This window comes from Zingiber officinale, chromosome 5B (assembly GCF_018446385.1).
Source record: "Zingiber officinale cultivar Zhangliang chromosome 5B, Zo_v1.1, whole genome shotgun sequence".
Lineage (NCBI taxonomy): Eukaryota > Viridiplantae > Streptophyta > Magnoliopsida > Zingiberales > Zingiberaceae > Zingiber > Zingiber officinale.
In genome coordinates this window covers 11,680,823-11,752,911 of record NC_055995.1, presented here as the reverse complement: position 1 = coordinate 11,752,911, position 72,089 = coordinate 11,680,823, and the positions used below count along the sequence as shown (strand labels likewise).

At 42.9% G+C, this 72,089-nt stretch overlaps 2 protein-coding genes across 2 annotated transcripts; both read left to right on the top strand.

Annotated features, from left to right (window-relative positions):
• Positions 1-39,957: 39,957 nt before the first annotated feature.
• On the top strand, positions 39,958-41,187 carry LOC121986504 (F-box/kelch-repeat protein At3g61590-like). The gene has a single exon (XM_042540472.1). It carries the CDS (start codon positions 39,958-39,960, stop codon positions 41,185-41,187), a length of 1,230 nt encoding a protein of 409 aa, XP_042396406.1.
• Positions 41,188-50,775: 9,588 nt separating this feature from the next.
• Positions 50,776-51,756, top strand: LOC121986503 (proline-rich receptor-like protein kinase PERK10). Its single transcript, XM_042540471.1, has one exon. The coding sequence runs from the start codon at positions 50,776-50,778 to the stop codon at positions 51,754-51,756; it is 981 nt and encodes a 326-aa protein (XP_042396405.1).
• The last annotated feature ends 20,333 nt before the right edge of the window (positions 51,757-72,089 follow it).

The window sequence follows — 72,089 nt, the reverse complement described above, 5'->3', positions numbered from 1 at the left end:
ATCCAAGTATAAGATCTAGTTTTGAATCTTGTTGTAAATTTTTCAAGTAAGCTTTTAAGGTTTACAACTTCAGATTTTAAGATTGAGTTTTCTTCTTCAAGTTTAGCAACTTGAGTTGAATTTTCATATTAACTTGGTTTAGTTGTTGGGTTTAATTTAAGTTGTCCTTTGAATTCTATGTTTTCTTTACTAAGTTCATTTATTTGGTTTTCTAAATAAAGTAGATAACTTTTTATGCAAGCATGAAATAATTTTGAAGAATTTTTTACTTAGAAGAGATTGTACCTCATTGAAATCTTCAGAAATGAGTACGGATTTATAGTTTAGCTTGTATTCAGACTCGTCATCTTGATCTGCCTCGCTTTCTGATTTTGGTCCGGATGTCATCAGTGCGAGGTAGTTGTGATGTTTCAATTCGTCGTTGTCCTATTCTTCCAATAATGACTCATCCCAAGTTGCTTTGAGTATCTTCTTTTTCTTGTAGACAATACATGGAGATTACAGGTGTAATTGTTCATGTGGGGAGATTGAGAAGGAGAGTCAAGTAGATCAAGGTTGACTGGATACTTGACTGAAAAATCCTGGTGAGTGAAGCCAGGTGAAAGTCCTAACTGGGAGGTTAGGCAGAGTGGAAAATCCTGGTAAGTGAAGACAGGTGAAAGTCCTGGTGAGTGAAGCCAGGCAGTTGAGGAAAGTCCTAGTGAGTGAAGCTAGGCAGAAGAAAAGTCTCGATGAGTGAAGCTGGGCAGTTGGAAAATCCTGGTGAGTGAAGCCAGGTGAAAGTCCTAGCGAGTGAAGCTAGGCAGGAGGAAAATCCTGGTGAGTGAAGCCAGGCAGATGAGAAGTCCTAGTGAGTGAAGCTAGGCAAAAGGGAAGTCCTGGTGAGTGAAGTCAGGCACGGGAAATCCAGGTGGATCAAGGCTGATCGGACATCTGGTGTTGGGAAGTCCAAGTAGGTTAAAGGGATTGACCGGATACTTGGCACGAGGAAATCCAGATGGGTCAAGGTTGACCAGACATCTGGTGGAAGTCCAAGTGGGTCATGGAGGACCGGACACTTGGCACGAGAAGAAAAGTCCAAGTGGGTCAAAGGGGATTGATCGGACACTTAGTGAGGGAGTCCTAGCAGGTCAAGGGTGACCGGATGCTAGGCATGATGTACCAACCGGTCATGATTGACCGGATGTTGGCTTAGGGGACTTTGGATTTGGTTTTGGGCAGAAATTAAGAGCTGGATCGATCAATCGATCGATTGGCTCATACCCAATCGATCGGTTGATCGATTGGGTGAGTCCCCACAACAAAGGATTCCCCAATCGATCAAGCGATCGATTGGGGAGAATCGTCGATCGCACAAAAAACCTCCCAATCGATCGACCGATCGATTGGGAGCCTCCAATCGATCAGCCGATCGATTGGGAGATTCTGTTTTCGCGCGATAAGGCCTGGATCGATCGGCCGATCGATCTAGGCAATTTCCAGAGAGCACAGAGGCATTTTGGATCGATCGGCCGATCGATCCAAAGCCTCCCCAATCAATTGGGAGCAATCCAATCGATTGGGATCCGACCGTTGGCGTTGAATAAAGCCGTTGTCGAGCTCTTCCTTCGCAAAGCTTTGCACTGTTCATCTCCGATCCTCACAGCGATTCCACAGTTTCTCCATAGAGCTCTCACTGCCAGATCTTGAAGGACCTTGGAGGCATTTCCAAGTCAAGAGGCGGATCTACAGCAAGAAGAAGAAGCTAGGGTTAGGATTTTCATTGCATATCTTGTAAGATATTTCTTGTATTTGTCTTCCCTTGCTTTCTTCTTATATTGAGAGTGTTGTAAGACTTCTCCGCCTTCGGTAGTTACCGTAAATGAGTGATTTCATAGTGGAGGGTGCGTGAGTGTGTAGATCCTTGGATTAGTCACCTCTTCTTGAGGTGGATACCAAGTAAATCCTTGTGTTAGCGTTGTATGTGTTGTTTCTTGTATTTCAGCTGCATATCATTGAAGCAACGAAAAGCACGAGGAGCGCGACTAGCTATTCACCCCCCCCCCCCCTTCTAGCTACATTTTGGTCCCAACAAGTGGCATCAGAGCAAGGTCGCTCTTCACCGGAATCATCGTCGGAAGGGGCAACAAGCTAGAGGGTGAAGAAGTTGGAGCAATTCTACAAGTCGAAGACTTCATCAAAAGGCTCAACTTCAAGATGGAATTCCAAGACGAATTTGGATTCGATGCGAGGGTGCCTCCACCATTCACCATGATGAGCTTCGATCTTTGGAGATCAAAAATCGAGAATTTCTTGATGGTGAAGATAGAGCAATAGTTTGCTCTAATGGAAGGCTTCAAAGCTCCAAAGAATTCAAAGGGCAAAATTCTCAAGAGGTGCAAGTGGAGCCAAGAGCAAATTCAAAGGAGCAAGGCAAATGACAAAGTGACCAAGCTATTGGTCAATTTATTGCTAAGCAATATTTTGGATCAAGTCGGAGAATTCAAAGATGCCAAGGTGCTTTAGAGCAAATTGGCAACGATTCATGAGATCCCCTCCACTATACCAATTCAAGAAGAATCCAAAGAGGGCGACTCCGTGGATCAAAAAGAAGAAGAAGAGAACTCCGAGGTTGAGAGGTACTCAACATCGAAAGAAGAGGTCCTAGAAGCTTCATCCTCAAAGGAGTGCAACCAAAAGAGCAAGAAAGGAGCATATTCCTTGTTTCATGTACAAGAGGATGAAGAAGAAGGTGAAGCTTCCACCTCTAGGATTGAGGGGGAGTGTAGATTATTGACATTGGATTAAGAAGAATGAGAAGCTTCTACATCCGGGTCAAATGGAGAAGAAGACAATGCATCCTCTATTGGATCGAGACGCGCTAGAGGGGGGGGGGGTGAATAGCGCTCGTGGCTTTCACTTTTCGTTTCGGAAATCTTACGAGTAACGCAGCGGAAATAGATAAAATAACAAACACACAGAAGACTCCAAGATTTACTTGGTTCGGAGCCTAGGGCGACTCCTACTCCAAGGCCCGCGATCGTTAATTGCTTTCGGTGGGCAACAACTATAATATCGTAAATATTTTACAAGTGAATAAGTACAAGTATTAAACTTTAAAAGATTATACTGACAAATACAAAGATGAATGAAGTGGTTGTCGATTGTCGGAGTAGCAGAGTCTAGTTGAAGCTTTCGGAGCAGCGCACAAGATCACAAGTTCTTCTGTTCGAGTTCTTGTTGAAGCTGCACCCCGAGGCTCCCTTTTATAGCTCTGCCAAAGCTGATCCAGATCCCCAAGGCTCGGGATCAAGTTTGACCCGAGGCGGATTGGTCGACCGATCACCAGTTCGGTCGACCGATCAGATGACCTCCACCTCATATGATCTGCTCGCTCTGCCTCGATCCAGTCAACTTTTATCCGAGATTCGGTCGACCGATCAACAGGTTCGGTCGACCGATCAGCTGCTCTGACTTAGTCCGCTGGCCTGATCCAGTCGACGTCCATCCTAGGTTCGGTCGACCGATCCCTGGGTCTGGTCGACCGATCCCCTAGTCGAGCCCGGTCCAACCTCCGGAAATCTGATCTGCTAGCTTGGGAGTTCGGTCGACCGATCCCAATGTTCGATCGACCGATCCCGATCAGTCCTAACCCTGCATAAAATTATTAGTTTCCTGCAAAATAGAGTTAGAACACAAACGATAATATATATAAATAAATTTGACAGTCTCCAAACTGTCCGGGTCTGACTTCGGATTTCGACCGAAAACCCTAGGTCGACCCTGTTGGTGCAACATCCCTCAGGTCAAGGTTGACCTGGTTGACCAAGCTGAGTCTTGGTTTGAGTTTAGATGTTTGACAATAAGATACTGATTGAAGGAGAGTCAAGTAGGTCAAGGTTGACCGGATACTTGACTGGAAAGTCCTAGTGAGTGAAGCTAGGCAGATGGAAAGTCCTAGTGAGTGAAGCTAGGCAGATGGGAAGTCCTAGTGAGTGAAGCTAGGCAGATGGAAAGTCCTAGTGAGTGAAGCTAGGCAGATGGAAAGTCCTAGTGAGTGAAGCTAGGCAGATGGAAAACCCTAGTGAGTGAAACTAGGTGAAAGTCCTGGTGAGTGAAGCCAGGCAAGGGAAAATTCAGATGGATCAAGGATGATCGGACATCTGGTGTTGGGAAGTCCAAGTAGGTCAAAGGATTGACTGGATACTTGGCATGAGGAAATCCAGATGGGTCAAGGTTGACCAGACATCTGGTGGAAGTCCAAGTAGGTCAAGGGAGTGACCGGATACTTGGCACGACTAGAAAAGTCCAAGTGGGTCAAAGGGATTGACCAGACACTTGGTGGGAAGTCCTAGCAGGTCAAAGGAGTGACCAGATGCTAGGCATGATGTACCAACGGGTCAAGGTTGACCGGGTGTTGGTTTGGTAGGCTTGGGACTTGGTTTTGGGCAAAAACCAAGTACTGGATCGATCAGTGGATCGATCCAGGAGCTGGATCGATCAGTGGATCGATCCAGGAGCTGGATCGATCAGTGGATCGATCCAAGCCTTTCCTAGCGAACAGAGAGCCTCTGGATCGATCCGTGGATCGATCCAGATGTCCCAATCGATCAGTGGATCGATTGGGACGCGGCTGCTTCGCGCGATAAGCGCTGGATCGATCCGTGGATCGATCCAGGCGCGTGAAGCGCTCTGGATCGATCCATGGATCGATCCAAAGCCTCCCCGATCGATTGGGAACATTCGAATCGATCGGGATCCGACCGTTGCGTCGGGTTTATAGCCGCAGGCGGACGTTGTCTTCGGGAGATCTTCACCGATTCATTCCAGCTCTTTACCAGCTTCTCCACAGCTCTCTACAAGCACGTGATCGCCAGTTCTTGAAGGTTCTTGGAGGCTTTCCAAGTCAAGAGGCGGATCCATTGCAAGAGGAAGAAGTTAGGGTTAGGGTTTTCACTGCATTTCTTGTAAGCTTTTACTTAATCTTTACTACCCTTTCTTCTTCTTGTACTGAGAGTCTTGTAGGGCTTCTCCGCCCTCGGGAGTTACCGAAAAGGAGTGTTTCATAGTGGAGGGTGCGTGCGTGGTGTGGATCCTTGGATTAGTCATCTCCTTTGGAGGTGGATACCAAGTAAAATCCTAGTGTTAGCGTGGTTGTATTTGTTTCTGTATTTTCCGCTGCATATCCTTGAAGAAACAAGCAACGCCAAGCGACGAGCACGCGACGAGCTATTCACCCCCCCTCTAGCTACTTTTGGTCCTAACAGACCCGACGCCTACTGTTCCCTCTGCGGGGAATGCGTCCTCACCTACTCCACTCAGGAGATTTACCTGTTGTCAGTATGATCCTCCAGATCGACTGGACTTTTGCTCGGCGCTCGATGCTTCCGAACTTTCTACTGGACTCCCGCTTCCCGGCTCGTCCAGTCTTCTACCTGGTTCGCGACACCAGGACTTTCCACCTAGGGTTACCACCCACTAGGACTTTTGCCTGAAGCCCTCGACCTGCCAAGACTTTCCGCATAGGGTTACCGCCCCCTATGACCTAGGGTTACCACCCCCTAGGGTTTTCCACATGCCTAACCGCAGCTAGAACTTTTGCCTAAGTATCACTTAGGACTTTCTTGCAAGCTCCATGAACCTTGTTAAATAACACCACAGCTTAACTTTGAACCCTTTGTCATAATCAAAACTCAGGTTCGATCATCTGATGCTCACTGCACCAACAATCTCTCCCTTTTTGATTATGACAATCTTGGTTCAAAGTTAAGTAAAACATAACATTAAATAAAGGAATAAATAACGGAAGTTAACCATGAGTATTAATGCATAAATAAAATTTAAAGCTTATGCTCCCCCTTTCATTATGTTTAATAATGCATAAATAAAATTTAAAGCTTATGCTCCCCCTTTCATTATGTTTAATTTCTTGATTTCTTAACTTTGACTTTTCTCTCCCCTTTTGACATAAATCAAAAAGAATAAGTAGAGAGAAAGATAGAAAAATATTCTATTTAATTTTAAGCTTCCCCTAAAGAGTAGCACTTTACAGTTGAAAATGACTAAGTATTACAAAAAGAATTGTTTTGAAAAAACACTTAAATTATAAAATGCCTTGGGCAATAATTAGTGTTTTCAACAAAACAAATTTGCTAAACTTAAGCTTTTGAAAAATACTAAGCCAGATTTAAAGAGATTTTTGAAAAATAATTAGTTAAATTTGTAAAGATTTTGCAAGAACACTTAGCTTTTTAGAGTAATTTCCTTGTAATACTTCTAGCTAAGTGAAATACAAAAATTTGAAAAACACGTCTTTTTCCTTTAGAGATTGATTTAATAGATAGATTTGAAAGATACTTTAACCCAGTGAAAGTAATTTTTGTCTTGAAAAAGTGGCTTAGCTAAAAGAAGATTTTAGAACAAAATGCTTTTGTTAAAGCCTTAGGTTTAATGAACGAAGTAAAAAACTTTAGTTTTGAAAAAGTCATTAGGTCAAATTTGAGATGGTTTTAAAAAATACTTAGCTAAATTTTGAAAGAGCTTAAAAAAAAACTTAATTTTGAAAAGGTTTTGATAAAAGCTTAGCTTAAGTACTTGAAAATATTTTTCAAAAACTTTTGCTTTTGTTTTACTTCTTTGCACTCCCCCTTAATTAATGGCAAGTATGTTCAAGCATATAAATTAGAAATTTCTTTGAGTTTTAGGGACTTAGTATATCCTAGAGTCCAAGCATGTAATATATAAAAACATAATAGGTATTTTATATTTTCCTAATTTTTCATCTCACCCATTTTAGGTTATTAAGCATGTTCAACTTATGAGTGAGTATGAGATGGAAATATCTTTATTTTAAAATAATATTTAAAATAAGTTTGAGTATGACTTTCAAATGAGTAAAACATTTTAAATTTTGAAAATTGAGTTTGGAATTATAATTTGAACATATGGTTTGAAAATTCCTTATGATTTAAAAATTAATAATCATTAGTTTTTTTTTTTTTAAAGTAATTATGATAACAAATCAGATTTTGAGATAATTTTTAAATTGATTTTCAAATGGATTTTTAAAATAATTTTTAAATGATTTTCAAAATAATTTTTAAAATGATTTTCAAAGGATTTCTAAAATAATTTTTAAAATGATTTTTAAAATAATTATTAAAATGATTTTTAAAGGATTTTAAAATAATTTTAAAATGATTTTTAAAGGATTTTTTAAAAGAATTTTTAAACGGATTTTTAAAATTTTTTTAAACGGATTTTTAAAATAATTTTTCAAAGATTTTTAAAAGATTTTTTAAAAGATTTTTAAAATGATTTTTAAATTGATTTTTTAAACGATTTTGAAATTGATTTTGAATTATTTGTTAGGTGGATTTAAGTTAATTTATTTGATTAATTAATTTACCTGATTAGGTTGATAATTAACTTAATTAGTTAATTAAATTAATTTATTTAAATTGATTAATTTGATTAAATTTGTCCTAGATCCATCTCACCCGATTCTAAATTATCAATCATGAAATCTTATAATTTTGTTAGATGAATTAAGTTCAATTATAGGGTTTGGTTTAACTTTGTGTTAGATTCAGGTTTAGCTTTGTGTTCAACAAGTAGACGTTCTTTGGATAAACTTCTGGGCTATGGTGAGTCACAAGGACATCATTAAAGTAACCATGCCTTCGAGGTTTTCCAAATAGTCCTACCCATTAAACTTAGTACAAAACTTTGGTCTAACTAGTTAGGATCCATAAAGGGTAGCTTCGGTCAGTTCAACTTAGCTAAATGCACCAGGTCGAAGCCATATCTTCCTAGACATGCGATGACTAAGCTTTCCTAACGTACTATCATCCAATACTTCACCAGTACCATGGATCAAGTTAAACTTATCCCTTTTTATTCTGGTCCTAATTACCCTGCCGGGTAGGTTGCGTTTAGTTACCCTGTCGGGTAGGTTCCCTTTTGGATGTGCCAGCTATTCTGGAGCCTCCATATTTGACTTTTCTTTAATCATATTCTTTTAAGATTAAAATAATTTTAATTTAATTAATTATTTATTAAGATAATTTATTTATTTATTTGTTAAGATGATTTTTATTTATTAAAATAATTTTAATTTAATTAATTATTTATTAAGATAATTTATTTATTGGTTAAGATAATTTTTCTTTTTGCTCCCCCTGGATCATAGCCTCGATAAGGTCTATCAAAGTAATGTACTTGATCCTTGGGGACCCAGTATTGATCAAGTCCAACTTGATTAGCCAAGGTTGACTTGGGGACCAATGCTTGGATTATATTTCTATTTGATCTATTTATAATTGACAAATATGATTTATATTTTCGTTTTCGCTTAAATCCAAGTCCGGATTTATTGTAAACGGCTCTTTGTTTTCCAAGAATCAAATCAAGATTCTTGGAACCCAACGTGAACCGTTCCAATATGTCTTTAAGTTCTTTAACTTGAGTTTTCAAATTGGAATTTTCATCCTCAAGTTGTTGAACTTGAGTTGAACTTCCAATTTGAACTGGCTCATTTAAAGAACTCGAGTCAGTCGCTTCCTTAAGGGCTATTACCTCCTTTTGGAGTGACTTAACTCAGACGTTGGATTTAGCCAATTTCTTTAATAAGTAAGGAATTAAGTTTTCCGTATCATCTAATTTAATACTAGAAATTAAAGAACTTACAGTGGGTTTGGGTCCCTCGGAAATGGATATGGATCCGTGGCTTTTCTCGGACTCGGATCCGGATTCGCTCTCGGTATCTGTCTCGTATTCGGACTCAATTTCCACCACAGATGCTAGTACCGGTAGTGCGAGGAAGCTTGTCGGTTCTTCTTCGTCAGTCTCGGATTTGTCTGAAGACTCGAACCATGTTGCCTTCATCATTTGTTTCTTTCTTGCTTCCTTTATCTTGCTTGTACCTACAACCAACGTAATACCTTCCTCGACCGAAGTAGTATGATACTGTTCATCTAATTCAAATAAATCATCTATTAAATTATGCTTACTTACTTGGGTACCTTCGTGTAACTGAATCAGATTCTCCCACAGCTCCCTGGCACTTAAGAATGGGCCGGCGCGATTCAGCTCCTTATTCGTTAAGCCGCACTGAAGTGTATACGTTGCTTTTGCGTTTGCTTCTACCTTTTTGATAAGGTTCGCGTCCCAGTTCTCGTATGGTAGTGGCATGCCGGCGCCGTCAGTTGGTATTTCAAGCCCGGTCTTGGTGATCATCCAGACATCGAACTCGGTTTGTAGGTACGACTCCATTCGGCCTTTTCAGTAGCTGAAGTCTTCGCCGGAGAAGAGCGGTGGACGAGTGGTGCTATAGCCTTCTTGGAGAGCCATTGAATCTTGCACGAAAAAGTGAAAAAAAAAAACTTGTCCCAAGACTTAATCCTGGATTAGTAGTGTGGTAGAAGGATAGAAATAGAAATTTACGAATTTCGAGAAAAAAATAATAAAATAATAAAATAATAAGAAATATTATTAAAAATTATTATTTCAAATTTTGCCAAATTTGATATTTTATCAATACTAATAAACCGTGAAAAGATGAAAATGAATTTTTTGAAAATAATTTTGGAGGGAAAAAATGAAAGGCGTAAGGTTTTATTTTTACCCTATCTGAACGAGAAAGCGACGAAAAAAAATGCTCGAATGGTAGTTGTATTAATTCAGAGCAACCCCGCTCTGATACCAATTGTTGAATCGAGACACGCTAGAGAGGGGGTGAATAGCACTCGTGGCTTTCACTTTTCGTTTCGGAAATCTTACGAGTAACGCAGCGAAAATAGATAAAATAACAAACACACAGAAGACTCCAAGATTTACTTGGTTCGGAGCCTAGGGCGACTCCTACTTCAAGGCCCTCGATCGTTGATCACTTTCGGTGGGCAACAACTATAATATCGCAAATCTTTTACAAGTGAATAAGTACAAGTATTAAACTTTAAAAGATTATACCGACAAATACAAAGATGAATGAAGTGGTTGTCGATTGTCGGAGTAGCAGAGTCTAGTTGAAGCTTTCGGAGTAGCGCACAAGATCACAAGTTCTTATGTTCGAGTTCTTGTTGAAGCTGCACCCAGGCTCCCTTTTATAGCTCTGCCAAAGCTGATCCAGATCCCCAAGGCTCGGGATCAAGTTTGACCCGAGGCGGATTGGTCGACCGATCACCAGTTCGGTCGACCGATCAGATGACCTCCACCTCATCTTATTTGCACGCTCCGCCTCGATCCAATCAACTTTTATCCGAGGTTCGGTCGACCGATCAACAGGTTCGGTCGACCGATCAGCTGCTCTGACTCAATCCGCCGGCCTAATTCAGTCGACCGATCAACAGGTTCGGTCGACCGATCAGCTGCTCTGACTCAGTCCGTCGGCCTGATCCAATCGACGTCCATCCTAGGTTCGGTCGACCGATCCCTAGGTCTGGTCGAGCCCGGTCCAACCTCCGGAAATCTGATCTGCTAGCTTGGGGGTTCGGTCGATCGATCCCAATGTTCGGTCGGCCGATCCTGGCCAGTCCTAACCTTGCATAAAATTATTAGTTTCCTGTAAAATAGAGTTAGAACACAAATGATAATATATATAAATAAATTTGACAGTCTCCAAACTGTCCGGGTCTGACTTCGAATTTTCGACGGAAAACCCTAGGTCGACCCGACGCCTACTGTTCCCTCTGCGGGGAATGCGTCCTCACCTACTCCACTCAGGAGATTTACCTGTTGCCAGTACAATCCTCCAGATCGACTGGACTTTTGCTCGGCGCTCGATCCTTTCGAACTTTCTGCTGGACTGCCGCTTCCCGGCTCGTCCAGTCTTCCACCTCGTTCGCGACACCAGGACTTTCCACCTAGGGTTACCACCCGCTAGGACTTTTGCCTGAAGCCCTCGACCCGCCAAGACTTTCTGCATAGGGTTACCGCCCCCTATGACCTAGGGTTACCACCCCCTAGGGTTTTCCACCTGCCTAACCGCAGCTAGGACTTTTACCTAAGTATCACTTAGGACTTTCCTGCAAGCTCCATGAACCTTGTTAGATAACACCACAGCTTAACTTTGAACCCTTTGCCATAATCAAAACTCAGGTTCGATCATCTGGTGCTCACTGCACCAACATCCTCCACAAGTCAAGTCAAATCTATTGGAGGAGCATCATTGTCGGATCAAGAGGAAGCATCTACCTCCGGATCAAAAGGAGGATCAAGTGTCATCCCTACACATGAAGGTATAACTAGTTCAATTAAAAATAAAAATCACATTATATGTTTTGAGTGTAGGGAGCATGGGCATTATAAGAGCAAATGCCCCAAATTGGCCAAGAAGAAGGGTCAAGTGGCACCAAAAAGCAAGGAGAATCCTAAGGTGACTGCCTCCACAACAAAAAAGAACAAGGAGCACATTGTGTGCTTCTTGTGCAACCAAAAGGGACATTATAGAAGTCAATGTCCTAAGGGGAAGAAGGCGGTCAAGCCTAAGGGAGGAAGCACAAATCAAGGGGGAGCCTCCAAGGTAAAACGAAAGGTATCATTCATTAAGCCTATCCCTTTAAATAATGGTAAAAGACATGCTAGTTCAAGTTTTTATCATTTTAATGTCATTTACCATAAAAATAGGAAACATGATATTATTAAAGAAAATCATGTGGCTCTTCATGCTAAAATTACCACACCTAGGATTAGGAAGGTAGATAAACATCTAGGCAAGAAAACTAAGGATTTAATGATGAAAAATCAAGTCTTGAGGTCAAGACTTGATAAATTAGAAAAGACCCTAAAAAAGATGGAAAGTATCCTAAAAGGGCAAAATGAGAAAAACCTAGGTTTAGCACAACAAGGGTCATCCAATTGTCATAAAGGTTTGGGATACAAACCTAAGGCTAAGAAGGATGCAATTTCTTACCATAGGGTTCCATATAACTATGGAATCAACTCTAGGTCTAATGGTCAAGTCAAAAATACTATGGAGGGTATCCCTAAGAGTATTTTTGCAACAAATGTGACTAAGACTTCTAAAAAGTCTAAGAAAGTCACAAAGAAGGTCACAAGAGAAGAAATCCCTAGAGTTAACCTAGAAAATGTGACCAAGGCTTCTAAGAAGCCTAACAAGGTTACTAGGAAGGTATCTAGGGAAGTTATCCCTAGTGACTACCTAGACCATCCAAGGAGCACCAATAGGTTTTGGGTTCCTAGGAGCATTTTCTCTACCCCATAGATGGGTTAGAGAGTGTCAACTCCGATTAGAAGGGTAGTTAACCCAACTTTGATGAAGTTGACACTCGGAGAGCATTTTTAAGGTTATTATTAACTTTTGAAAATGAAAATGTAACGCCCGAAAATTCTCAAAACTGCATTAGAAATATTCTATGATTTTTCTGGAATTTTTAGATATTTTTCCGGAATTTTTAGAATAGCGGAAGTAGCAAAAATAATTAGAACCGCAAAATAGCTTAGGCGGGAATTGAACCCGAGACCTATGGTTTACGGATAATGTTAGTAATCAATTGAACCCAGCAGGGCCGTGCTGAAAGGAAAGGGAGGCAATTAAATTTATATTGGAGTTGGGCGAATTAATTCCTAAATATAAATAGGAAAATTATTAAGTGAGGAGATTATTTTTTTTTAACGTGACCTATCTCCTTCCTCACCCTAGTTTCCGCCGACCCCTTCCTCTCCTCCCTCTCTCGGCGCACCAAGCCAAGGGCTTCTAGGAGCACCTCCCGGCAACATCAAGGGCACGAGGACGCTCCCCTCCGTGAGAGGAACGCATAGACGCGAGAAGATCATCGAAGAGGTCTCTCCTCCGGAAAACCTAGCGATTAGAATCGTAAGAAATTACGAACAGGAGGTAAGAAACCCCTCACCTGCATTATAAGTAGCTTTCGTTTGATTGCATGCCTTTAGTTTAGCTATATGCAGATTTTTCGGCACTCAAGGTGTGTTTAAACCCTCCTCGCAGATTAGGGATCTAGTTGAGCACCTCTAGATGGGCCAGACACGTTGTTCTCCTTCAGTTGGAGGCTCTAGACGTTGTCGGGTGCCTAGAGGTGGTCTCCCTATTAGAGGGGAGAGTTGGAGCACACCAAGTGTTTGAAAAAATGATTAGTGTAGCTAAATATTACCTCAGATATTTTTAACAGCTCAGTTAAATGCATTAGTAGCATTTAAATCAGTATATTAGTCTAGTTTCAGCTTACATGGGACTACGGTCCAATGGGTGGGCTCCCACAATCGCCTCTAGGTTTAGATAACCTAGCTCTAGGTTTAGATATCCATTGGGTTGGGCTCCCACAGTCGTCCCTAGGTTTAGATAACCTAGTAAACCCTACTAAATGCGGGACTTGCAAACCCGGGTCTAGCTAGGGATGCGCGCACAGCAAGTACAGTTGCCGGGCTCAAACAGCAGCATGATTACTATTTTCACTTATTATGATAATAGCTTTCAAATTCGTAACCTAGTTATGTGAATATAGTTTAAGCTCAGTTTTAGCTCAGTTTTAGTTTCAGTTTCAGTTTAGTTCTCCTAGTTGATATCATGAGATAGCTCCATGCTTAGATTTTATTATGCATGCCATGTTTCAGTGTTTATGCCATGTAACTTCAGTATGCCATGCTTTAACAAATCCAGTGCATGTTTTTAAATAGCATTCTTTAAAAACATGATTGCATCGTTGTATGTTTTTGTGAGGTAGATGGTTTCTTACTAAGCTTAAAGCTTACAGATACTTTTTCCTTATACTGCAGATAAAGGTAAAAGGAAAATGGATTAGAAGAGGAAGCTGAAGGTCAATGCAGTGATGGTGTGTGTGGAAGGAACCTGGAATGAAGATCCTTAGGGAGTTTAGCAAATTAAGAACTTAGTTTCTTTTCTCGAGTACCTTTATGCACTTTTAGACCTCAGAATGTTTAAACCATGGAAGATTTGTTTAAGTTGTTAGTAATTATGTTGGAATGCTAGTTAATAGATGTTAGAACTTATTTCAATTGATTTTAGAACTCTTATATGGGATTTTGGCACGAACTAGTGCTGAAATCAGAGTTTCAGTGCGAAATCAGAAACCCAGATCGATCTACAGATCGATCAGAGTTGGGTTGTGCCACTGGATCGGTCGGTCAGCCGACCGATCCAAATGCGAACAGAGGGTGCAGCAACTCACTGATCGGTCAGCCGACCGATCAGTGAGCCACTGGATCGGTCTACCGACCGATCCATGCACTCTTGGATCGGTCGGTAGACCGATCCAGCCACATACAGAAGCAATGTGTGCTCCGGGATCGGTCAGTAGACCGATCCAGCCGCATACAGAAGTGAAATAGCTTATGGATCGGTCAGCCGACCAATCCAGAGTCTTCTTCCATGCCAGTATCAAGCTGGATCGATCACTGGATCGATCCGACAGCCCAATCGATCCATGGGTCGATTGAAATGCCTGATTATAGCTAGCAGGTCATCCGAGAGGCATAGATTATCTTCCCTAGCACGTGTACAACTCCTAGGTACACTTAGAATATTAAGTTCAGATTCTACAGTAATCAGTTTAGCAAAATTTTAATCAATCCAGATTTCCGCAATAGTAGTTTAGCACAGCATAATGTAGCGATCGGCCTTACAGTCTAGTCAGTAGAAGGCGGGTCGTTACAGAGTGGTATCAGAGCAGTGTTCCATACTTCCTACACACACATCAGCATTGTACCTGCAGCTTCCAAGTAAGAAACGTCTCTCACTTTATTATGTTCTTTCTTTCATGTTTATAGATACTGTAGCATGTTGATTGATGATAACACCTAACATGATAATGATAGTAGATATATAAACATGATTGCCATAGTTATGTATGTCCTCTATGTCTTTAGAAATGACACGAGGATGTCCAGCTAGAAGGGCACCAGCTACTGAGCCCCAGCATGAGGCAAGCAATTTAGTGCCTCCCGGACACATTAGTGGCTCGATTCTGACTAGGTGAGCGACAGAGAGATAGCCACCTTAAAGGCTAATCGTGAGAATACTCCCACCGGGCCTAACCCGCGACACGGTGGTCTTAGAGGTTCCACCGATCGACCTCTGACACCGGTGGCCAGGTGAGGCAAGAGAAGCCTATCGATCGGTGGCGGAGAGTCAAGCCGAGAACTTCTCGGGCACTAGTGAACCATGGGATGCTCAAGCACGGTTCAAAACTCTGGAAATGCGATGGAGCTTACGGGTGGCGAACATGAGAAGGTGAAGTGCGCCTCCTTCTGTCTGACAGGAGATGCACGCATGTGGTGGGAGAGAATCAGAGCGAAGCGCCCAGTGAACCAGATGACATGGGCTGACTTCGAGAAGGAATTCTTTGAGGAGTTCTTTCACGTGCGGGTCACCAACCGTCACTACGACGAGTTTACTGAGTTTCGTCAGGGCAACCTATCAGTTGAGGAAGCCATGAAGAAATTCAACAAGTTGGCTCGTCTATGCCCTGAATTAGTCAGCACAGAAAGGGAACGAATCCAGTTGATGCTCAAGATGCTGAGGCCGGAAATAGCAATGAACGTGGCTGGTGGCGTTCATAGGCCACAAACCACAGAAGAATTAGTGAGCAGTGCTCTAATCACTGAGCATTACCAGAATAGCATCAAGCAGCAGAAGCAAGTCCTCTCAGAAGCTAAAGGTCAAGGAGGCTCAGGCACTCAGAAATAGCAGGGCCACAGCTCCCATGGCTCTAACTGGAAAGGGAACTCCAGCAACAAGCGCAAACCAGGGAGTTACCCAAAAGGAGGACCAGCCAGTATCAAAGTATGCTACTTGTGGAAATTCCATCCCGAGTTTGTCGTAAGGCACACGAGGATGCTTTGAATGCGGACGGAAGGGCATATGGTCAAGCAATGTCCAAACAAGACCGATCTTCCTCGGCCGATTCGGTATGGAGGCCGGCTCGATTACATCATATGCGAGCCGCTTTAGATGGTCCACATATCAGCAGGCGGGTTAGAAGCCCCTCCAGCTCGACCAATGCGAGGATCTATTCGCGGAGAGGGCGTAGCAAATGCCTCGGCGGTTATTCAGTCGATTAGTATTTTGACAAAGTACAACTGTCTTATTCGATCTTGGGGCAACCCATTCTTATATATCGGGGCATTTGCAAAGAAATTAGCGAGACCTCGGAGGTACTCGGTGAGTCGGTTCGCGACCTTACCTTCGAGAAATTATGACATCCACGCGGCTCGGGCGGTGCGGTCATTATAGCAAGAGAGCTCTTTTGTGATCGATAGTACTAAATATGGTGACTACAATGTCATCCTTGGAATGGACTTCTTGATCGGATCGGTGCCTCCATGAGTGCTAAGCGTTGTATTCAACTGAGCGAAGATTTGAGTTCGTCGGAGAACCAAGAAAACCAAGAAATTTCTCTCAGCTATGAAGGCACGAGGTTGATGGATTCAGGATGTACGGGGTTCCTAGCACACGTAGTCAGCACCGGTCAGGACAAGGACCAATAGCTAGCAGAGGTCCGAGTCGTAGTAGTCTTCCCTGAAGAGTTACCGGGCTTAGCACCAGACCGGGAGATTGAATTCGAGATAGAACTCATTCCGGTACAAATCCTATCTCAGCGCCTTCGCATGGCTCCAGAGCGAAGGAACTTGAACAACTCTGAGGCTTGACAAAGGCTTCATCGTCCTAGTCACTCACCATGGGGCGCTTTGTATTGTTCGTGAAGAAGAAAGACGGAGCATGCGCCTGTGTATAGACTACAGGGCACTAAACCAAGTCACAATCAAGAACAGTATCCTCTTCGAACTGTTCGATCAGCTAAAGGGAGGCAGTGTTCTCTAAAATAGACCTCGGATCGAGTTATCATCGGTGAAGGTTAAAGAAGGGCATACCCAAGACAGCATTCGGGACTAGATACGGACATTACGAGTTCGTAGTCATGCCCTTTAGCGTGACAAATGCTCCAGCTACTTTCATGGACCTCATGAACAGGGTATTCAGAGAATACTTAGATAAGTTCGTTATCGTGTTCATCGATGACATTCTTATCTATTCAAGAACTCGGGAAGAACACGTAGAGCACAAGCGATGTGCAGACCCTTGATGAGAGATCGGTTATGCCAAGTTCACCAAATGTGAATTTTGGCTAGATCAGTGTCCTTCCGGGTCACATCATCTCAAAGGATGGTATCATGGTAGACCCGATAGAAGATGTGAGTAACTGGAAGAGACCCAAGAACACCGGTGAGATCGAAGCTTTGGGATTAGCAGGTTACTACCGGAAATTTGTAGAGGACTTCTCGAGATAGCCTCCCCAGCGACAACTCTTACGGAAAGAGCAGAAAATTTCGATGGGCGGAGGGCAGAGCAGTTTGTGAAAAGGAGATTGACAGTGCACCTATTCTGACTAGAACGCAGATAGCTTTGACATATATAGTGATGCCTCGAAGTTGGGACTAGGAGCAGTGCTGATGCAAGATGCAAGGTGATCGCCTATGCCTCCAGACAACTTAAGGATTATGAGAAGAACTATCCTACTCATGACCTTGAGCTTGCAGCAGTGGTGTTCGCTCTCAAGATTTGGAGACATTACTTGTATGGAGCTCAGTGCAGAGTGTATACAGATCATCAAAGTCTGAAGTACTTCTTCACTCAGAAGGATCTGAATATGCGACAGCGCAGATGGCTAGAGCTGGTCAAGGACTAAGATATAGACATCCTCTACCACCCAGGGAAAGCCAATAGGGTAGCAGATGCACTTAGCAGGAAGTCCAGTGCTACCCTATTATCTCTAGCAGCCATGTCACCTCCCCTACAGAAGGAGATCTCATATTTCGGTCTCGAGCTCATAGTCGGACAACTCTCTACTATGACATTAGAGTCTACCTTGCTCGGTGACATCCAGACAGCTTAGGAGCAGGATCCTGAAATTCAGAGAATCAAGCAAGGTTTAGCAGAATCAGAAGGTGGAGAGTTCAGAATATCAGATAGCGGGGTGTTGTATTTTGGTGACAGGCTATGTGTTCCGGATCAGGAGGAACTACAGAGGAAAATCCTAGACGAGGCTCATAAGACTCCCTATGCGATGCATCCTGGTTCCACCAAAATGTACCAAGACTTGAAGAAACGATTTTGGTGGCCTGGGATGAAGAGGGACATTGCTAGATATGTCAGCACCTGTCTGACCTGCCAGAGGGTCAAGGCAGAACATCAGAGACCAGGAGGAGTTCTGCAGCCTATTCAGATTCCAGAATGGAAGTGGGAAGACATTTCTATGGAATTTATAGTGGGACTACCCAGAACCACGAATGGTTTCGACACCATCTGGGTAATAGTCGGCAGGTTGACTAAATCAGTCCACTTCCTAGCTATCAGAATATCCTATTCCATGGAGCAGTTAGCTCAGTTGTATCTCAAGGAGATCGTCAGGCTGCATGGAGTCCCACGAACCATTATTTCAGATAGAGACAGTAGGTTCACATCACACTTTTGGGAGTGTGTACAGTCAGCTTTGGGCACGAAGCTAAAATTCAGCACAGCCTTCCATCCTCAGACAGATGGACAGACGGAGCGAGTAAATCAGGTACTCGAAGATATGCTCCGAGCATGTGCCCTAGATTTCAAAGGAAGTTGGTGTAAATATCTGAGTCTAGCAGAATTTGCATACAACAACAGCTATCAGGCCACTATCGGTATGACACCTTACGAGGCTCTCTATGGGCGGAGGTGTAGATCTCCAATCTGCTGGTATGAGAGTGGTGAACAGAAAGAACTAGAACTTCAGACAGATCTAGTAGAAGATACCACAGCAGCTATACAGCAGATCTGCCAGAGGATAGAGACAGCTCAGAACCGCCAGAAAAGCTATGCTGATACACTGCGCAGACCTTTAGAGTTCTCAGTTGGGGATTCAATGTTCCTCAGAGTAGCTCCCATGAAGGGAGTAATGCGGTTTGGGAAAAAGGGCAAGCTAAGTCCCAGATATGTGAGACCGTACCTTATCAGCAGAAGAGTGGGCAAGGTAGCATATGAGCTAGAGCTACCTCAGAAATGTCAGCTGTCCACAATGTATTTCATGTCTCTATGCTGAAGAAACATACCCCAGATGCCACCCAGGTGATTGAGCCCCAGTTGGTACAGATCCACGAAGACCTCAGCTATGACAGTCGGCCTATTCAGATAATAGACCGAGCAGTTAAGAAATTACGGAACAAGGAAGTACCATTAGTGAAAGTTATTTGGCAAAATCACACAGCAGAAGAGACAACTTGGGAGACAGAAGTCAGCATGAGACAGAAGTACCCAGAGTTGTTCTAAGTTCGAGGAGGAAGTTTTTATAAGGTATGGAGGATTGTAACGCCCGAAAATTCTCAAAACTGCATTAGAAATATTCTATGATTTTTCTGGAATTTTTAGATATTTTTCTGGAATTTTTAGAATAGCGGAAGTAGCAAAAATAATTAGAACCGCAAAATAGCTTAAGCGGGAATTGAACCCGAGACCTATGGTTTACGGATAATGTTAGTAACCAGTTAAACCCAGCAGGGCCATGCTGAAAGGAAAGGGAGGCAATTAAATTTATATTGGAGTTGGGCGAATTAATTCCTAAATATAAATAGGAAAATTATTAAGTGAGGAGATTATTTTTTTTTAACGTGACCTATCTCCTTCCTCACCCTAGTTTCCGCCGACCCCTTCCTCTCCTCCCTCTCTCGGCACACCAAGCCAAGGGCTTCTAGGAGCACCTCCTGGCAACATCAAGGGCACGAGGACGCTCCCCTCTGCGAGAGGAACGCATAGACGCGAGAAGATCGTCGAAGAGGTCTCTCCTCCGGAAAACCTAGCGATTAGAATCGTAAGAAATTACGAACAGGAGGTAAGAAACCCCTCACCTGCAGTATAAGTAGCTTTCGTTTGATTGCATGCCTTTAGTTTAGCTATATGCAGATTTTTCGGCACTCAGGGTGTGTTTAAACCCTCCTCGCAGATTAGGGATCTAGTTGAGCACCTCTAGATGGGCCAGACACGTTGTTCTCCTTCAGTTGGAGGCTCTAGACGTTATCGGGTGCCTAGAGGTGGTCTCCCTATTAGAGGGGAGAGTTGGAGCACACCAAGTGTTCGACAAAATGATTAGTGTAGCTAAATATTACCTCAGATATTTTTAACAGCTCAGTTAAATGCATTAGTAGCATTTAAATCAGTATATTAGTCTAGTTTCAGCTTACATGGGACTACGGTCCAATGGGTGGGCTCCCACAGTCGCCTCTAGGTTTAGATAACCTAGCTCTAGGTTCAGATAACCTAAAAACAGCAAAATAAATAATTAGTAGCTATATTCAGTATTTTATTTTTAGTGGCACTGTACAGGATTAGATATCCATTGGGTTGCGCTCCCACAATCATCCCTAGGTTTAGATAACCTAGTAAACCCTACTAAATGCGGGACTTGCAAACCCGGGTCTAGCTAGGGATGCGCGCACAGCAAGTACAGTTGTCGGGCCCAAACAGCAGCATGATTACTATTTTCACTTATTATGATAATAGCTTTCAAATTCGTAACCTAGTTATGTGAATATAGTTTAAGCTCAGTTTTAGCTCAGTTTTAGTTTCAGTTTCAGTTTAGTTCTCCTAGTTGATACCATGAGATAGCTCCATGCTTAGATTTTATTATGCATGTCATGTTTCAGTGTTTATGCCATGTAACTTCAGTATGCCATGCTTTAACAAATCCAGTGCATGTTTTTAAATAGCATTCTTTAAAAACATGATTGCATCGTTGCATGTTTTTGTGAGGTAGTTGGTTTCTTAATAAGCTTAAAGCTTACAGATACTTTTTCCTTATACTACAGATAAAGGTAAAGGGAAAATGGATTAGCAGAGGAAGCTAAAGGTCAATGCAGTGATGGTGTGTGTGGCAGGAACCTGGAATGAAGATCCTTAGGGAGTTTAGCAAATTAAGAACTTAGTTTCTTTTCTCGAGTACCATTATGCACTTTTAGACCTCAGAATGTTTAAACCATGGAAGATTTGTTTAAGTTGTTAGTAATTATGTTGGAATGCTAGTTAATAGATGTTAGAACTTATTTCAATTGATTTTAGAACTCTTATATGGGATTTTGGCACGAACTAGTGCTGAAATCAGAGTTTCAGTGCGAAATCAGAAACCCAGATCGATCTACAGATCGATCAGAGTTGGGTTGTGCCACTGGATCGGTCAGCCGACCGATCCAAATGCGAACAGAGGGTGCAGCAACTCACTGATCGGTCAGCCGACCGATCAGTGAGCCACTGGATCGGTCTACCGACCGATCCATGCACTCTTGGATCGGTCGGTAGACCGATCCAGCCACATACAGAAGCAATGTGTGCTCCGGGATCGGTCGGTAGACCGATCCAGCCGCATACAGAAGTGAAATAGCTTATGGATCGGTCAGCCGACCAATCCAGAGTCTTCTTCCATGCCAGTATCAAGCTGGATCGATCACTGGATCGATCCGACAGCCCAATCGATCCATGGGTTAGATTGAAATGCCTGATTACAGCTAGCAGGTCATCCGAGAGGCATAGATTATCTTCCCTAGCATGTGTACAACTCCTAGGTACACTTAGAATATTAAGTTCAGATTCTACAGTAATCAGTTTAGCAAAATTTTAATCAATCCAAATTTTCGCAATAGTAGTTTAGCACAGTATAATGTAGCGATCGGCCTTACAGTCTAGTCAGTAGAAGGCGGGTCGTTACAGAAAAGGATAAAGTGTTTACTCTTGTAAGAGTAAAATGTGCCAAACCTTGAGGAATTGTATTTCTAAATTAAATTGGCACAAGTGGGATAACATAAGAACTACCAAGTTGAGATTTTGGTAGTTTCTTAAGGGATTAAAGGTAATCCGGGCCTTAATTTAAAATCATTTGCTATCTTTTGGAAGGATAGATATGCCAAAATTTGAGGAATGTGTTTAATTTTAATTGGCATAAATAAATCAAGAGATTAAAGAAATGTCAAGTTGGGGTTTGACATTTTCTTAGGAAAGAAATGTCAAAATTGGGAATTTGACATTTTTGGGCAAATCTAGGATTCAATTTTAAGTTAGCTAAGGTTAAGGATACTTAAATAGATAATCTAGGTATTTTATTTATGCTAATTTGTCATGCTTTGCTTGCCCATCATATGTCATGACATCATATTTATTTTTCCATTCATGCTTTATTATGAAAAACACAAAAATACCATGTCATGTCATACATACATCATATAGTTATAGAAAATTTTCTTTTGAAAATTATTTATTTTGATGTATGTCATAACATCATCATGCATCATGTTTAATTCCTTGTAATTAAGGACTAATGGCATTCACTAACAACTAATATCCTTGGTGGATGTTCATAAATCCAAAATGCCTAGGTAGATATGCATGATCCCTAGTTTAAGGCAAAGCCAAAATTTACATCTCACAAGAACTATAAGGTGACTTGTATGTATTTAGTGCACATTAGATACAAGTGAGATGTTAGGATGATGAGCAAAACTCAAGATGTTGATTTAGTGCATTTCGTTGAGTTTTAGGTTCATCAAAACACATAGTTATGTGTTTTCCAATCATTGGGAAAGCTAATGTACAAGTCATGTGCATTAAGCCCAAGGAACATGGTTGGATATTGGTTTTGAAAATGATTTTAAAATGCTTTTGGAAAAACTTGATGAAGGCTATCTTTTGATAGTAATCATCATTGAAAAGTTAAACACAAACTAGAAGAAAATACTAAAGTTTTTACAAGTTTTCTAGTTTGTGTCAATCTTTGAAAGTATAAAGTATTTTCTTATAAAACTATTTTTCCATGATAATATATACCCTAAATAATGTCTACAATGATTTTCATGTTTTTAGAATTTTGTAGAATTTTTGGGGAGTTTATGAAATTCACTGAAAAAGAATTTCAGAAAAATCAGGCTTCGATCGATCACCCGATCGATTGAAGTTTCTCAATCGATCAGGCGATCGATTGAGAAGGCTGATTTCGTGAACAGAAGTGTGTTGGATCAATTCTCCGATCGATCCACGCTTTCTGAATCGATCCATGGATCGATTGAACGAGGTTTAATCGATTGGGATCCAACGATCCAATCGATTGGGGCTGTTGAGTTTGGCTGGGTAAGCTAGATTTCAGCACTTTGAACCATGTTTTGGTCTAGGTAACCACCCTTAACCCCTCAAAATATATTTGTATACATTTAGGGGGAGTTTTCATGATGAAAACAAGGATAGATTGGTTAAGGAAGACTAAGTAGAGGTTAGGTTGAGGTTTGGTTTCATTATTGAATTTTTGAACCTCAAGATTTCTAAATTTGGGTTTCCTAAAGATTTAGGGATTCCAAGTCATTGTTGGTGCAATGACATAAGTTACAAACATGTCTTTAGGGGGAGTTATTCTTTAAAGGCATGAATATTTATTTTTCATACACCTTGGAAGACGGTTAACCTTCTTTCGTGAAAATGCTCAAGGTTGGGCATTTGACTACAATGGAGAGTGGATATCTTCATTGTTCAAGTGGTATATGCTCATAGATGAGCATTTGATGAAAATGAAGGGTATGAGACCTTCATTTGAATCGTGTGTGAACATACCATGTGGTATGTGCTCAAGGTTGAGCATTGATAATAATGAAGGGTATGTGACCTTCGTTATTGGGTCGTGAACAATGAGTGAAGTTGTAAACAACGTTGGGTAACTCTTCAGGGGGAGAGTTTTTGATGTGTGCCAATAGGGGGAGAAAATGTAGGGTTTAAGTTAGACCTTCAGTACCTAAGAGGGAGTATGTCCTCTAGAAAAGGTGGAGAATGAAAGGAACCCTCATTCATATTGGCATGAAGGAGTTTGAGGCTATGAGATTAGCCTAACTTAAAGGAGGTATTGTCAAACATTAAAAAGGGGGAGATTGTTGGTGCAATATTCCCAAGGTCAAGGTTGACCTGGTTGATTGAGCTTGAATTGAGTCAAGCTCGAGTCTTGATGTTTGGGTTTCGATGTTTGACAATGCATGTAGACAATACATGGAGATTATAGGTGCAATTGTTCATGTGGGGAGATTGTGAAGGAGAGTCAAGTAGGTCAAGGTTGACTGGATACTTGACTGGAAAATTCTGGTGAATGAAGCCAGGTGAAAGTCCTAACTGGGAGGTTAGGCAAAGTGGAAAATCCTGGTAAGTGAAGCCAGGTGAAAGTCCTGGTGAGTGAAGCCAGATAGTTGAGGAAAGTTCTAGTGAGTGAAGCTAGGCAGAAGAAAAACCTCGGTGAGTGAAGCTGGGCAGTTGGAAAATCCTGGTGAGTGAAGTCAGGTGAAAGTCCTAGTGAGTGAAGCTAGGCAGGAGAAAAGTCTTGGTGAGTGAAGCCAGGCAGATGAGAAGTCCTAGTGGGTGAAGCTAGGCAGAAGGGAAGTCCTGGTGAGTAAAACCAGGCACGGGAAATCCAGGTGGATCAAGGCTGATCGGACATCTGGTGTTGGGAAGTCTAAGTAGGTCAAAGGGATTGACCGGATACTTGGCACGAGGAAATCCAGATGGGTCAAGGTTGACCAGACATCTGGTGGAAGTCCAAGTGGGTCATGGAGGACCGGACACTTGGCACGAGGAGAAAAGTCCAAGTGGGTCAAAGGGGATTGATCAGACACTTGGTGAGGGAGTCCTAGCAGGTCAAGGGTGACCGGATGCTAGGCATGATGTACCAACAGGTCATGGTTGACCGGATGTTGGCTTAGGGGACTTTGGATTTGGTTTTGGGCAGAAACTAGGAGCTGGATCGATCAGCCGATCGATTGGCTCATGCCCAATCGATCGGCTGATCGATTGGGTGAGTCCCCACAACAAAGGCTTCCCCAATCGATCATGCGATTGATTGGGGAGAATCATCGATCGCACAGAAAGCCTCCCAATCGATCGACCGATCGATTGGGAGCCTCTAATCGATCGGCTGATCAATTGGGAGGTTCTATTTTCGCGCGATAAGGCCTGGATCGATCGACCGATTGATCTAGGCAATTTTCGGAGAGCACAGAGGCGCTTTGGATCGATCGGCCGATCGATCCAAAGCCTCCCCATTCGATTGGGAGTAATCCAATCGATTAGGATCCGACCGTTGGCGCTGAATAAAGCCATTGTCGAGCTCTTCCTTCGCAAAGCTTTGCACTGTTCATCTCCGATCCTCACAGCGATTCCACAGCTTCTCCATAGAGCTCTCACCGCCAGATCTTGAAGGACCTTGGAGGTTTTTCCAAGTCAAGAGGCGGATCTACATCAAGAAGAAGAAGCTAGGGTTAGGGTTTTCATTGCATATCTTGTAAGATATTTCTTGTATTTATCTTCTCTTGCTTTCTTCTTGTATTGAGAGTGTTGTAAGACTTCTCCGCCTTCGGTAGTTACCGTAAAGGAGTGATTACATAGTGGAGGGTGCGTGAGTGTGTGGATCCTTGGATTAGTTACATCCTCTTAAGGTGGATACCAAGTAAATCCTTGTGTTAGCGTTGTATGTGTTGTTTCTTGTATTTCCGCTGCATATCATTAAAGCAACGAAGAGAATGAGGAGCGCGGCGAGCTATTCACCCCCCCTCTAGTTACATTTCGGTCCCAACATTATTGTCGACGAATCCCTCTACCTTATACGAGCAAAGGCGCCTTCGAAGCTCTCCAAAATGCCTTTAGTGCCAATGTAAAATACTAAAAATTGGTGAATCATCATAAGGGAATTTTTCAGAATTTTTAGAAATTTTCTGAGAATTTTTCGGAGGACGTATGGTGTAGGATATGGGGATAAAAGTGGGCCCCGAAAAATGCCTGTTTGGACTACCCCATTTAAAAGAGGAAAAGTTTTATTTTTCTTTTTCTTTTTCTTTTTCTTTTCTTTTCTTTATTCTCTTCTCCCTAAAACCGTCGAAGCTGCAGTTTCTTCCCCTCCTTTTCTCTACTCCTTCCTCTCCTGAGCCTATTCCTTTTCTCATCGCCGCTTCTCCTTCTCTTTCCCCAACCGACGCGCAGTCGCCCCCGAGCCCGATCTCCTTCCCCTCTGCCCGTTGCCGCAGAAATCTCAGCCACCGCCGAGGTCGAGCCCTAGATTGGGGAAGATCGGGAGCGCGCCGATGCTCCTCTTCGACACCGAGCCTCTCCCTCTTTGTGAGTTGCTGCCCCGCCACCGACGGACCTCACCATGCCCTAGTTGTGCCATGGTCTCATCTTCTTCCTCTGCCAACACAAACCACTTGCAGAGTATCTCAACGCCTCAACGCCGCCGACTTCTGCCCGAGCCCTAGGTCCCCGACGTCGATCCCTTGCCTCTGCCTGTCGACGTCATCCTTGCCGGCCTACGAGAGCCAAGGGAAGTCGATCTCTTCCTCACGCGATTTCCTCTCCTCCAACACCCTCTGCCCTAACCTCCATTTGCGTGCCCTAGTCGATCTTGGAGGTAAGTTAGTTAGAATTAGGTTATTGTTTGGTAGTAATCTTCACTCTGTTCTTGATCCTCTTCCTTGTTGTGGATCAAGGTCACAAGATTTGAGAGGAAGCGGTGAGTGGTATTCCTTCTTTGGAGTTCATCTGTTCACTAATTTTAGATGATTGGTTGTCTGGTTGATCAGTGAATCTCCTCTTCTTGAATTCCGACAGTGAAGTTTCCAACAGGGGTGTCTTGCTGTGGAGTACCTTTAGTCCAGCAGCCCACCCTGTGTCCTGCAGCCACGATCCTTGTTGTTGATCAACATGAGGCAATGAATTGAGGTGAGGTGTAGGAAATAGATTTCGTAATTAGTTGTTTGTGTGTAAATGAATTGGGTTCCTGGTAGATAAGAATTGGATTTAGCTATTTGATATTGTGGTAGTAGCTAAATAAAAATGTATATATATTGGTGACACAGGACTTTGACGCGAGACGAGTATCTCGACGTCGGATTTGGACTAGATTGGACCTTCCTATTGGAGGCGGGTACTTTGACTTTTATGTCATTTGATATGCATAGTAATGTTTTTAACAAATAGCAATGATTGTGTTTCTTATATGCTTCGCTTGATCACTACCCGATTTGTTACATGCTTGTTTGTTTACTTGTTATGCACTTCATGTTAGTACCTACCTAATTTTACATGCTTATAGAGGTAGTGACACAACCATGTTATTTATTTTGTTCAGGACCAAGGGTTTTTGATACCTTATTTGATCTGTGTACTTTTGATTTGGCTCATTGTCTTATGGTACACATTATATATATTTATATGGATATTGCTATGCTGTTCAGGATATTGCCATGTTTAGTGTCATGCATCGTCTCGCATGATTGCATGTTGTGCGATCGTCTGCTCCATTATTGTCGAGCACATTGCCAGTTACATGTATCTGTACACACCACCACTCATGGATTAGTGGTATATCAGATAGGTGTGTGGCAGTTCTACTGTTTGGCTCCGTTGGTCTGGTGACTCAGAGTGGTAGACGGCAGACGGTTCTGCTCTGTTTGGCTCCGCTAGTTTAGTGTAGCAGCATAGTAGTCGGCAGACGGTTGGACTTTGTTTGTCTCCGTTGGTCCGCTCATGGGTAGTGTGATGCAGCGTGGTAGCCGGCAGAGATTTCCTCCCCATCACCATGTACCGGGAGATGAGAGCATTGAGCTCCCCCATTTATAATTTGGGGTAGGAGGATAGGTGTACTCCGACAGCATCCCGTCCACTCGGTCACTCATCAGGGGTAGTGATATCAGAGTGCACAGTTGTCACAGCCCTACCCACTCGGTCTCACCATTGTGTGTGAGATGGTTAACTGGCGTCAGGGGTGACCAGGACGCATCATTGGCATCATACGCATTGATGCATTTATTGTTTGTGTTTGCTGCATTTATTTGCTGCATTTGGATGGATGCATATGTTTGACATGCATACAGGATTTATGACACTCTCGGTCTGACGACCTTGTTATACTTATACTCAGGTCCTGGTTAGTACAGTTTTCTCCTGCTTTATTCAGTTACATTTATCCTTCTTGTATTCAGGAGATTGTACGCATGATTAGTGCTGGTTGTTATTTTCTTTATTATGCATATCAGTTGTTACCCGCTGAGTGTTGGACTCACACCCTCCTCCATTGCTATTTTCAGGTTGATGCTGTCCGGAGAGTTACAGACGCTAGTTCCCTACAATCCACGAGGAGGTTGTTGGTCTTTTGGCATTTTCTCCTTTATTAGACTTGTGCTGTTTTGATACATTTGGACTTGTATCAGTTTACTATATGGATATTGTCGATGACTTTCATTCAGATTTGTTTTACTGTATGTCTGCCTAGACGGCAGAAGAGGTGAGTGGATTTAATCCGTCGGATTTATGCTTTATGGGTGTAGTGGTGTAGGAAATATGTTTTGAGCTTTATGGGTGTAGTTGAGTAGGGTTGTTTTTTAGTCTTCTTATCATTGCTTTAGTTGTTCACTATTAAACTGCGTGGGTGTTTGGATGTGTGATGTATATTATTATTATTATTATTTCGGCCGTGTTGGCCGATGTATATGTGGTCCAGAGGGTATTGTAGAAAGTTTCAGATTGTCACCCGTACAGGGGAGGTACTGCCGAAATTTCTTTGGACAGGGACTCCCCGGTGCGTGACAATTTATTTGGTATCAGAGCCAAGTTATCCGATCCTTTGTATTTTGGATATTTAGGATAACCTGATACCAATTTATTTGGTATCAGAGCACCAAGTTGGCGATACTTGTTGACTTTCGGGTTTCGATTTTTGAGGTTTATCTGATACCAATTCAGTTGGTATCAGAGCAGGTTATGATACCTGCTTTTGGTGTTCTAGATATTTGGGTTAGCCCAGGTTTGCGAATCAAATTGGGTGTTTATTTCGGATTAGCACGAATTTCCATTATGTTTATGTTTCGGATTTCCGTTTCGGATTTATATGGATTTCCGGTGGTTTTCTCGTTCGGAATTTTGAGGTCAATTTGGGGACTGGACTACGACGGAACATCTCCAGACAGCAAATAGGTATGATGTTATTTTATAATTGTTATACTTGTAGTAATATCTGTGATATAACTTAACAGATATGAGGAGATCTACACGAATAGTTGCGAGACGTGGTGCTGGACGGCCACGTACGAGGACCTTGGGATTTCTGGACTCGCCAGAGATGCCTACTAGGGTTAAGCCTATCAGTCAGGGACAGACTCAGGATACTGCGAGTGCATCGGGCTCTCAAACCTCGATGACTCCTTTAGAGGTGCCTACCTCGGCTGTACCGAGTGTACCCATTCCTACTGTATTTACGGTACCACCAGGGGTACTACCGGCATACCCCGCACCTGCTCCTGCCCAGCCGCGACATACCCGACACCACCTCCATCTGGACCTATCGTGTACCCGGCACCAACGACACCCGCACCACCGATAAATTTACTCTGGTTAGATCGGTCAATAAAAGACTGATTTACGCTTATCGACCTGGGTAGTCGTAGATCGATTTATCTTAGTTGCTTGTGGAGGATTAATGTACGTTTGTTAGATTTAGATAGTCGATGACCGATTCATTTTTGGGTTGGTCGGATCAGCAGAGGATCGACTTACTCTAATTATAGAGTAGCTGATTTTTGGGGTTATTCGTGCTTAGTTGGATATTTTGAGCACATTTGAGTACATGGCTTGTACCGACGTGGAAAGGACTAGAATAACCGTATAACATTGTCGGCTCGACTAGTTTTAGAGGATCGATGTATCCTATTCCATGAAGACTTTGACCATGGACTATATGTACCGGGTTAGATAACTTAGAAGGTAGCATAAGGAATGTCAGGTTGATTGGGTTAAATATGCTGATTATGTATATCTATGTGGTGTGTACATATGATTATTATGTGTTGTAGGAGTTCTATGATAGACGGTCTAATCGCATGTAGTGGGTGTATGCTTGTCCAGTTATGATTATTGTGGGTGTCTAGTAGATTGTACCCTAGTGGTTAGGCATATGTGTCTGATTGATTTATTGGAGGTATTTTGTCAATTTAATATATGTTGTGGAATGTGCACGTGTGTTTGAGTGTTTATTTGGAGGTATCTTATCGATTTAATCTGAATTGTGAAATGTGCAGATGTGTTCGGTGTAATATTCGAGGTATCTTGTTGATTATGTTTGATTTGTGAGTACACTTGGGTTTAGTATGCTTTATGGGAAGTATATGTTGATTATACTCTTGGCATAGTTGTATATATGTCATGTGAGTGTTGTTTGAGGTGTATTGTCGATTATACCTACGATGATTTATGCACACGGGTTCGGTATATAATGTTGAAGGTATCACACTGATTTATACCTGTATTATGAGTATGTTTGGTGTGTACTAATTGGAGGATTATGTTGATCATACCTATGTTGTGTGTACACATGTGCCAGGTGTATTGTTGGTAGCATCATGATGATTCTACCTATGTTGAGTGTAGGATGTGGAGTGCCTACATGATATCATTTGTGGTATTATCCTGTCAACTAATTCTCCTATGAGTGGGTGATCCACTACGATGTTGATAGAGTTGACGATGGATTTGATTTGCTTACTAGGTTGTTATACCCTTAGCTGCCCACAGTGATATGTGGTAGAGTGATCTCGTGCAGTCTCTAGTTGGATAGTTAGGTGTCTTGGTCACATATTTTGGATTGTTGTGGTGGAGCGTTTCTCCCACATAGTTTAGATTGTTTGTGGTGGAGCGTTGCTCCCATATATTTTAGATTGTTTGTGGTGGAGCGTTGCTTCCACCTATTGTGGATTGCTTGTAGCGGAGTATTGCCCCTATATATATATTGTAGATACATATTACGGATTTGGTTGTGGTGGAGCGTTGCTCCCACATATTGAGGATTTCTTGTGGTAGAGCGTTGCTCCCACATATTGAGGATTTCTTGTGGTAGAGCGTTGCTCCCACATATGTGGTATTTCCTATGATGGAGCATTGCTCTTACACTAGAGGATCTATTCTTTGGTGATTTATATTGTTGGTGATTAAATTTCAGATTTATTGTCAGAGATCTTATGGTTAGGAATGTCTTTAGTACGGACATTGTGAGTTCTTGATTTTACCATTAGAGCTTGCGGAACTTTAGATGTTTTCAGAGACTCGATGATTTCTGGTATTTCTAGGATGTTTGGATCGGTTTCTATTGTCTTTGTTGACGATGTTGTGGTCTATTTCGGATCTGGGGTGAGTCACGTACACCATCTTTGCATAGATCTAGAGATGTTTCGACGAGAACATCTATATGTGAAGATCAGTAGTGCGTATTTGGATTGTCTTATGTGAGATGTTTGGGACACATGGTTACCAATAGGGAATACCGTGGATTCACAGGAGATGGAGTTTGTTACCATTGGATAGTAGTCGTAGTCTATACAGGAGACTTGCAACTTCCTTGGTCTGGCTCGATATTATAGACCTTTCGTCGAGGGTTTCTCTCGCATTGCTATGCCACTGACACGTCTGAACAGGAAAGGTGTGAAGTTCACATGGTCCGAGTACTACGAGACCAGCTTCTAGGAGCTAAAGCGGAGATTAGTGTCGGCTCCAGTTTTGGTTTTACCTTCTGAAGAGAACAGATTCGTACTCTACACCGACACGTCTCTTCAGGGTTTGGGCGCTGTTCTGATGCAGCACGACAGGGTAGTCTCCTATGCTTCTCGGCAGTTAAAGGAGCATGAGAAGAACTACGCAGTTCATGATCTGGAGCTAGCTGCCGTCATCTTTACTTTGAACCTTTGGCGGCATCATTTATACAACATTACATTTGAGATTCTCACTGATAAGAGTCTCAAATATATTTTTACTCAGAAGGAGCTTAATCTCCGACAGAGAAGATGGATGGAGTTCCTGAAGGATTATGATTGTACCATTAGCTATCACCCGGGGAAAGCTAATGTAGTTGTCGATGCACTCAGCAGGAAGTCCAGAGGGACTTTAGCTTGCCACCGAGTTGTGGTCATGGACTTGATTCAAGGTTTCTCCGAGTTAGGCCTTGAGGAGTAGGGACAGACAGAGCAGGGTATTCTAGTTACTATGGTTGCTCAGTCGTCGATCAGGACGAGGATCCGAGAGCCCCAGGCTGCTGATCAACATTTGCAGTTTATTGGCAGTCATATAGCTTCCGGGCAGCAGACCGAGTACACATGAGATGATGAGGTATTTATATATTTCCAAGACCGATTATGTGTACCTCCAGCTCACTCGGTCAGGGAGGATGTTACTTCAGGAGGCTCATCGCTCCCGATTTACTATCCACCCAAGCGGGACCCGCATGTACTGAGATTGGAGGCGTTCTTATTGGTGGAACGGAATGAAGAAAGACATCGCGGATTTTGTAGCTAGACGTCTTGTCTGTCAGCAGGTGAAGGCTGAGCACCAGAGACCTGCTGGATTACTTCAGTGGATTCCTATTCCCGAGTGGAAATGGGAACATGTTACCATGGACATTGTGGTGGGTTTGCCGAGGACACGACGAGGTCATAACGCGATTTGGGTAATCATTGATCGATTAACCAAATCGACACACTTCTTAGCGATTCGAAAGACGGATTACCCGGATCGATTGGCAGATCTGCATTGCCAGGACATCATCAGATTACATGGTGTCCCTTTGACTATTATTTCGAATAGAGACCCCCAGTTCATGTCTCGTTTCTGACAGAGTCTGTAATAGGCCTTGGGCACTCAGCTCCATTTCAGTATAGCTTTCCATCCGTAGACAGATGGACAGTTAGAGTGGACTATACAAACTCTAGAGGACTTGCTGAGGTCATGTGTATTGGATTTCGGAGGCAGTTGGGAGGACCATTTGTCATTAGTAGAGTTTGCCTACAACCACAACTTTCATTCGGTTATCCATATGACATTGTTTGAAGCGTTGTATAGTAGGCCTTGTCGGACACCCACCCTTTGGGATGAGATTGGGGAGGCCCAGCTGTTGGGACCTCATAGAGCTTAGCATGAGGTAGAGTTGGTCCGTACTATCAGACGGAGGATGTCAGAGGCGCAGGACCGCCAGAAGAGTTATGCAGATTGGAGATGCAGACCCCTGGAGTTCTCTACAGGCGACCATGTATTTCTGCGAGTTTCACCCACGAAAGGGGTGAAGAGATTTTGCCTCATAGGTAAGCTAGCTCCGCGATACATTGGTCCTTTCCAGATCCTGGAGAGGATGGGAGCAGTAGCTTATCGGCTGGCACTACCACCGTCCCTAGCAAGCGTGCACGATGTATACCACGTATCTATGCTGAGGAGATACATACCCGACTCGACACATGTGCTAACAGATATCTCAGTTCCCCTTCAGCCTGATGCTACTTACGAGGAGGTTCCGGTATGGATTTTGGATCGGAAAGAGCGTCAGTTGCGAAACAAGACTATTCGGCAGGTTAAAGTCGGATGGCAGCATCATTCGGACGAGGAGGCTACCTGGGAGCTCAAGGATACGATTCGAGCTCGATATCCCCATCTTTTTACTTGAGGTATGTGATTTAATTTAACGTTCAGCATTTATACTCTTTACCTGTTGTTAGTATTTGCTGATGGTAGATAAAGAAATTTAGGGACCAAATTTTTATTAGTGGAGGAGAATGTAAAATACCGAAAATTGATGAATCACCATAAGGGAATTTTCCGGAATTTTTAGAAATTTTTTGAGAATTTTTCGGATGACGTATCGTGTAGGATACATGGATAAAAGTGGGCCCCGAAAAATGCCTGTTTGGACTACCCCATTTAAAAGATGAAAAGTTTTATTTCTCTTTTTCTTTTTCTTTTTTCTTTTCTTTTCTTTATTCTCTTCTCCCCAAAATCGTCGACACTGCAGTTTCTTCCCCCTCCTTTTCTCTACTCCTTCCTCTCCCGAGCCTATTCCTTTTCTCATCGCCGCTTCTCCTTCTCTTTCCCCAACTGACGCGCAGTCGCCCCAGAGCCCGATCTCCTTCCCCTCTGCTCGTTGCTGCAGAAATCTCAGCCACTGCCGAGGTCGAGCCCTAGATTGGGGAAGATCGGGAGTGCGCTGACGCTCCTCTTCGACATCGAGCCTCTCCCTCTTCGTGAGTTGCTGCCCTGCCACCGACGGACCTCACCACGCCCTAGTTGTGCCATGGTCTCATCTTCTTCCTCTGCCAGCACAAACCACTTGCATAGTATCTCAACGCCTCAACGTCGCCGACTTCTACTCGAGCCCTAGGTCCTCGATGTCGATCCCTTGCCTCTGCCTGTCGACGTCATCCTTGCCGGCCGACGAGAGCCAAGGGAAGCTGATCTCTTCCTCACGCGATTTCCTCTCCTCCGACACCCTTTGCCCTAGCCTCCATTTGCGTGCCCTAGTCGATCTTGGAGGTAAGTTAGTTAGAATTAGGTTATTGTTTGGCAGTAATCTTCACTCTGTTCTTGATCCTCTTCCTTGTTGTGGATCAAGGTCACAAGATTTGAGAGGAAGCGGTGAGTGGTATTCCTTCTTTGGAGTTCATCTGTTCACTAATTTTAGATGATTGGTTGTCTGGTTGATCAGTGAATCTCCTCTTCTTGAATTCCGACAGTGAAGTTTCCAGCAGGGGGGTCTTGCTGTGGAGTACCTTTAGTCCAGCAGCCCACCCTGTGTCCTGCAGCCACGATCCTTGTTGATCAACAGGAGGCAGTGAATTGAGGTGAGGTGTAGGAAATAGATTTCGTAATTAGTTGTTTGTGTGTAAATGAATTGGGTTCTTGGTAGATAAGAATTGGATTTAGCTATTTGATATTGTGGTAGTAGCTAAATAAAAATGTATATATATTGGTGACACAGGACTTTGACGCGAGACGAATATCTCGACGTCGGATTTGGACCAAATTGGACCTTCCTATTGGAGGCGGGTACTTTGACTTTTATGTCATTTGATATGCATAGTAATATTTTTAACAAATAGCAATGATTGTGTTTCTTATCTGCTTCGGTTGATCACTACCCGATTTGTTACATGCTTGTTTGTTTACTTGTTATGCACTTCATGTTAGTACCTACATGATTTTACATGCTTATAGAGGTAGTGACACAACCATGTTATTTATTTTGTTCAGGATCTACGGTTTTTGATACCTTATCTGATCTGTGTACTTTTGATTTGGCTCATTGTCCTATGGTATACATTATATATATTTATATGGATATTGCTATGCTGTTCAGGATATTGTCATGTTTAGTGTCATGCATCATCTCGCATGATTGCATGTTGTGCGATCGTCTACTCCATTATTGTCGAGCACATCGCCAGTTACATGTATCTGTACACACCACCACTCATGGGTTAGTGGTATATCAGACAAGTGTGTGGCAGTTCTGTTGTTTAGCTCCGTTGGTCTGGTGACTCAGCGTGGTAGTCGGCAGACGGTTCTGCTCTGTTTGGCTCCGCTGGTTTAGTGTAGCAGCGTGGTAGCCGGCAGGCGGTTGGACTTTGTTTGGCTCCGTTGGTCCGCTCATAGGTAGTGTAACGCAGCGTGGTAGCCGTCAGAGATTTCCTCCCCGTCACCATGTACCGGGAGATGAGAGCATTGAGCTCCCCCATTTATGATTTGGGGTAGGAGGATAGGTGTACTCCGACAGCATCCTGTCCACTCGGTCACTCATCAGGGGTAGTGATGTCAGAGTGCACGGTTGTCACAGCCCTACGCACTCAGTCTCACCATTGTGTGTGAGATGGCTGACTGGCGTCAGGGGTGACCAGGACGCATCATTGGCATCATACGCATTGATGCATTTATTGTTTATGTTTACTGCATTTATTTGCTGCATTTGGATGTATGCATATGTTTGACATGCATACAGGATTTATGACACTCTCGGTCTGACGACCTTGTTATACTTATACTCAGGTCCTGGTTAGTACAGTTTTCTCCTGCTTTATTCAGTTGCATTTATCCTTCTTGTATTCAGGAGACTGTACGCATGATTAGTGTTGGTTGTCATTTTCTTTATTATGCATATCAGTTGTTACCCGCTGAGTGTTGGACTCACACCCTCCTCCGTTGCTATTTTCGGGTTGATGCTGTCCGGAGAGTTCCAGACGCTAGTCCCCTGCAGTCCACGAGGACGTTGTTAGTCTTTTGGCTTTTTCTCCTTTATTAGACTTGTGCTGTTTTGATACATCTGGACTTGTATCAGTTTACTATATGGATATTGTCGATGACTTTCATTCGGATTTGTTTTACTGCATGTCTGCCTAGACGGCAGAAGAGGTGAGTGGATTTAATCCATCGGATTTGTGCTTTGTGAGTGTAGTGGAGTAGGAAATATGCTTTGAGCTTTATTGGTGTTGTTGAGTAGGGTTGTTTTTGAGTCTTCTTATCATTGCTTTAGTTGTTCACTATTAAATTGCGTGGATGTTTGGATGTGTGATGTATATTATTATTATTATTGTTCCGGCCGTGTTGTTGTGGCCCAGAGGGCATTGTAGAAAGTTTCAGATTGTCACTCGTACAGGAGAGGTGCTGTCGAAATTTCTTCGGACAGGGACTCCTCGGGGCGTGACAGCCAAGCTTTTAGGACCCTTCCTTCGCATGGAAGGTACCTTCGTGCCCTTCTGCACAGGCTTCGGACAAGCCTCCAAGGCGCCTTCAGCAGCACCAAAAGCACCTTGAGCACTGTTCATCAAGGCTGATTTTTCTTTCTAACTCCTGCAACAATATGTTAATTCAAAAGCAAAGTGTAACCCTCAAAAGAGAGTTAGTAATTATAAAATAACATTATTAATTAGTTCTTATCTTTCCAAGACCAGGAACTAATCATTGTCTCAGTTTAGATTTCTAAAATGGACATAAATTGGACCTGCATATAAAGTCTCTAATTGAGACTCATCCTCACTGAAACACTCTCGTCTAGTGATTTACCTTACTTACCATACAGAGTCGCTCAACTCTACCTTGGTCTACCAAGTCTTCACACAAGTTGTCAGGTCTACAGATCCAACTGGACTTTGGCCAGCTTTCATGTCCTGCGGACCCAACCGAACTTCTCATCATATATCAAGTCACTTCTTGACCTATCTGAACTTCTACACCAGTTATCAAGTCCTCCAGACATAGCTAGATTTCAACCTTGTATAAGGACAGTCAAGTCTTGCATATTTGGTAGAAAGGTTAGATCACACAACACATCTAATTTTAATCTACTTATCATTGCATCAAAACTTAGGTTTGATCATTAGTACCAAATGCACTAAAAAAATAGTAATAATCATGCGTTTGAGCGTAATGCTGCTTATTAAAGTGTACCTCGCCAACGGAGAAAAGCTCCCCTTTTATATCATATCTCATAACTTCCGTAATAATGAGGCAACAATGAAAATTCGGTGTCAGAAGAAATTGGGTAATGGAAGGTGTATAGTCTATTTCCAAGGAATCTTCTGTCATTACATATATATGAATAGTCTCTTGTAACCTCCACAGTAATAATAGGAGTTGTACAACCACCCTTATAAGAAGGTACTAGTGGAGCACTACATCCTTCAAGTCTGATCAACTCTTGGACCGGTCGTCCTTATATCGAAATGACAAAAATGAGAGTCTATCTCAATTGCTTAAGAGGAAAGATAAACAATAAAAATAGACTACTATAATAAATTCTACATCCTTGATAACAAAAACTAATAAAAGTTGTAATGATTAAAGTTGAGTCATCCATAAATCAAGTTAATTAATGGTGTTTATGAGAATCTCATAATTATAATTTCTGTAGTGATTAATTTAGTCGACTAATAGTCTCCAAGAAGTAACGATTGTTCGTATACAGTGCTCAAACTTTCAATTGTGCTTACCAGAAAAGATTTATGAATGGTGCCCGTTGGAAACCACTCTGCTCTGCTCTATCTCTTGCTCAACAAATCAGTTTCTGCACAGTTGTATTTCGAATAATTTCTTGACACCAACAAAAGAAACAGTGCGATGAGGAACCTGAGTTTTTTGAGGAACCATTCTAATTGTTCTGGTCATCATATTTAACTTTTAAAGGAAACGATGGTCTTAAATATCCCACACAATTTAATTTAAAATGAAAATGAAAATAAAAATCAGTAAGATCCAAACTTACTACAATCACATAGCAGGAAAACTTAATTCGAAAAAAATGAAAAAAAATAGTGCAGTCATAAAAGAGAAAAAGAGGGATTGACGAAAAAGGAGGAAGAAGAAGAGTCCACAGATGAGAAGGAGAAATCGACCATTCAATGAAGGAGTCAACGAATGAGGAAGCAGAAAAGGGAGGGTTTAGGGATATTTACATGATTTCCTTATATTTACTTTTCCTTTCTTTAACTTTCTGTGGGGTTAAATATTTTTAGGAAATTTATCTGTGTTGAAGGAATATGATTTCTAACTCCATTAAATTTTTAATTAAGTAAATGATAGAAAACTTTTTGCAATGGAAAATTTCTCTAATTTTAATTAATTTCTGTATATGCGAGATACTTTTAAGTTTTAACTTTTTGATTCAACATTTTTAAGTCAAAAAATGTATGACATTAAGAATACAGTCATTTGCTATGGTCTATTTGACATGAAATATGGAAATTTTGCTCTGGTCTATTTCTTATCATAACTTTTGGATTTAGTTTCAATTATTAATTAAATATTTTTAATTTAATTGGAGATTTAAAAAAAACAAAAATCATGCATAACGTGAAATATTAATTACTTATCTAGAAAGGAAATAATAATGTGTTTATATAGATAAAAATAGAAGAAAATGTAAATAAATAAATAAAGTTGTAAGCCTTTTCTATGCTTTTTGAAAGGGAAGAAGTGAAGAAGACGCCATCGGAAAAAATTTATTGATGCTTATCCAAGGAAAAAAGAAAAATACAAATTATATTAATAAAATTTGTTGTCTATTATATTTCATCTCAATCAACTTTTTTTTATATAGTTTAATAATACGATTTATTATGTCTCAAATAATGATGGAATAGTTAGGCGCTAAGGAAATTTAAGATTTAAATTTTAACTATAATATATTATAGGAGATTTTTTTCTAATGAAAAATGAATTTAAGAATGATAATCTTTTAAATAATTTCTGATTTATTCTTTATAGTCAATAGAAACTTTTATAGAGTCAGGTTGATTGTCCTAAATTAGCCGGTATTTTTTTTTTATAAAATCCTAATTAATTTAATAAAATAAAATGCCTTTTATACAAAATTCCACGGATTAAAAAACTTGATGACTTAACTAATTTTTATTTTCCTAAACCAAAAGATAATGTATTTGTAAGGTGGAGGGTATTCTCAGTTATTACTATTTTTTTAATATAAATATTTCGAGTTGATTAATTCTGAAGATGATTAATAAAAAAATTTTATTAGTCATTAAAATAAATTAGAAAGCACTGGTAAAAATTCAAACTCATCTAAATAGACAAGCTTACTTTTTAATTAGACAATATTCTTAAGCGCGTTTTTTATTAAAGAGAAAAGTCTCCTATAGCATATCACCCCTTTTTAATAAATTAATTGCTAGTTTATTGTTTGATCATTATTTTTTTATGCCAATGTATTTCCTTATTCATATTAATTTTTTTTAGAAAGAAATTATTCGCTTTCTAATATAATTATATTTTTATGTTTTAATTATTAAATTTTATTTCTATAGATTAAAAGGAAAAAAAAATTAGGGTATTAAAAAAATATCTTATATATATTGATCTTTTCTATTTTCCTATATTAATTATATATTACCTTTTTTATTTAATGAGGAGCATGTCCTAAACTTATATATTAATAAAAACAAAGTAATAGTATATCTACAATTTCTTAAGGAGGGAACGGCTTATTCAATGGGAAGAAGAAGAGATCGATGAATAAAAGTTCGCAACTTCTATTAGGTTTTGTATCATTCCGACGCAGAAATTTAAGATTATTTATTTTTTTCTGCTATTGATTCAGTGAGGTTTTTATTTTTTACCGGGTACAAGTTTACGGTCTTGTCTTCTTCATGGAGGATTCTCAGAATAGAGGAGAGTTATCCCATTCCCACGAGGTTGCAGAGATCAGGACGATGCCTAGAGATAGTGCCGGCGAGGAGGAGGAGGAGGGAACATTGCTGTCGTGGGACGCCATTTTACCTGACGAACTCCTCCAAAAGGTGCTCTCCTTGTTGCCCATCGCCAACATCATCAAATTGAGCATCGTGTGCAAACGGTGGTATGAGGTGGTTCACTCCTACCCTCCGATGTCGTGGGAGATGATGGCGCCACAGAAGCCATTGTTCTTCAGATCCTTCTTTAACGACTGTGCCTTCTCGGGCATCATGTATGACCCTTGTCTCCTCCGGTGGTGCAACTTCGACTTCCCCCGCTTAGAAAAGGGCATCTGGTGCACTTCCTCCTCCTGCGGCCTGGTCTGCTTGATGAACCCTAATGACGGAAGCCGCTTATTGGTCGGCAATCCCATCAAGAGAGACTGGAAGCAGCTTCCTCAAGTCCCCGCCTGCTCTTCCCCCCACTTCATCGCGCTTGCCTTGTCGTTCGACCGCCGCACGCGCGGCTACACCGTGGTCGTCGCCCAGTGCACCCACACCCAGCAATTGCCAGGGAAGTCCAAGCAATGGCACTCATCAGTCCACATGAAGTCCAATCAATGGCACTTATCGGTCCACATGTACCAATCGATGACGAAATCATGGGCCACTCCCTTCGCCCAAGACGTCGGCCTCTGGATAGGCGGCTACGAGGCCGTCATATGCGACGGCGTGCTCTACTACTTCATGAGACATCAGGATCTGTTCGCCTCGCACTTAATGGCGTTCGACCTCATGAAGCCGCCCTCTGGCATTCAATCTCTGCTTGAAGAATCTATTCCTACGCCATACCCTTTTGTCTGTGCTGGGTTGATCAACCTGTCAAACAAATTGGTCATGGTCGGCATGAGCGACTTTTGCCCGCACGAGGGAGTGGTGATTTTGGAACTCGAGGATAGGACATGGCGGGAAGTGGCTCAAATGCCCATCTCCATGTTCAAGAAGTTTTTCTGCTGCTGCGGCGTCGGCGACTTCCTCTTCATGCACTCATCAATGTGGCCGGCACTACTGACCTTCGACATGAGGCAGAAGGTGTGGAAATGGTCGAGTCACCCCTACCTTGAGCAGTTGGACATCTACAAAGGACCGGAGTCCCTATTTTACTGCGGCTTCTGCTTTGAACCGAGGCTCGATGTCTCCTCTTGATCTCTCTGCCGCATGCTTCATTTAATTTACAACTCGACAAAAAATAATTTTTTAGTTTCATCTTGTTTTATTTAAGAAAGAAATTTTTATTATCTGCTAAGATTTTGATCATCTGTGTATGAGATACAGAAATGAATAAGTTGAATTACATATGACAAAAAATGATTCGCTCTTTTCTGAGCCCTGTCAATCCGTCCCTAGGTCAAAACAGAGATGGTAAATCACGGATAACTATTAGTCATTAGTATAGATGGTCAAGGAATGAGGGAAAATATGCTCGGACTTAACACATGTCTTAACCATCGCACCGCCCCAAGGAAACTAGGGACGGTGCGTAGCATTGCAAACATAGCATTTCAAGCATCTTTGTCATCTCATGAAAAAGTAATCATGACTAAATTGAAGACTATTTATGAAAGTTTACTTTGGGAAAAAAAGCCAAATTAGCAACAGCGAAATCTTATACCATTTTAGTTTTAGTAAGGGAGAAATTTCTCTATTATGGTCCTGTCATCTTTTAATCACTCTTTTATCTTAGTTCTTTTTAAAAATTTCTTATTGAACTATGAAAATTTATTTTATTTAACACATCTGATCTCGTCCGGAAGTTGAGTCAGATGAAGGCGGGCCTTGATATACTGGGAGTTGACGGAAAGTCGCTGCGGAGTCCGCTCTACCTGGCACCCTCCAAAAGGGTTCACACGGGCGAATGATGAAGGATGATGACCGGAACGATGACGCTAGAGCTCTGCGCACACTCAGACGAGCCCACGAGTCGTTAAAGACCAGAAACCAGGGAAAAAGTCCCTGGATCAGGCCCTCCGACGCTCAAGTCAGGTACCTTTTCCCTAGAAGCACAAAGAAAGTATGAAAAGTAAAGACGAGTAAGAAAATGACGAGTGAGCGTACCTGTATAAGGGACAGGCAGTTATAATTCTCTTGCTTGCTTGTCCTGTAGTGCCTGGCATCTTTCGCTCATGAATGCTACGCTGGACCTTTACACTTGCTAACCTCGTTCTGATATCTTGATAACCCCGATCTAACGTCGCCTCCAGACTTGTACCTTGAACCTTGTCCTATGCATCTCATATTGCTCACCCTGATCGGTCTTGTCTCTTATTAGCTTTACATGTCGCGTCCTGTATACCTTAGTTCGGTTTTGTTTATCCCTAATTCCAGGCTCTACGTCTGACTTTATTTGTCCCGACCTGTATGCCTGCCTCCAACTTTGCTTTATCTCGGACCATGAGGACATAAATCCTGACCTGTTTCCTTGGCTAGCACATCCCGACCTGTACGTTTTATCGATCTACGTATCCTAAGCCATAAGGCTATAAATCCTGACCTGTGTGCATCGGTCTGCTTCCGCTAATCTTGAATTCCGACCTGTGCTCTTCGATCCCTTTATCCCATGCCGTGAGGATATAAGTCCAAGCTTGTAAGCTAGGTCTGTAAACCGACCCGCTTCTGCCCTTCATAATCCCTGGTTTGTACTTCCTGACCTATACGTCAGGTCTGTATTCCAACCCACATCTATATATTGTTATCTATGGCTTGTACGTTCTGACCTGTACGCCAGTCTGTATTCCGATCCGCCTCTGTATATTGTTATCCATGGCTTGTACATTTCGACCTGTACACCCGGCCTGTATCTCGACCTGCTTTTATCCGCTGCTATCCATGGCTTGTACGTCCCGACCTGCACGCCAGGCCTGTATCCCGACCCGCATCTGTATATTGTTATCCATGACTTGTACATTCCGACCTGTACGCCAAGCCTGTATCACGACCTACTTCTATCCATTGTTATCCATGGTTCGTACGCCCCGACTTATGCGCCAGGCCTGTATCCCGACCTGTTTCTGTCCGCTGTTATTCATGGCTTGTACGTTCTGACCTGTATGCCAGGCCTGTATCCCGACCTACTTCTGTCCGCTGTTATCCATGGCTTGTACGTTTCGACCTGTACACCAGGTCTGTATTCCGACCTGCTTCTGTCGTCAGTTATCCATGGCTTGTACATTCCGACCTGTATGCCAGGTCTGTTCTGCGCCAGAGGCCTTCCTTTCCTAGCCTTTATCTGGCCTGTGGGCTAAGTCCTTAGCTGTACCTAGCCTGTGAGCCCTACCTGGCCTGTGGGCTCAGTCCTTAGCTGTACCTGGCCCGTAAGCCCAGTTATCCACTATACCTGGCCTGTGAGCTCAGTTCTTGATTGCTATCGAGGCTGGATCTGGTCCAACTTGCAATCCTCTCCTTCGACTGCCCCGTAAGCTGAGACTTTGACCGTGGCTACGCAAGCTTGACTTCTGACGTCCACGGAGACTAGACTTCTGACCTCCACGTAAGTTTGACTTCTGACCTCCATGGGGGCTAGACTTCTGACCTCCACGTGAGCTTGACTTCTGACCTCCACGGGGGCTGGACTTATGACCTCCACGTAAAATTGACTTCTGACCTGCACGTAATCTTGACTCTTGACCTTCCTGTGGTCTTGACCCCTAACCACATCATCTTACTGACCCCACCATCATGCACCGTATCACAAGCCTCCCCCTCAAGTCTAGTCGAAGGAGGTTCTAGTCCGACTGACTAGACCCAAGTCCCTTTGTTACCTGACCTAGTTCTCGCATCCTCTGCCGGCCTGTTTCCTGTCTATCTTCTTCAGAATTTCTCACCGTCTTAGGAGATAAACGGGATTGTTCTGTGTGTATATTGATTCTCTAATTTCCAAGCCTACTCTTCTCCTATAAATGCTACACTGGTTTCCAAGCATCAACTCAAGTTCCGAGGAAATCCCTTCACCTTCTCCTTTCTTATAAAAGGTCCGAATATACCTTTCCCCTCTTTGCCTCAAGCTATCCTCTTGTTAACACTGGTTTCCAAGCGTCAACTCAAGTTCCGAGGAAATCCCTTCACCTTCTCCTTCCTTATAAAAGGTCCGAATATACCTTTCCCCTCTTTGCCTCAAGCTATCCTCTTGTTAATAGAGCATTAAGCCCCTATGGAACCTGCAACAGAATCCAACAAACCTGCTTCTTTGCTTCGGCAAATTGCCCATCTGACGGAACTATTGGCTCAGAAAGAGGAAGCCTTGTTGGAGATGACAGCGAGCAAAGATCTTCAAGCGTCCCTTGCTCATGAAATGGAAAACCTCTGGTTGGCCCCCAAATCCCAAACCCGGGCTGAAATTGCTCTCAAGCTGAAAGCTCAATCGGACATCCAGAGCCAGGCTCACTACATTATCTATTTGAAGATGAAACATGAGGACGAGGTGGCTCTCCTGAAAGAGGAAGGACGGATTAAAGATGAGACTATTGAGCGACTGAAGCGCGCTATCGATCTTATCAAGGAAGATCTAACTAGAGCTCAAGCTCATCTGTCTAGGAAGGATTAAGCCTCTGGATCTGGTAGCAATGTAAACCCTTAAAAAATGTTCCTCTTGTTAATGAAATAAAAACATGCTTCTTGGATTTCGTTCAGGATGTAGCCCCCTGCCCTCTGGTTCTGGTGTTGATATGTTTCTATAAAGCACCTGTATTTTTCTTGATATTTCTAATAAAAATAATAAAGATAACTTGCTTACCCCACCTTCCTCTTACCTCCAAACATATGATCCCCAGGTCGGAGCAACTGAGACACTTGAGAATGTGCCTACGAAATTTCATATTTAGCAGAAACCCTGGAAATATGGCTTACTGACCAGTCAGGCACGAGAACTTGGCTTGTTGTATTTTGCTTCGGCAAATATAAGGAGTGCTGACCGAGAAAATCATTGCACCGACCGGGAAGGTCGTTGGGCGTGAGAGCATGACTCACTTATAACTCACATGCGGGCGAGAGTCTAGGACAACCGACCGGGAAGGTCGTTGGGCGTGAGAGTCATGCTCACTTATAACTCGCACTGGGGCGAGAGTCTGGGACAGCCGACCGGGAAGGTCATTGGGCGTGAGAATGTGCCTACGAAATTTCATATTTAGCAGAAACCCTGGAAATATGGCTTACTGACCAGTCAGGCACGAGAACTTGGCTTGTTGTATTTTGCTTCGGCAAATATAAGGAGTGCTGACCGAGAAAATCATTGCACCGACCGGGAAGGTCGTTGGGCGTGAGAGCATGACTCACTTATAACTCGCACGTGGGCGAGAGTCTGGGACAACCGACCGGGAAGGTCGTTGGGTGTGAGAGTCATGCTCACTTATAACTCGCCCTGGGTTGAGAGTCTGGGATGACCGACCGGGAAGGTCGTTGGGCGTGAGAGTCATGCTCACTTATAACTCGCACTGGGGTGAGAGTCTGGGACAGCCGACCGGGAAGGTCGTTGGGCGTGAGAGTCATGCTCACTTATAACTCGCACTGGGGCGAGAGTCTGGGACAGCCGACCGGGAAGGTCGTTGGGCGTGAGAGTCATGCTCACTTATAACTCGCACTGGGGCGAGAGTCTGGGACAACCGACCGGGAAGGTCGTTGGGCGTGAGAGTCATGCTCACTTATAACTCGCACTGGGGCGAGAGTATGGGACAACCGACCAGGAAGGTCGTTGGGCGTGAGAGTCATGCTTACTTATAACTCGCACTGGGGCGAGAGTCTGGGACAACCAACTGGGAAGGTCGTTGGGCGTGAGAGTCATGCTCACTTATAACTCGCACTAGGGCGAGAGTCTGGGACAACCGACCGGGAAGGTCGTTGGGCGTGAGAGTCATGCTCACTTATAACTCGCACTGGGGCGAGAGTCTGGGGCAACCGACTGGGAAAGTCTTTGGGTGTGAGAGTCATGCTCACTTATAACTCGCACTGGGCGAGAGTCTGGGATAGCCGACCGGGACTTCTTAGGAAAGCCCATTCGGGAACAGATGTTGCCGACCTGGGGGTGAGTTCTCGACCAGGGATTGCTTGAAGGGACCGCTTTGACCCTGTCTGCAGTTAAGAGATATACAGTATCAGACGTATTGTGAAGATAAAAAATATTAAAATCTTACTCAGCCCTCAGGAAAATGACGTCGTGTAGCCTTGCAACATTCAAATTTATTTCCCTTCAATTTTCTTCGCCGCTTCCCTAGAAAATCGCATGTCAGACGCTTCCGTATGCCCGCTTTCTCTCATGATTTCCTTATCACGTCTATCATTAATACGCTTTCTAGGGGGGTGACATCTGTCCCACGCCTTTATTGCTTATGTCGTATGACGCCGCCGATTTAACTCCTCTTTGTACACGACTCCTCACAAGAGTATGTCGTTCTATGATCGGACGACATTGGGCGCTTTACCCAAAAATATACTCGACTCATCTTTCGATATTCCCTAGGAAAACCCACTTTATAAGCCCTAAAGGTAGTCCGTCGTCGTCGCCTTGAGCATTTCGACTGCCTTCGCTGCCTCGCTGTTTTGTTGTCCCTGGTGCCTTAGCCTTTCCCCTTCTCGACTCTTTACGCCTGGTGTTCTTCCCCTTTCGACTGACTTCTTCTTCAACCTTCCTCACTTTGATAATGGCGGACGGTAAGGCCTCCTTCTGGTACTCTTATTACATTTTTGACATAAACGACCATGACCTATCAGTAGTCCGGTCTAACCTGAAACTTAACGAGGATTATGAACTTCGAGTCCCCACATCCAGCGAACATCCTGCATCCCCTCCTGAAGGCTTTATAACTATTTCAAAGACCAGCTTCTAGGAGGCCTTCGTTTTCTCATACATCCGTTCATCTCCTCCCTGAGCCAATACTTTGGTATCTACCCTTCTCAATTTGCTCGCAACTTCTTCAGAGCTATATGTGGCACCGTCATTCTGTGTCGCATATATCAAATCCCCTTTGACCGTTCAGCTATTTCATCATTTTTATTCCTTCAAACGATCTGAACCAGGGGTATTATGGTGCAAGCTAGACCTTGTTATAAATTCTTCTCTGACATGCCCTCTTCCAACAAAGGTTGGAAATCTCATTTTTTCTTTGCTAGACTACCTGAGCCCTTGGTCGAGCCAACCCAATGGCGCTTTGACATTCCTACTAATCTCCCTGTGCACCAACATCAGTCTTCCTACGACGCCGCTTCAGAAAAACTACAAGGCGTGAGCGTTCGCTTGTCTATAATACTATTGGAAGGCTTTTTGTATTCTTTCGAGCTCAGCCCAGTTCCTGCAGAGATATCGGCTCCATTAGGTAAGACCCTGTTTTCCTTCTTGCTATTCTTCGCTAACTAAGGTATCTCTCTTTCACTTTGCAGAGGCTGCTATGCTCCGGACCTATTCTTCAAATATAAAACAACAATCTCTTGCTGTTTTGAAAGCCCTAAGTATGGAGCTTAAACAGGGCTTAGCAACTTCCTCACAGTCTGCCCCTCCTGCACCAGCCCGGGCGGAAGCTTCCCCCACTCTTCCCTTGGATGTTGCCTCAATGGAAGACCTTGCCTCATTAGAACAGGCTGAAGAAGAACGAGCCGCTTCTCCCCCTCCCGCTAAACGACAACGCCTCCAGCGCAAAAGGAAGAGGGTTATTCCCGCGGTTCAGGCGTCTCCTTCGCCTCTTCCTCCTGGCCAGCATTCATCCGTAGCCTCTCAATCTTTAGAGACCAAGGCTGTTACACCTGACCGGGAGATTGCTCTTGGACCAGAGGTTCCCACCTTGTCGCCCAGAATATCAGCCCCGACACCCGTTCGGGCTCTGTCTCTCGAGCAGGCCACTGTTCCCGCTCAGGCCTTCTCTCCCGGGCAGCTCCCCTTTCCCGTAATGGACCAGCCCGGGTGCTTGGCAACTGTGTCCGCCTCGCTTCCTGTAGCCACTCCGGCCTCCACCTCTCGATCCCAGGGCAAAATCCCCAAAAAGTATATCTTCACCATCTCTTGGCGCCTGCCCTCCTCCACCAAGCCTGATGCCGCTGAAGAAGCTGCAGAAGAGGCTCCTCCCGCTGTTGGCTTGGTTCAGCTGCAGGGCGAGTTAGCCACGTCCTGGCGATCAGGCAATCGAAGATTTTGGAACAATCTGCCGATGGAGGGACTGGATCACGCCTCTTGCCAAATAATTTCTGTGAGTTTTTCTTTTCTCAGGACTCTTTCTCCAGAACTCCTTATAATCCTTCCCTCTGCGTCTTATGCAGGCCTGCTCCGCCAGCCTGAGTGTGATTCAATATGCAGCCAATTTGCAGAGGGAGCATGAGGTACTGAAGACTCGCCTTCAAGAATTGGAGTTGCCGCTTACACCTCGTGATCCACTCAACCCGACACCCGGGGACCTGGCGAGGTATCTTCGATTGATTGGGGAGTCTGCAGAGTTCGCCCGAAACATTTCCCATGCTGCTTTTGACAAGATAAAGACCTTAGAGGTGGCTCTGAAGACCAGCGAGTCCAAGCTGGCCTCTGAGGGGGAGCAGCGTCGCTCGCTCGTGGTTGAATTGGATGAGAAGGACGCTCGGTTGACCACTCTATCCTCTGATCTGAAGAGTCTACAAGAAACTCGAGAGACTCTTCAGAAAAACTTAACCGATGTTCAGGGTCAACTAGCCTCCAACGCCGATCGGGAGCAGGCTATCCAAAGTCATTGGGAGGCCAGCCAAACTACAATCAAATCACTGCAGACCGATCTTTTGAAGGCTCAGGAGAATGCTTCCCAGAGTCAAAAAGATTTGGCTTTGGCCCAAGCCGATGCTGAGAAGGCCCGGGTAGAGCTGGCAAATTATCAGGCAGGTGAAGCTTGTCGTCTGAGAGCGTATATGTTATCCTACGTCTCATCTCCTTTCTTTTTGAGGAAGATAGGAGGTTTGATGAACCTTATGCTATGCTGCGGCGCGGCCGGCGGGGCTCGTCAAATGTTTAAGTAGGGTCTGCTTCGCTCTGCCCCTTCGGAAAACTTCTTGGACACTGCTCGCCTGATGAACGAGCTTCCAGCCGGGTCGTATCCTTCCTTCAAGGATAACGACGACCTCTTTCTTCTCCCCTCATCTCCCACTGATGCTGAACTCTGATGTGGCAATGTATGATGAACTTTGATGTGTCTATGTAACTAAAATATTGTCTACGATTCTCGTATGTCATAACTAGTTATTATATAGGACCCTTTAACTTTTTTATGATAGGCTATGACATGACTGCTAGTTTTTGAACTCCCCTTAGCTATTTAGTTTCTTATTACCTTGTATGTTTCCCAACCGATATGGATCGCGGCGATAGGAAGGTGTACTTCGACCTTCTGGTTCAAGTGTTAGCTGACCCCGGTCAGGGCTCACTTCCTTACCCCGACCTATTTCACTCTCCTTTCCTTGCTGACCGGCCAGGCTCAACCACACACCCGGTCTTCTTTTTCCAACTTAATCCAGTACAGGATAATACCAGAGCGGGAAAGCGAGGGTTAAGACTAGAGTGAGAAAGCGAGGGTTAAGAGTTCATAAGACACTTATAATTGTTGCGTCTTTTCCCGAAACCTATCTCCTCGTACTTCGTGCCGACACTTTTCCAGATATACCCTTGGGCGTTATTTTCAAAGAAGATCCATCGGTCCTCTTTACTCCCGCCAATTGTTGTGGACCGGTAGATGATAACTGACTAAATTGCCCCTCTGCCCAGCGGCTATAAATACTTCCCCCTCACTTCTACCTGTCACCTTTTCCTCGACTTCTTCTTTTTCCCTCTTAAATCCATCGTTGCGCTTAAACCTCTATTTTGGTTCAGTAGCTTCTTGCTTGATTTCTTCTCGTTCTGTTTCTTTTCACATGGCATCCTCCTCTCTTCTGTCTTCTCTGGCGGCGACGTATTTTCCTGGCTCATCCACTTTTGACGAACTAGACCAAGATGATCTGCGATATACCTACGAAGTTACGCATAACACACATGTGATCATCCCCACCGGAGTGCACCAATTTTTCGCTCCTCCCGATGAATATTGCACCTTCTTTAAAGAACAGTTTATGGTCGGCCTTCATCTTCCTCTTCCCCCCTTCTTTTTTGACGTATGCCGCCACTTCAAAATTCCCCTGGGACAACTGACGCCGAATTCTATAAGGCTCCTCTGTGGATTTGTAGTACTCTGCGACGTATGCGAGCTATCCTGGTCTACCCCTTTGTTCCACTGCTTCTTCATCCTTCGCTAGCAGGAAGAAGGCTCATTTTGCTTCCAGCTGCGCCTTCGGACTGCTTTTTTCTCACCCCTACAGCCTTCTGGAACGAACTGGCGGAGCAAGTTCTTCTTCATTCGATTTCCCCATGAGGTAGAATGGCCCCTGCAATGGCAATCGTCACTTCCCCCGATCTCGCCACTAGGGGATTTTCACCTTGATACCTCCTATATAGAGGCTTCATCTCGCTTAGCAGGATGACAACTGAACTTAACGCGCATATTGTCTGAGGAATTGTTGTCATATTTCCGTCTGAGCTATCTTACTTCTGAAACACCTCACTCCCTGGGTAAGCTTCTCTTTTGATTCTTTTATAACCTCATGCATTTTGTTTTACCTACTATAGCTGACCCCACACTCTGTCTTGTACAGCTGATGTTTTAACCCGTGCCTCAGAGGTTCAACCTCTTCCTATAAGTGATATGGAAATAATGCGGCGCAGTCGAGTTATTTTAGAAAGGAGATCGCTCCCTTACTCGACTTCGACCCATGTCGGTATGGCTACCACTGCAAATCCCTGACCCCCGTCTTCCCCGCAGAGTCTCATCTACTGCCCGATCTACCTCCTTTGATCGTCCCAGGACTTTGTCTACATCCCGGCCTGGCGCTCCTGTTCATCCCCGACCCTCGCCTACAACCCGACCATCCGCCTCGACGCCTCTTCAATCAACTAATCTTTCCCGACTGACTTCTAGCTCTGGTCTTGGCTGCGGTCGCAGATCAGCCAATGTAACCTATGCCAACCCTGCCTTCAGAGAAGCCTCTCAGGTGGCTCGTCTGGCACGTTCTGCCAATGACCGCTTGAGTCGTGATACCCCCTCTACTTCTCGGCGTAGGGTTCGATTGCCTTCAAAAGATTCTGATTCGGATGATCGGCCTTTGGCTCAGAGACTTCGCCGCAGGACCCCCCATCCTAGCCAAGACTCAGGCTCTTCCGCTGTTCCTCCTCCTTTGCCTCCGGTTGCAACCCCTCCTTCGCCTCCGGTTGCAACCACTACTCCTATCCCGAACCAGGCAGATGCTCCTCTGGATCCACCTAAGGCTCCGGCCAAGCCTCCGCTGGCTCAACCTTCCACCTCGCAACAACATCCGAGCACTGAAGCTAGCCCCTCACATCGCCCTTCCCCAGCTGCCTCGCCTCCAGAGCCTTCTCATGTGCCCCCTTCAGCTCCTTCTAGCTCAGTTGCTGGACCTTCACAACCACCGCCACCTATTCATCACCATTATCATACCACTGCCCCTTTTGAGGCTGGGTTAAGGTCACGGCAAGATGTTCCCACCAGCTTCCTTACGTTGAAAGGTCTTTTGGCCACTTTATGGGAAGAAAGTATGCAGCAGATGAAACTCTTACTGCTACCTGCCCAAATGGATAGATTCTCAGAGCTGTATATCAAGGTAAGCTTCGATGATCCCAGCAACTATTATCCTCCTCGCTCTTATCAGATATTTCCTTTATGTACTAGGTGTTAGTTAGAACCCTAGAGCAAATCATTTGATGATTGTATTATGGACTTGTTGTATCATATTCTTATATAAATAAAGGCATTTGTTTTGGTTATTATACTTATTTGTATTGGTGCCAAATAAACTAAGTATAATAGCATCCTTGAGTAGAAGGTTCTTACCTATATCAATCAATTGGATCGATAGTGAGATGATATAGGGAACACTACTCTTAATCATTCCTAGTCGAGTATTAACATTCAGGGACAATGTTAATGCAATAAGACTAGCATGTAGGTCAACTCGATGACTTGATCTCACAAGTCATGGATATAGAGATATCAAGTTGACACATGGGTATGCATTGGAGAATATATACTGAATGACCCGCCATGAGAAAGTATCATGGATTGTTATATGAGTGTCATATACTTTCTCATGTGGCTATTAGTATGAATACTAGTCCTTAGACCTGAAGTCACCATGGATCCCTACATAAGGAGTTATGTACTTTGGTTTCGTCAAACGTCACCCGTAACTAGGTGGATTATAAAGGCGATTACTGGGTATGTAACAAATTATGCGGAGGGATGTGAGTGATATAGATGGGATCTATCCCTCCTATATGACGGGAGTGACATTAATAGTTTTGATAGAGTGAGACCACGAAGTGCATGGTCATGCCCAAATGAGTCAATATGAGATATTGAGCTCATTTGATTTAGTGAGTCTACTTGGAGTTCAAGATTTAGATTGGTCAGAGGATAACACGGTCTATGCCTCACATTGATCAATCTAGATGTCTAGGATAGAAGGACACTTGTCATATATTGTGAGGAGTCACAATTAGTAGTCACAAGGTGATGTTGGATCTCAACATTCTTGTAACTTGGGTAGTAATGATGTGTTGCTAGATACCGCTCATTACTTATGCTCCTAAATGGGTTTAGGGGCATTGCCAATGTTACAAGAACCTATAGGGTCACACACTAAGGACAATTAGATGGAGATTAGGTTCATATGATGAACCAAGAGGATTAGGTTAATGTATTGAACCAAATTGGATTAAGAGTAATCCAAGTTAGGCTAATTGAGTTGGACTCAAGTTGATTCATATGTTCAATGAGTCTAATTTAGATTATGACTCATTGAATCAATTTAATTAAATGAATTAGATTCATTATATTAAGTTGGTTTGAATCAAATGGTTAGATTAGATCAACCATGAGAGAGATTTGGTCAAGTTTGACTTGACTTGAGAAGGAAGATAAAAGGTCAAGTTTGATTTAACCATTTGCCACCTCATTTGTGAGTTGGCAATAGGAGGACTAATGATGATGTGTCACATCATCAAAGCTAGCACATATGTGTGTCACATCATGGAGGTTACAAACCCCTTTCCATTTAATGTGGTCGGCCACATTAATTGTAAGGGAGTTACAATTGTGGCCGGCCACTCAAAATGAAAGAGAATGAATTTTTTCATTTAAGGCATTCATTCTATCTTCTTCTTCCTTGAGCTCTTTCTTCTCTCCCTCTCATCCTACCTTGGCCGAACCCTACTAAGGTGCTAGCACACTTTAGTTTGGTTTTCTCCCTCTTTTGTTCGTGTGGATACGTGTAGAGGATTGTCTACTTTGACAATCTTGAGATCCGACACCTTGGACGAGTGGGATTCGCGAAGGGCGCGCATCAAGGGTAAAAACTCTTAACCATCTAGAACTCTAATGTAAATCTAGAGTTAGTAAACTCATACTCGAAGGTTTTTTTTCGAAATTTTTTATTCTTCGCACGGATCCAGTGACGGGGGTTTCGGGGTTTCCGCGACGCGAAAAAGCAGTTTTCGCGGCCCGAAAAGTCCAACAGTGGTATCAGAGCCACGTGCGAAGTCTTGTACGAGTTTATTTTGTATTTTTATGAAAATAGAAGTTCTGTAATATTCTGTGAATTTCCTATTTTTATAGTTTTTATGGGTATTTTTTTCGTAGAAGCGAAGTACAAGTGTTTCGACACTTATAGGCTTCGACTACCGAGAAGTTTTTTCCGAAACGGCAAGGTTTCGCCCCAAATCTTTTTGGGACAGCGGGCTAAGGCGCTGTAGGATCGCTAAGGAATACTCGCGATGGTTAGATCGCAGGTAGGGGCACTGCCCCTGGCCCCGCAAGGGGATTCGTTTCGCGATTGCGCCCGAAAACCTGCTAAACTGAACCGCCGGGAATTTTACTCATAAAAATTGTAAAAATTATAGTAAAAATTACAGAAAATTATAGAAAATACATAATTTAGAATTATGTATCATTTTGTGATAGTCATGTCCCAAAAAGACTCAATTTGATTGGAAATGTGTTGTAATTCATAATACGGCCTGCGTGCCGTCATGTGATGTGCGTGTTGTATATTTGATTCGCGACATGCGCGTCGTGCCTTTCTCTATTTTATATTCTTGTTGTAAATTAGTTTAGACTTGAATGTAACTCGAGTTTCAAAAATTGTAATGTACAAAATTGGAGCGGTGGAAGGTCCACTCGAGACGGAGTTACGAGGAGGGCGCGAGCAACACAAGGTGGTCAAAGGGAGGAGCTTGAGAAGCTGTTGACCTTAGGTTGACCATCCGATCTTCTCATTGCCTTGAGAAGATCGTAGTAGGGCCATGACTAATCACAAATAATTTAATTAATTGCTTGTGTGTATGTGATGCATAATTAGTAATTAATTAGTGCCTAACGATTAGATTAGATCTAAATCGTGTACAAGATGCAGCCTCTCGATTAGATTAGATCTCAATCGCGTCAATTCAAATGCCTACCGTGCCATGATACCTATCACTACCTCGATCACATGTGTTGTTGAATCTGCCAAAGCAGAGCAACACATATTATCTTGGTAGGGCACGGAGGGACAATCTTGGTTCCGCTTATCAACGCATGGGTGAGTACAACTTAATTAGATTGAGTAACTAGTTAACTCAATTGGATCGAGTTTAACTATAGACATTTTCCAATGGTTGGTAGATAGGTTAAAATCACATTTATATTAATTCTTGGCGTATTAGCCAAAGCTAACTCTAGTTTTAATATAAATGCGGATCTTGATCCTATAAACAAGAGTTGCATAGAGATGTAATTGGTAAATTGTTACCTACCGATCATACTAAGTCTTGGGTGATTTAGCCAAAGCTAACTCAAGGCGTAATATGATGTGGATCTTGTCCCATATGAATTATAGAATTCAGTGGGAGCATCATTTAGTTAAAGGCCTAATTAAATGATTTAAAAGAATATGATATTTATTTTTTGCATTTTTTCTGTTGTAGATAACCATGACGTCGAATACAAACTCTTTCTCCCTGCGTTCTGTCCTTGAGAAGGACAAGCTCAACGGAGCAAATTTCCTGGACTGGTACAGGAACTTGAGAATAGTTCTCACTCAGGAACGTAAATTGTACGTTCTGGAGCAGCCCATTCCGGAGGCTCCTCCTGCCACTGCCACGCGAGCTGACCGAGATGCTTACAAGAAGCATCAAGATGACGCATTAGATGTGTCCTGTCTGATGCTCACGACCATGAACTCTGAGCTTCAGAAGCAACATGAGTTGATGGGCGCTTACGATATGGTTGAACATCTTCGTCAACTGTATCAAGGATAAGCGAGGCACGAGAGATTCGAGATCTCTAGGGCACTATTTCAGTGCAAGATGTCAGATGGGGCTCCCGTATGCCCATATGTACTCAAAATGATTGGGTACATAGAAAACCTACAGAGGTTGGGATTCCTGCTTGGCTAAGAGCTGGCCACTGACCTGATCTTGCAATCCTTGCCGGATAGCTATAGTCAATTCGTTCTAAACTACAACATGAATGAAATTGACAAGCCACTGCCCGAGCTGCTTAGCATGTTAATAACTGCTGAGCTGAACCTTAAGAAGGTTAAGCCCCACTCTGTTCTGATGGTTCAGAAACACAAGGGCAAGGGCAAGCCCAAAGGCAAAGGAAAGTCCCAAGCCAAGGGCAAAGGCAAGGCACTGAAGCCTAAAGGAGGGGTCGCCAAGGATGCTACCTGCTTCCACTGCGGTCAGACCGGGCACTAGAAGAGGAACTGCAAGGTGTACCTGGAAGATCTTAAGAAGAAGCGAAGTGAGACTTCCACTTCAGGTATATATGTTATAGAAGTCAATACTGTTGGAACCCCAAGGTTGTTTTGGTGTGATCAACAAGTTAAGTTAGGTCCTGCGTTGTTTCTAACCTTGTGTCTGAGTGTGCAAGAGCTTAGGAGCACAGGTACTCGAGCGGAAGACGCAGCTAGCGAGAAGGACGGCACGCTGTGCGTCCGAGGGACGAGGTGCTGCGGAAGAGTACACCGGCGGACGAGAAGGAAATGCGCGCGGTGGTTCCGAGGTACGAAAGCCGGAGCGGAAGATTGCTCGGGGAGCAAGAGACGCAGCTAGCGCGAAGGTCGGCACGGGGTGCGACCGAGGGACGAAGTCTGCGGATGAGTACCCTGGTGGACGAGAAGGAACACGCGGCAATTCCGAGGGGCGAGAAGCCGGAGGGAAGCACGCTCGAGAAGACCGGAAGATGGGTTCGGGTGAGCCCTATTCCGGATGGCAGAGATCACCCAAGTAAGCGGATCTGGAGCGGAAGACCCGGACCGAGGCGGGACTGAAACGGAGCAGAGGTCCCGGACACAAAAGTCAACCAGAGTTGACTTTTGCTCCGGGGCGCCCGGAACTGTCCGGGGCACTCGGAGCAGCCCGGGGCGCCCGGAACAGCCCGAGGCGCCCGGAACCTGAAGTTTGACTAGAACGCGTCTTTCACGTTCTGGACGTTGGGGGATAAAGTTTTATCCCCCCAGGGCGCCCGGAACCCTTCCAGGCGCCCCGACCAAGGCTATAAATATAGCCTTGGTCCAGAAGCTTTTCAACAATCACGATCATTCTATTTCCAAACACTTGTATGCTTTAGTTGTAGTTAAGCTTCTGTTTTCTGTGCCTAAACGCTGTAAGAGGCTTCTCCGCCTGAAGGGGTTTTTGAGCTTAATCTTCCTTGGATTAACAACCACATCGGTTGTAACCAAGTAAACATCTGGTGCCTCGTCTTTTCTTTTATGCTTCTATTTATCTGCTTAATTCATTTTACAAGTGTTAGCTTAATCGTTCGAGGAAGGGTTGTCTGTTTTTAATTGACAGGTTATTTACCAACCCTTCTAGCCGGCCCAACGGTCCTACAAGTGGTATCGAGCAATCGTTGCAAATTACAAAATCAATGGCCTGAGCTAGCGACTACCCACCGACATTCGAGGGGAGCTTTCTTCATGGAAGCAACAAATGAAGGTATTTCTTAACTCTGATATTGGTATTTCTCTAATAATGAAAACAGGTTATGAAGCACCGAAAGACACGAACGGAGAGAAAATCGGCATACGCCTCTGGAACGAGAAGCAACGTGAAGAGTCCATGGCAAATGCTCGGGCAGAGTTTCACATTCTAAGCGCAATACCAACTAAAGATTTCGACAGAGTCGGAGAGTACAAAAGCGCGAAAGAACTTTGGTAAAAGTTCTTAATGCTCTACGAAGAACCGGTTGAAGTCGTCTCCTCAATAGACATCGAGCCGTCATCAGAAGAATCTGAGACGGAAGAAATTACCAAGACAGCCCCAACAACCGAAGTACATCCCGAGATCGATGAAGGGGGAGAATCTTCGGAAGAAATTAATTTAACAAGGGGAGAACCAACGGTCGACAAGGTAAGTAAGGTATGGCCTCTACCCTCTGAACAACTGGTTCAATTAATCAAATTACCTGAAGATTTTTGCGAACCAAAATTTGAATTATCGAAAGAACTTTTCGGATTAGAAAATCTTCGGTCGAATAATTGTTGCAAATTACAAAATATTTTTACGAAAGAATTATGCAACTTAGAAATATTATCGAAAACTTTTTCCAGATCTAAAAATTTTTCCGAAGTACAAATTATCTCGTTGAAAGAGTTTTTCGAATCGCAAAATGATTTGACAAAAGAATCTTGCAAATTACGAAACATTTTTTTAAACAAAGTTTGCAAATTAGAGATATTATCTAAAGAGTTTTTCAGAGTAGTAAACCTATTATCCACAGATTGTTGCAAATTTATGTTGTCAAAATACTTGTGCAAATTACAAAATATTTTATCGAACGAAGTTTGCAAATCAGAAGTATTGTCGAAAAACTTTATCAACTTTATATTATCGAAATATCTTTGCAAATTAGGAATTCAAAATGACATGTTACAATTTGCACAAATTTCTACATGCTCAAAATTTCTTGCTTCAAAGTTAAGAAATTATGATAAATTAAAATGAAAATTTAAAATTTTCTGATAAAAGCATTAGAATATATAAATAAATAAATGCATAGAAAATTTCTTTTAATGTTATCAATTCTCTTAAAATTTTCTTGCATAAATTTTTCGGCTTAGAAAGTGTTTAATTATTGATGACGAATACTTGAATTTTTTTTTTAAAAAAAAAAATATTTCTTTACTTAGAAATTTGTCTTGACTTAGAAATATTTCCCTGAAAATTATTGAAATATATTTTCAAATTTTTTTAATGTCAACCCTTAGATTTTAGTTGTTCCCCATTTTTATTGTGATCAAAGGGGGAGAAGGAAAGTATAAGTCTAGGGGGAGGTAGAAAATTGAAAATTAAAATTTGGAATGTTTGAAATTTAATTTCTTCTATCATGTTGCATGTTATTGCAATAAACTGTTTAATTTCATATCTATTGTTGACCCTAGCTTAACTTGGGTTGATCACACCAAAAAGGGGGAGATTGTTGGAACCCCAAGGTTGTTTTGGTGTGATCAACAAGTTAAGTTAGGTCCTGCGTTGTTTCTAACCTTGTGTCTAAGTGTGCAGGAGCTTAGGAGCACAGGTACTCGAGCGGAAGACGCAGCTAGCGAGAAGGACGGCACGCTGTGCGTCCGAGGGACGAGGTGCTGCGGAAGAGTACACCGGCGGACGAGAAGGAAGTGCGCGCGGTGGTTCCGAGGTACGAAAGCCGGAGCGGAAGATTGCTCGGGGAGCAAGAGACGCAGCTAGCGCGAAGGTCGGCACGGGGTGCGACCGAGGGACGAAGTCTGCGGATGAGTACCCTGGTGGACGAGAAGGAACACGCGGCAATTCCGAGGGACGAGAAGCCGGAGGGAAGCACGCTCGAGAAGACCGGAAGATGGGTTCGGGTGAGCCCTATTCCGGATGGCAGAGATCACCCAAGTAAGTGGATCTGGAGCGGAAGACCCGGACCGAGGCGGGACTGAAACGGAGCAGAGGTCCCGGACGCAAAAGTCAACCAGAGTTGACTTTTGCTCCGGGGCACCCAGAGCAGCCTGGGGCGCCCGGAACAGCCCGAGGCGCCCGGAACCTGAAGTTTGACTAGAACGCGTCTTTCACGTTCTGGACGTTGGGGGATAAAGTTTTATTCCTCCCAGGGCGCCCGGAACCCTTCCAGGCGCCCCGACCAAGGCTATAAATATAGCCTTGGTCCAGAAGCTTTTCAACAATCACGATCATTCTATTTCCAAACACTTGTATGCTTTAGTTGTAGTTAAGCTTCTGTTTTCTGTGCCTAAACGCTGTAAAAGGCTTCCCCGCCTGAAGGAGTTTTTGAGCTTAATCTTCCTTGGATTAACAACCACATCGGTTGTAACCAAGTAAACATCTGGTGCATCGTCTTTTCTTTTATGCTTCTATTTATCTGCTTAATTCATTTTACAAGTGTTAGTTTAATCGTTCGAGGAAGGGTTGTCTGTTTTTAATTGACAGGTTATTTACCAACCCTTCTAGCCGGCCCAACGGTCCTACAAATACCTGATGTGCTTCTCACATTTATACTAATGTGCAGGCGTTGAGAAATAGCAAGGCATTGGCAAAGGGCGAGGTGGACCTACGCGTAGGCAATGGAGCACGGGTTGCTGCTGTTGCTGTAGGGTCTTATTTTCTATCTCTTCCCTTTGGGCTTGTAATAGAGTTGGATGATTGTTGTTATGTGCCTGCTTTAACTAAGAACATAATTTCAGTTTCTTATTTGGACAAGAAAGGTTACTCTTTTATAATTAAGGACAAATGTTGTTATGTTTATTTAAAAGATATGTTCTATTGTAGTGCACCTCTGATGAGCGGACTCTACATTCTAGACCTTGAAAGCCCTATCTATAACATAAATACCAAGAGTTTCAAGTCAAATGACTTGAATCAAACCTATCTCTGGCACTGTCGCTTAGGTCATATAAATGACAAGCGCTTATCCCAACTCCATAAGGATGGTCTGCTGGACTCATTTGATTTTGAATCTTATGAGACATGCGAGTCATGCCTACTAGGCAAGATGACCAAGACTCCCTTTAGTGGTCACAGCGAAAAAGCGACTAAATTGTTGGAACTTATACATAGTGATGTATGTGGCCTTTTCAATATCGCTGCTAGAGGCGGTTATAGGTACTTCATCACATTTACTGATGACTTTAGTAGATATGGTTATGTGTACTTGATGACACATAAGTCTGAATCCTTTGAAAAGTTCAAAGAATTCAAGAATGAAGTACAGAACCATCTTGGCAAGAGTATTAAGATACTTCGATCAGATCAAGGTGGTGAATACCTTAGCCATGAGTTTCGTGACTATCTAGCTGAGTGTGAGATCCTATCCCAACTCACTCCTCCTGGAACACCACAGTGGAATGGTGTATCCGAAAGGAGGAATCGTACCATATTAGATATGGTACGGTCTATGATGAGTCACACATATCTTCCTACATTTCTTTGGGGCTATGCTCTAGATAGACCCGACCCCGGGCCGGGTCTGGCCCGGACCCGGCCCGGGCCCGTAACCGGAACCGTCCCGGCAAGTTGCCGGCCGGTTCCGGTTCATTGATGTAAAACCGCGAACCGCCGGTTAACCGGTGGGTTGAACCGCGGTTCAGCCGTAAATTTTTTTTTTAAACGGCTTGAACCGCGGTTAACCGGCGGTTCATAGCCGTTGGAACTGCCGGTTAACCGACGGTTCGTAGCCGTTGGGAGGGTTTTTATCATTTGACCGTTTTTGATCAATGGCTATGATTTAGTGTCCGTTACTATCAAAACTCTATAAATAGAGAGCTTATTTCATCATTTTCACACACATCTTCTCTACTCTTAATCTCATTTTCGTATTCTCTAATCTCTACACGCTTTCGTTTTCAATTACAATGGAAGGAGGCCGCGGAGGTGCATCATCTCGAGCTCGGAAGGGAAAGCAAATAATGAATCCGGGAGGAGGACCCCAACATTCAATCCACCGATGATGAGATCGAGCATCTTCCGAATCCGACACCCGACACACAAGGAAGTACCGATGCAATTACTTCTAAGGTTCGGAACTTCCTCCTCTAAAATCTTCTATTTTTACTAAACATTTTGAGAAGGTCACTCTTCCGTCGGAGAAATGCGTGCAAAATGTAAGCACTGCAATGCTTCCTACAAATTCCAACGGCGGCTATGGGTCGTTGAAACGACATGTAGAAAGCAAGCACCCGACGGAATATGGACTCGACTTCTCAAACACAATTATCAAGATTTTCTTCAACTAGCGGTAGTACCGATTCGGTTTATTTTATATTCGGATAATAAATTAAGAGAATCATTAGCTAAATTTGTTTCATAGAACATCTTTCTTTAGTTTTGGATCTAAATGCACATTTGAAGATTTTGTAAAGAATCTCTTAATCCATGTGCTAAACGTGTTCCTAGGACTACACTTACTCGTACAATTAAAAATTAGTAAAACAAGGAAAAAAGAATTTAATTGATGAATTTAGTAAATTAGATAATAAAGTTTCTTTATGTTCCGATATTTGGAGTGATCATTGGCAAACACATTCGTATATGGGTGTGACTTGCCATTGGATCGATAACTCTTGGAATCTCCAAAAAAGATTATTAGCTTATAGAGTTTTTGATGAATCACATAATGCTCATAATATCGCACAATTATTATGTTTAATTTTAGAAGAATATGGTTTAACTCATAAAATATTTTCAATATCATTAGATAATGCTAGTTCTAATACCGCTTGTATAGATGATCTAAAATTTGTTTGTCAACCTATTATTGGGTTTATTTTTTCATATTCGTTGTGTATGCCATGTTTTAAATTTATGTGTTCAAGATGGTTTAAAAATTTTAGAAAGTTATATTAAACCAATTAGAATTGCAATTTCTTATTTATGGTCTCATCCATCTATAATGAAGCAATGGGTAGGTTTTGTAAAATTAATGGAATGAGACCTAAAAATTCCACGTGATGTACCAACACGTTGGAATTCAACATACCAATTATTACAAGATTCATTTCAATATAAAGAATTATTATGTTCATTTTTGCACAAAACACTAATGCTAATATATATTTATTTTCACAACAATGGAATATTTGTAGTAGTATTTGTGAAATTTTAAAAGTATTTAATGATGCAACCGAACAACTTTCTGGTGTTTATTATCCCACTGCTCGTTTAGTTTTAGAAAATTTTTCTAATATAGTATTAGTTTTAAATGAACATATTAATAATGAATCTTTATCTCCTTGCATCTTAGCTATGAAAACTAAATGGGAAAATATTTTTATTTAATTCCTGAAATTTATTTAATTGCATTTGCTTTAGATCCTAGATTTAAATTAGAAGTTTTACAAGAAATGTTAACTTTATATTATGATGCTTTAATTCCAATTAAAGATTCTTCTTCCCCTGATCCAGCTAATATTATATATAATGTTAGAATTTATTTATATGATATTTATAATCAATATTATGCAAAATATGGAACACAAATTAATATTTAAATTCAACAAACTACTAGTAGTAATTTAAAACTTACAAAAGCACAACTCTTATTAAAAGAACGGACAAAACGTCCACGGGGATCCTCAAGTTCCGCACAGGAACTTGAGAATTATTTTACGACTTCTTTTGATTTTAATGAAGCAGATAGCGAAAACTTCGATATCTTAAAGTGGTGGTCACAGAAGCAAGCTTTCCTCTTCTCCGTGATCGCAAAAGAAATTTTAGCTTGTCCAGTGTCAACAATTGTTGTGGAGCAGACGTTCAGTCTTGCGGCAACATATTAGATGAACGACGATCAACTTTGTCTCGACTCATTGGAAGCCCAAGCATTACGGACGATTGGACCAGAGCGGAGAAAAGAATCCAAGGAATGCAACTTTCGGATGATGAAGTTGAAGATTTTGATAACAAATACGATAGGAACAAGAAATGGAAGTGAATGAAAATGTAAAAGGATAAAAATGTAAAAGAACTACGTGGGCTTTGATTCCCCTAAAGGGATACGTAGGCAACTTAAATAAGTGCAAGCCCTTTTTTTAATAAATTTTAATTTCTAATTTTTAATGTTTAATGTTTAATTTTTAATTTTTAATTTTTATTAACATATTAATCTTGAACCGTGACGAACCGTGACGAACCGTGAACCGGCGGTTCTGAACCGTGAACCGTAACCGTCTTGGGCGGTTAAGGTTAAGGGTCGACCTGCCTGGAACCGTCGAACCGGCGGTTCCGAACCGTCGAACCGTCGGTTCCGAACCGTGGTCAGGTCTAGCTCTAGACACGGCAGCTTTTATACTCAACCGAGTTCCATCCAAGGTCGTGATAAAGACACCATATAGGATATGGACTGGGAGAGATGCCCAGATGTCTTTTATGAGGATTTGGGGTTGTGAGGCTTACGTTAGACGTCAAGTCTCAGACAAACTGGGACCCAAATCCGACAAGTGCTACTTTATTGGATATCCCAAGGAAACTAAGGGATATTACTTCTACATTCCCAGTCAGCACAAGATAGTTGTGACAAAGACTGGGGTCTTTCTAGAAAGGAACTTTGTTTCTAGAAAGACTAGTGGGAGTATGTTCGATCTTGAAGAAGTTCAAGATGCGGACCATACACTGAAGCCTCGATTGAAGTTGAACTGGAACCACAAAGTGTTGTGGATGATGTTGTTCCACAAGGAGTTGAGGAACAACAACCAGTTCAAGTAGACATACCTCTTCGCAGGTCTGATAGGGTACTTCGTCAGCTTGAGAGATATTCATTTCTCTTGTCTGACCATGATGACGTTGTGCTCATAGAGGATGAGCCTACCACCTATCAGGAAGCTGTGATGAGACCAAATTCTGAGAAATAGCTAGAGGCCATGAGATCCGAAATGAAATATATGTACACCAACCAAGTATGGACTTTGGTTGATCCACCTGAAGGGGTAAAACCCATAGGGTGTAAGTGGGTCTTTAAGAGAAAGACTGACATGGATGGACTTATCTATAAGGGTCGCTTGGTAGCTAAAGGTTTCAAGCAGATTCATGGTATTGACTATGATGAAACCTTTTCTCCAGTAGCGATGTTTAAGTCCATTCGGATCATGCTTGCTATTGCAGCATACCATGACTATGAGATACGACAGATGGATGTCAAAACCGCGTTTCTGAATGGAAACCTGCTCGAGGATGTGTACATGACACAACCTAAGGGTTTTGTAGATCCACAACATACTGGCAGAGTATGCAAGCTGCATAGGTCCATTTATGAACTAAAGCAAGCTTCTCGGAGCTGGAATCTTCGATTCGATGATGCAATCAAACAGTTTGGTTTCATCAAGAATGAAGATGAGCCTTGTGTCTACAAGAAGGTTGTAGGGGACATAGTTGTCTTCCTCATATTGTATGTGGATGACATACTGCTCATTGGGAAAGACATCCCTTTACTACAGTCTGTCAAGACTTGGCTAGGGACATGTTTCTCAATGAAGGACTTAGGTGAGGCATCCCTCATTCTAGGGATACAGATCTATAGAGATAGATCTAAGAGATTGCTTGGCCTAAGTCAGAGTACATATATTGACAAGGTACTCCTACGGTTTGCCATGTAGAACTCCAAAAAGGGATTTCTACCGATGTCACATGGCGTGAGTCTTTCGAAGACTCAAGGTCCCTCTTCTAGAGAGGAGAGAGACCGCATGGATCAGATCCCTTATGCCTCAGCCATATGATCTATCATGTACGTCATGCTATGTACTCATCCTGATGTCTCGTATGCTTTGAGCATGACCAGCAGATACCAGTCTGATCCAGGTGAAAGTCACTGGATAGCGATCAAGAATATTCTTAAGTACTTAAGAAGGACTAAAGAATATTTCTTGATATATGGAGGCAATGATGAGCTAGATGTAAAGGGTTATAGTGATGCCAGCTTCCAGACCGACCAGGATGATTATCGATCGCAGTCGGGGTTCGTGTTTTACATAAATGGTGGTGCTGTGAGCTGGAAGGGTTCGAAGCAGGACACAGTTGCTGATTCTACAACAGAGGCCGAGTATATCGCTGCATTAGAGGTAGCAAAGGAGGCAATTTGGATCCGCAAGTTCATCACTGAACTTGGGGTGGTTCCTAGCATCGCTGACCCCATTGAGCTCTATTGTGACAACAATGGAGCTATAGCACAGGCGAAGGAACCTCGCTCACACCAGCGGACCAAACACATACTACGGCGCTTCCATCTCATTCGAGAGATTATCGTGAGAGGAGATGTGAAGATTTACAGAGTACCCACAGAGGCTAACATCGCAGATCCCTTGACCAAGGCTTTGGCATAGAGAAAGCATGATGGTCACACTAGGTCATTAGGGCTTAGAGCCTACACTGATTGGCACTAATGCTAGTGGGAGATTGTTAGTTAGAACCCTAGAGCCAATCATTTGATGATTTATGGACTTGTTGTATCATATTCTTATATAAATAAAGGTATTTATTTTGGTTATTATACTTACTTGTATTGGTGCCAAATAAACTAAGTATAATAGCGTTCTTGAGTAGAAGGTTCTTACCTATATCAATCGATTAGATCGATAGTGAGATAATATAGGGAACACTACTCTTAATCATTCCTAGTCGAGTATTAACATTCAGGGACAATGTTAATGCAATAAGACTAGCATGTAGGTTAACTCGATGACTTGATCTCACAAGTCATGGATATAGAGATATCAAGTTGACACATGGGTATGCATTGGAGAATGTATACTGAATGACCCGCCATGAGAAAGTATCATGGATCGTTATATGAGTGTCATATACTTTCTCATGTGGCTATTAGTATGACTACTAGTCCTTAGACCTGAAGTCACCATGGATCCCTACATAAGGAGTTATGTACTTTGGTTTCGTCAAACGTCACCCGTAACTGGGTGGACTATAAAGGCGATTACTGGGTATGTAACAAATTATACGGAGGGATGTGAGTGATGTAGATGAGATATATCCCTCCTATATGATGCGAGTGACATCGATATTCTTGATAGAGTGAGACCACGAAGTGCATGGCCATGCCTAAATGAGTCAATATGAGATATTGAGCTCATTTGATTTAGTGAGTCTACTTGGAGTTCAAGATTTAGATTGGTCAGAGGATGACACGGTATATGCCTCACATTGATCAATCTAGATGTCTAGGATAGAAAGACACTTGTCATATATTGTGAGGAGTCACAATTAGTAGTCACAAGGTGATGTTGGATCTCAACATTCTTATAAATTGGGTAGTAATGATGTGTTGTTAGATACCGCTCATTAGTTATGCTCCTAAATGGGTTTAGGGGCATTACCAACATTACAAGAACCTATAGGGTCACACACTAAGGACAATTAGATGGAGATTAGGTTCATATGATGAACCAAGAGGATTAGGTTCATGTATTGAACTAAATTGGATTAAGAGTAATCCAAGTTAGGCTAATTGAGTTGGACTCAAGTTGATTCATGTGTTCAATGAGTCTAATTTAGATTATGACTCATTGAATCAATTTAATTAAATGAATTAGATTCATTATATTAAGTTGGTTTGAACAAATGGTTAGATTAGATCAACTATGAGAGAGATTTGGTCAAGTTTGACTTGACTTGAGAAGGAAGATGAAAGGTCAAGTTTGACTTGATCATTTGCCACCTCGTTTGTGAGTTGGCAATAGGAGGACTAATGATGATGTGTCACATCATCAAAGCTAGCACATGTGTGTGCCACATCATGGAGGTTACAAACCCCTTTCCATTTAATGTGGTCGGCCACATTAATTGTAAGGGAGTTACAATTGTGGTCGACCACTCAAAATGAAAGAGAATGAATTTTTTCATTCAAGGCATTCATTATATCTTCTTCCTCCTTGAGCTCTTTCTTCTCTCCCTCTCATCCTACCTTGGCCGAACCCTACTAAGGTGCTAGCACACTTTAGTTTGGTTTTCTCCCTCTTTTGTTCGTGTGGATACGTGTAGAGGATTGTCTACTTTGACAATCTTGAGATCCGGCACCTTGGACGAGCGGGATTCGCGAAGGGCGCGCATCAAGGGTAAAAACTCTTAACCATATAGAACTCTAATGTAAATCTAGAGTTAGTAAACTCGTACTCGAAGGTTTTTTCGAAATTTTTTATTCTTCGCACGAATCCGGTGACGGGGGTTTCGGGGTTTCCGCGACACGAAAAGCGATTTTCACGGCCCGAAAAGTCCAACACTAGGCTTGTGCAGAGTCCCTGATAATAAACCAATCCTTCCATGCCTCTCATTACCATAGCAAGGTGCTGCGAGACATGGTAGCAAAATTGAAGCTGCAGTTAAATGACCCTGCGCAGGCTAGTTATGCCCTGAGAGCTGAAATAAAGGACCTGACCAGAAGGAATACCCATCTGGAAGTATCCCAGGCGCAGGCTAACCACAAGCTCAAAGCCTTCAAGAAGAAAAAAGCCAGATCGACATTATACACCAGCAGCGCTCCTAGCAACAAGCTTTGGTACATCAGTGAGCCATTGATCAATTAACCCAGAAACTGCATTCCGCTAAAACCCTTACACAAGAGCAGGACAAGAGATTAAAATCACAGGCGGGCCAATTAGCGTCTCAAGAGGCAGAACTTCTGGTCGTCCGGACTGAACTGGCTCATGCCCGAGCTACTGCAGAAGGAGTATCTACAGCCCTGACTGTTTATAAGGAAGGGGCGAATGATCGCTGCAAACAGAGCCGCAACTTGTACCTGCGTTCTCCAGAGTTTTGTGCACAAGCAGGACAACATTTCTCCACATCTGTTATCTATGGTGCGGCTAGGGCTCTGTGACAATTTTACGAACAGGGCTACTTAAAATCAGCTCCTCCTGTTGAGTTTTTAGATCATGACCGGATCCTTAAAGAGATTCCGGATGATATCTTTGCTCCTTTCAAATGATCATCACTGTTTGCCTGTACATAATGTGACTTAACGATTTCCTAAGAAATACTTTATTACTTTTCTGCCTACACATCCACTTGCACTTTGAGGTTTACTTTGCTAAAATTTCTTAGTCTGCCAAAAGAAATATTAGAATATACAATTTCCGCTCTAACATATCTTCTTACTGCACTCTGGTCTACTTTTAGCCCCGGTCTGTCAAACACGTGACCGCCCGACCTCTTCTTCTTTATATGATTCTTTAAACTCGGTAAGGTCGCAGGTAGTTGGGACTCCAAGGCCGATCTAACTTCTTGCCCTGGTTATCCTGTAAATAATAAGCTTCGGATGATAATTTCTTGATGACTTTGTAGGGTTCATCCCACTGTGGTGCTAACTTGGCCACGTCACCCACGGGTTTAACTTGCTTCTAGACCAGATCTCCTTCCCCAAAGAATTAAGGAATTACTTTTCTGTTATAATTTTGCCTCATTCTTTGTCGGTAGGCCTCCAGTCGGGATGCTGCCCTATCGCGGGTTTCACTAATGAGATCCAGCTCAGCCAGCCGCCGCTCTGCATTTCCTTCATCGTATAATGTCCTCCTGATTGACGACACTCCAATCTCTATGGGTACTACTGCTTGGTTCCCATAAACTAGATAGAATGGTGTCAGACCTGTACTTTCTCGGGGCGTTGTACGATAAGCCCATAGGATGCTTGACAACTTTTCCATCCAGTTACCTCCCACATGGTTCAGTTTAACCTTCAGATCTCATACTATTTCTCGATTGACCACCTCGGTCTGGCCGTTACTTTGCGAGTATGCCACTAAAGTGAAGGCTTGATTTATGCTAAATCCCTTGCACCAGGCCTGAATTTTTTGCCCTTGAAATTGCCTCCCATTGTATGACACCAATTTGTGCGGAATGTCGAACCTGCAATGAATATTCTTCCATAGAAACTGAATGACCGCATCTTCTGTGATCCTGGCCAGGGCCTCTGCTTCAACCCACTTAGAGAAATAATCCACCGCTACCTATAAGAAGCATTTTTGACCCGGGGCCATTGGAAATGGTCTCATAATATCCATGCCCCATTGATCAAAAGGACACGAGACTATTGATGTTCTTAGCAAAGCCGTCGGTCGATGTATTAAATTTTGATGTTTTTGGCAGGACAGGTAGGTATTTACCAGCTTATAAGTATCCCTCTGTAAAGTAGGTCAGAAATACCCCGCCAGGAGTATCTTGCGAGATAATGTCCGACCGCCTACATGACTGCCATAGCATCCCAGATATATTTCTCGTAAGGCTTGGTCCGCCTTCTCCATACCCAGGCATTTGAGTAAGGGTCTAGAGAAGGACCTTTTGTATAGTTGATCCCCGATCATGACATAAGCATGGGCTTGTTTCCTGACCAGCCGTGATTCCTCTGGGTCAACCGGTAAGGTACCCTGCCTAAGATAGCTGATCATGGGCGCCCGCCAATCAATAGTTGCTTCCCTATTGTTTTGCAAATCTATCTAAGCTATAAGGAAAGTTTGCGTCGTTGATCGGTCCAACACCCAAGTAGTTAAGGAACTGGCCATCTTTGCTAGCTCATCTGCTTTCTCGTTCTCTGCCCTGGGGATCTTAGTTACTGTAACTTCTGTAAATTCTTCCTTCATCTTCTCGTATGCTTCCCGATATACTTGTAATTTATCACAATTTATCACAAAGTTACCGACCACTTGCTAAGTTACTAGCTGGGAATCTAAGTAAATGATTACTCGGGGCAACCCCCATGTGCCAAGCTGCCTGCAGTCCTGCCAACAAAGCCTCATATTCTGCCTCATTGTTAGTGGCTCAAAAATTCAACCAGACAGCCAACTGAAGTATATCCCCTTGGGGAGATATCAACAAGACCCCGACCCCGCTTCCTTGATGAGTTGCCGACCCATCCACATAGACCTTCCAGGTTTCTTCAGAGTTGGTCTGATGAATTTTTGTTAAGAAATCTGCCAAGGCCTGCGCCTTGATGGCTGTGCGCGGCTGGTATTGTATGTCATATTCTCCTAACTCTATCGCCCATTTGATAAGCCGACCTGCAACTTCTACATTAGTTAAGGCTCTTCCCATGGTGCTATTGGTCAGAACTATAATAGGATGTACCAGGAAGTAAGGTCTTAACCGCTGAGCCATAAAAACTAATCCATAAACCAACTTCTCGAGGGTCGTGTATCAATACTCAGTTCCTTTTAATAGATGACTGAAGAAATACACTGGCCGTTGTATATTATCATGTTCCTTAACAAGCACAACCCCTACGGCCTCAGAGGTGGCGGATAAGTATACCCATAATGGTTCTCCAACAACCGGCTTGAATAAAGATGGAAGAGCCTCCAAGTACTTCTTCAGCTCCTCAAAAGCTCGGGTACATTCTTCATCCCATTGGAACTTGGAGGCATTCCTGAGCACTTTGAAAAAAGGAGCAGCCCGGTCTGCAGATCTGGAAATGAATCTTGACAGGGCTGTTATTCTGCCGACCAGCTTCTGCGTTTCCTTCAAATTCTGGGGAACTTGCATATCACGTAGTGCCCGAACTTTTTCTGGATTAGTTTCTATTCCATGCTCGGTCACTAGGTAGCCCAAGAACTTTCCTCCTTTAGCCCCAAACAAGCATTTCAATGGGTTCAGCTTTAGCCCATATTGTCGGAGAGTCTGGCAGGTTTCCTCTACATCCTTGATTAGATTCACAGCTAAAGGAGACTTAATGAGTATATCATCCACATAAACCTCCACGTTGCGCCCGATCTGCTCCCGGAAGATCTTGTCCATCATTCTTTGGTACGTGGCTCCTACGTTCCTGAGACTAAAGGGCATGACAGTATAACAGAAGGTACCATCAGTCGTAATAAAGCTAACCTTTTGTTGGTCCTTCACCGCTAAAGGAATCTGATGATACCCCTGGTAGGCATCCAGCATGCAGATCCTTTCGCAACCGGCAGTTGAGTCCACTATCTGATCGATCCGGGGCAGAGGATAGCAATCCTTGGGACTAGCTCGATTGAGATCTTGGAAGTCTATGCATACTCTCCACTTATTGTTGGGCTTCTTTACTAAGACCACATTAGAGAGCCAAGATGGGAACTGCACTTCTCGAACATGGCCTGCCTTCCTGAGCTGATCCACCTCGACTCTGATTATTTTGTTTTCCGGCTTGACCCCGGGTAACTCCTCTGTAGCCAGGCGAAGACATCCCGGTTGTGGATCAAGCATTGAGCTAATTCTTCCTTGAGAGGAGGAGGCAGGTCGCTTGCCAAGCGAGTTAAACTTTCAGGGCGTTCAGCGTATAATTGTGTAACGCCCCGCCCCTCCTGCTAAGGCGACGGGGGTTACTTGACGACTCTTGCATACTTAACACAGCGGAAGTCTTACTTAGAGAATTTAAAAACCCTTTTCTTACTTAAAAATCACAATAGACATAAAAGGTCCACATAGCATACTTATCATAAATTTTGGATCTTAATACCAAACACATACTTAAAGTCATGGAGTCATAAAGTAAAAACATCAACATGGCAAATTTCTTATTAAATGGAAGCAGGTCATTTCTTTTAGCCAGTCCACTACCGCACACATCCTTCAAGCCCTCCTGCTACTCCCCTAGTACATCCATTCCTTGCCTTTATCTGTGGTACAAGAAAGTAAGCTATGAGCACTTATGGCTCAGTAAGTTCCTTTCCTACTCACAAAAACCGTAAAGCATATATGATCACAAGTCATAAGGTATAAAGACAATTTCAACATATCAAGCAGCATATCATGGCATGTCATACATAACATAAAGTATCATGGCATAATAATAAAGCATAAGCAAGGTAAAGTCCTAAACATATATCATGCAACATATGCAACATGTCTTTGAAAACTTATACAATACATACTTAAACATAATCTCAACATGATTGGGATCCCGGCTTGTACCACATACATAAATGCGCGCGTCCTATGTAGGTCCAAGGTAGCAAGTCTTGAACCCTACAAGGCTTACATACTAGGCCTGTTTCTTAGTCCATCGACCTAGGGGCACTTAGGAGCTCATCCC

Bases quoted from the DNA above. Each gene is read 5' to 3' on its own strand.
- LOC121986504 (XM_042540472.1), top strand. From the start codon at position 39,958: ATGGAGGATTCTCAGAATAGAGGAGAGTTATCCCATTCCCACGAGGTT.
- LOC121986503 (XM_042540471.1), top strand. From the start codon at position 50,776: ATGTCGGTATGGCTACCACTGCAAATCCCTGACCCCCGTCTTCCCCGC.